This window comes from Opisthocomus hoazin, chromosome 5, assembly GCF_030867145.1.
Source record: "Opisthocomus hoazin isolate bOpiHoa1 chromosome 5, bOpiHoa1.hap1, whole genome shotgun sequence".
In the NCBI taxonomy this organism is placed as follows: Eukaryota; Metazoa; Chordata; class Aves; order Opisthocomiformes; family Opisthocomidae; genus Opisthocomus; species Opisthocomus hoazin.
Window position 1 is genome coordinate 75,468,134 of NC_134418.1, and position 72,089 is coordinate 75,540,222.

Sequence of the window (72,089 nt, forward strand, 5' to 3'; positions counted from 1 at the left end):
AATAACTTGCCTAAAATCCTTGTTTATCCTGCAGAGCTGAGGAGAATCTAATTTGTCAAGGTCCTGTGCAGCAACAGAGAACCTACACAGAAATTTAAGTGAAGGCGATAAGTAAAATGAATGTGGTAACATAGACCATGGAAGTTAACACGAAGGCAAACATTCTTCAGACTTTCAAACAATAAAACATCCAGATCCTAAAATTCTGAGCGAAATTACTTAGTTTATATTTCCCATTTCAGTCTTGCAATTACAAGCTGATCTAATACTATGGTTGCTTAATATAATATTATGAAATGCTGCTGTATCATGTAGATGTCTATGTAAAAACGTAATTTCATTTCTTTTACAATAATCAGTAGGAAAAAAAATTACAAAAATCTGTCGGTGTTTGACAAAAAGCTCGTCTGTAACTGAGACCATATACATTTGTGAATTCAAGTTACTAAACATTCAGCAGAGAATCATCTTAAACATTTTCATCTCGTAACAGCAGAAACGAAAAATTAGTGTCAAAGTTGGAGTATGACAGTGCATTTTCCCAGTTCAGTTACCCTGACATTCTACAGGGACTAAACACAATCTGCAAATGCAGCCGGGAGACCAGACTGAAGTGGACACTCTTTCACAAAAAGCCTTTCTCCTGTTGGGAGGGTTAGGTTCTGTAGCAAGCTCTGCATGCTTCTCTTGGAAGAGTAACAACTGCAGGTTCTTCCCATCCGCACATAAGAATGTTCAAATAAGCCAAGGCCACTGGATTTCTTGCTAAACTGAATTTCTTATTCCTTAGGATCTTTAAATGACAAATGCTAAGAAAGTGGAAATACAAAATGCAACCCAGCTTCACAGCCACATTCAAGTGGCAGAGCTCACCGCTTTTCATATTTTACACAACACCAGCACGCAAAATACTAATTTAGCAACAAACAGAATTAGAGCTGAAATGTATTTCGGAGTCTGTCTGAAAAGTATGCAAAGAGTGAAAACAAGAAACTTCCTGTTCATCTAACACAGGGAAGTTTTTTCCATGCAGAGCTCCGAAATCACCATTTCTAACCAATAAAAACCCCTGACATCTGCAATACAATTGTTTTTGTAAAACTCTACTTGGGAAAAGTATAATTGAAACGTGTGCTTGGAAACATTTTTCCCTATCCTATTAGAGGAAAAAAAAAAAAATGTCATCAGTAACAGGAATTCCCTGAAGAACTGGCACACTTTGAAGTCGCTATTGCTTTTATTTCACAGACCACCACCTGCCACTGTAAACGTATCAGCTAATCCCACCAAGAGAGCACTGCACCAGCTGGTGCACTTACCTACACCGATTCCAACCACCAGGGGAAAAAAAGAAGAAAATGAAAACACAGCTAATATTGTTAAATGCACAAATACCTAAAAATGTTTGCTGTCTGATACAGCAGCTTAAACAACAATAACAAAACTAGTCACAAAACCCTGAGGTTCTGCCACATCTGCTCCCCGGACATTTCTGCAATGTTCTCTTGCTGTAAATTTAATGGAACTTAACGTGGAGGAATGAACAGATTGCTCAGTGAGAGCATTTGTAGTTCAGTGGTTAACGTATAACATACCAGTTGTATATTAGAGCTGGAGTAAACTTAACTGGATCACTGATGTTTCCTCACACACACAGACTACAGATAATAGCACTGAAATCCTACACTACTCTCCGTTTCAAAACAAGGATGAACAGAGTTGTTAATGAGTTACAACAGTCATGTGATAACTAAATCCAAACGAAGGCTAACAGAAGAATTTCGAAGTTAAAAAGCAATCAGCACCACTGTTGTTTTTACCCTGTGGAGAGATAAGAAATTCACTCCAGTTTATACAGTATTACTTGTAGATTCCATCTGAAAGACCAACTTTTAATTCTCTGAAAATCCGAATTATTCCCAACTGAGGCAGTTACAGATGAAAGGACATATTTCAGTGATAACCTACAAATGGTGAAATGACAGGGAATTTTTCTTCAGTAAGCGCATACAAAACATTGCCAGGGTTCATACAGATTGCTTTATTAAAGAATAATTCAGTGCCATGGAAAAACAAGGCATAGTTTGCTTTATCAAGCAGACCACTGATCTAAGACTCCTGTCTACATTAGATTAAGCGACAATTTGGCAAGAAGTTTTAGAAATAGAAATAAGCATGCTAGCTAGAAACTAATGAACTTAAAACACAGTTGGATGTAAAAAAGCCCCACAACTTCACAGACAGGATGCGTTCAGCTGTACCACTAACTCAAATACTCATATTCTGTGTAGGTTTTTTCTGCTTGTTGTAGTAAAAGTTGGATAGTAAAAAAGAAATACAAAATTCCTCAAAATAAGAAACAGTAAGGTTTGCTTTTTTTTGCAACCCCAGCAGAAACTATCACAGAGTTTTTGCTTACTTTTGGCAAGGGTTTTTACTTGTAAAAATCTTTCTTGAAAAAATATACTGTCAAATTAACAATACAATAAAATAATTTACACAAACTAACCCTTTCATTTATGGTAACTAATTCAGCATCACAAAGCAACCAGCATTATTAAACCATGTGTGTTAGCACGTATGTCTCATGGAGACAAGTAATTTTGTTCTCATGTACAGATGAGCTGACTATGCAGTAAATCAGACCTGTAACAGTGCCTTCAGGTACACTGTTACAGAGCACTCATGCTCCTCCAGCACAGGCACTCATAGCCTCTTGTGGTGCACACTGAGTAGCCCAGAGTGGCATTAGCACACTAGAAAATAAGCCATGGATGTTGCCAACCTCTTTCAAAAATGAAGCCTGGTGGATTCAGCTGCAGCAGTTTGAGAGGTTACCACTCAGCTGCCAGCACTGAACGTTCTATGTTCACAACCCACAGTGCTATCTTCAAAGTAACAGTCACTGGGATTTTATTAATCTGTTTGCACTTGACTGCCTGAGTTATTTGAAGATACAACAGCCATGGTAGGAGGACTGCAGGTAGGACAGGCAGAAAACTTATCTTTAACCACTGCAGACATAGTAAGAGCTCCTTTGACAAAAGCTTGTTGTGGCCTACAGTGAACTCTGTGCTACGAGATGCTCTGCAGATCCAGTGACAGAAGTTAATCCTCCAAATAACTGACTTTGTTGATGAAGTTCAACACCAGGCCATTAAAGATAGCTATTCCATTTTTTTTTCCCAGCTTTTAAAGATACTAACTCGGAACATAAGGCAATAATCATTCTTATGCACAGTACACAAGCATCTAAACAACCTTACTTTTAAATGATACATTGATATCTGCTTTTATTACCCAATTATTTTATTCAAGTATACAAAGAATAATGAAAGTGTTTATGGCAAGACATCCTCATTTTACTCGCTACCCCCTTTTAACTTCTTCTAGCTCAAGTTTAGCAAAGATTCAATCAAATGATTAGCAAGCCACCAACTTAAGAAAATGATCAAACAGATCTCCAAATACCTGTGGAACAATGTCAAGATGCTTAAGTTTTATTACAAATGAATCTTGGTATCTCTAGACACAGGAAGAGAAAGTGCCAAAACCAGCTTTGTTAGCTGTAGGTAACTCATGCTCTGGGTATTCAGCTGCTCCTTTGCAGGGGGAAATATGCTACGGAAAGGGCAAGCACATAGCGTATTAGTGATGAGGAAATCACTCCAATTCAAATTAATTCAAAATTTATGGAGACCAGTGACGAGTGGAGTCCCTCAGGGGTCCGTACTGGGACCGGTGCTGTTCAATATATTTATCAATGACATGGACAGCGACATCGAGTGTACCCTCAGCAAGTTTGCAGATGACACCAAGCTGAGTGGTACGGTTGAGACACCAGAAGGACGGGGACCTGGACAAGCTGGAGAGGTGGGCCTGTGTGAACCTCATGAGGTTCAACAAGGCCAAGTGCAAGGTCCTACACCTGGGTCAGGGTAATTCCCGGTATCAATACAGGCTGGGGGATGAAAGGATCGAGAGCAGCCCTGCTGAGAGGGACTTGGGGGTACTGACAGACGAAAGGCTGGACATGAGCCGGCAATGTGCGCTGGCAGCCCAGAGGGCAAACCGTGTCCTGGGCTGCATCAAGAGAAGAGTGGCCAGCAGGTCGAGAGAGGTGATTCTGCCCCTCTACTCTGTTCTGGTAAGACCTCACCTGGAGTACTGTGTTCAGCTCTGGAGCCCTCAGCACAAGAAGGACATGGACCTGTTGGAGCAGGTCCAAAGGAGGGCTACAAAAATGATCCGAGGGCTGAAGCACCTCTCCTGTGAGGACAGGCTGAGAGAGTTGGGCTTGTTCAGCCTGGAGAAGAGAAGGCTGCGGGGAGACCTGATTGCAGCCTTTCAGTACTTAAAGGGAGCCTATAGGAAAGATGGGGACAATCTTTTTAGTAGAGACAGCAGTGACAGGATGAGGGGTAATGGTTTTAAACTAAAACAGGGTAGGTTTAGGCTAGATATAAGGAAGAAGTTCTTTACAATGAGGGTGGTGAAACACTGGAACGGGTTGCCCAGAGAGGTAGTGGAGGCCCCATCCCTGGAAACATTCAAGACCACGTTGGACAGGGCTCTGAGCAACCTGATCTAGTTAGTGGTGTCCCTGCTTCTGCGGGGGGGTTGGACTAGATGACCTCTAGGGGTCCCTTCCAACCCAAAACTTTCTATGATTCTATGATTCTATAACTTCTGCTACAAAAAACAGGTGACAGGAAGATTTCCAATTTTCTTCACACTCAGAGTCAACGCAATACTCCTTGAAGGCCTGTACTACCAAGGATGTTTGGATGTCCTCTCTAGTCAAACAGTCTCAGCTGTTGTGAAACAAGTTAGAAAGGTCCACAAGGAGATGCTCCTTATCTCTTAATTAAAGCCCTGAAATAGTCTCCACCACTCTTCAAACCCCCTTCCTTGCTTGTCAGCATTTGCATGTAATTTTGTTTTCTAGAGGAAAGAAAACCTGGACCAAATCTTAGAAAGACAAATATTCTCAAAATAAGTCTCGTGTAGAGGCAGAGTCCCTCCTGCTCCCTGCCCTGTATTCAAGATTTCTGCCAAATATGTTTTTAAATGGTGAAGCCAAGGTCCAGTTCAATGTTTACTACTCATCACTTTTAGTTACTTAGTTCTTATGAAAACAAACAGACTATAAGAGCCATCAGACATTTGGAACAACCATTTTTAAAAGTAACACATGGGGAACCTTAGCACTTTCCTCCTCGAAGTTTAGATGTTAATAGGACAAAAGAAATTAAATGCAATCTACTACTTGCTCAGTTGGTTGACTTAGCGAAGGGCTAGAAACCATGAAGTGAAACTGAGTGAATCCTGGAATTTTATTACATGCAGCACCTAGAAAAGAAAAGAAAGGAAAAAAGCATAATTTACTACACTTGGGTTTAGTGTCTCTGCCACTGTACTTTATCATCTAAAGACCCAGTTACTAATTTTACTACAATAGTGTAATTATTCTTTTACAATCTGTTTAACTCAAGACATCTTTAAAGTATTCAATTTTTAAGTAAAAATACAGTGCTACTGCCTGCTATAGTGCAATTAATGCCCATATAATACAATTCAAAACAGTAACGTAAGTTAGGAAAATCTCCCTCATGCTCTCTCTCTTTCAATCCTGATTAACTTAATGAGTTCCTCCAACACTAATCTCTTAAACACAGAACTATGGGAAATAAGAGATGAAAGAAGAGCAATAAGCAGTCTAACTAAATAAGCCATGTTGATTAGCAAATTATATTTCCTACTGATCTAAGAGTTCACTAATGAGATGTCTGGCGCAATGACTGATCTTGGACTGCTTTGAAGCTATGCTTAACAGTCACATTCTCCCTGCCTTATGCTCTATCTTGGGGAGGCATAAGCATTCTTTTTTAAAACCTTCATATTAATCACACACAGTCCAGGAAAACACAAGAAGATTGTAAATAGTTTTGACTTTTACTAAGACTTGCATAAATTTTGTGAGGAAAAATTAAAATATCTCAAGTCCACACTAGGACACAGCTGCCCTGCTAACCACCATTTGCTATTCTGAATGGCCAGTATTGCTGCAGTGTTTAAAGAATAATTAAAGACTTCTGCTTTGAAAGTCACCTTTTGTTTTGTACTTCCGTGATCTAGTTAGGGTCAACAGACACTGTTAAGCAAAATACATACCATAACTTCCAGTTGTATTGGCGCATATAACAGCGCCAAAGAACTTTGGAGCATACTTCTGGATTCTGGCAATAACTTTCTGACAGGCTACTGCTGGGTCTATTCCCATCCTCATATACTCCACAGCTTGATAACTGAAAAAAACCCAACCCCAAACCAGACAGTTAGTCATAGTTGTATATTCCAAAATACCATTGAGAGATGTTGATTCCTTTGAATAATGGAAACACATAATAAATAATCTTTAGCCAAACTTCATATTGGCAATTATTACTGAAGTTCTACATGAAAAGTAATTAGAAACAGGACTAAAAGACTGCAAGATGTCATCTATGTCATCTATTATTCTAAGGAAGGACCAAGCCCGGGATAACACTCTCATCATTTGCAGAAGAGGCTAAGCAACAGATCAGTTAAAGAACTGTAAAGAAGCCATTAAAGAGTTAGTGGCTTTTGTTTTTCATTGCATGATTAAGTCTGACATTAAAAGTTATTACTAGTTTTCAAAAGGCCATTGTCAAGATAATTTTTTGAAGAAAATTGACCTCTGATATTAAATTACTTATAAATTCTTGATTTCAGTAAGCATTAAAAAAATCTTTCAAAAAATCTTAAGTTTATCAGAAAACTGACACAATTTCCTTATTTTATGAATATGAAGGTACGATGTTTTGATCAAGACTTTAAGCCACTTTCAAATTTTTTTACAAGCCAATTTAAATAAAATTCTTACTCTAAATAAAGAGTAAAAAAACCACACTTCCTCTGTATCTACAGCATCATTAGACAAATTACTCTATGGGCATTGCTTGAGATGAATTCATTGCATTTCCAAAATGTCCTCAGAGACAAAAAAAAATTACTTTTGTTGTCATTTTCTTTCAGAACCTGAAGATTAAAATATAACACAATGTAACTTACAAGCAACACTAGATTTTGTTTTGATGAAAGATGCATATACCAAGAACAACTCGCGTTACACTAAGACACCTACAGACAGCACTAACTATAGATGTTACCAAAGTACCGCAGAAGAGAACTTTCCTTGCATTTTGAGACTCCCCATTATCTTTGATTTATTCTGACAATCAAATAGGTTCACGTTATCTCAAGATAACTATCTGAATATAAAGCTGTATTTCACAGGGGTCTCTCACTAATCAAAAACTCAGTAAGATGTTACCATGTCAAAGAAGGCGCACAGAAAATATTAGCAATTTTGCCCTTTATTTGACACTTCCTTCACTTCTGGCAAGTCAATTCTATGCTTTATTTTCACGTGGGAATATTTAAATAACACGGAATTAGGAAAGATCTGTATCTACAAGGAACCTGGGATTAACCATCTAGTCTGAGCTGATTTCTAACACCCATTGGTGTCAACACAAAATGTGTTAAGCATTACAGCCAAATCCTTCAGGCTGCTAAACTGTAACATAAGCTTTTATTGATTAACCTCATAGTGGAGCTCAACTCACTACTACTGCTGGTATCTGATACCTCAGGATAATTTCATTAAGTTGTCAATTACTTTTTATTTCAAGATTGTCTTGAAACTCATTGAGGACATCTGTAAATATGCAATAGCTAGCAGGCATTCTTAACTGCCAGAGTTTCAGAAAAAACACCCGAGTAATATGAAGGCCACTGCTACACATTCCTTCAAGCATTAGCACCCATTATGTTCAACACGGACTTCCATAACTCATTCCCGTTGAGATCAACCCACGAGAATGACTGTCAAGACTGAGTGACAAAAACAGCCATATTTTACACAGGTTATGCAACCACAATGACAGCACTAAAACACCACTTCCAGTTTCAAATTCGATGAAATTACAGAGGATTGTTACAGTGTCCACCCTCCTAAGTAATCTGAGACTCACCCCTCATCCTTTACAATTTATAACACTTATTTCCCACACAACAGAGCACTTTGGAGGAGAAAGTTAATCAGTCCTGTTAAAAAGCATGCAGACTGGGAATATGCTCACTACCTGCTGCCTGTTTGCTCGCAGCTTGGCAGTGTTAAGGGGATCTGTCATCACAACACTTAAGGATTCACTTCTTTTAAGACAGATCATACAGATGACTTGATTCTGTTACTGTTCTTTGCCCTTCCATTCCTTCCTTTACTCCCACTTCAGCAGCTAGTTAAGTCAGACTGTCTTTTTAATCAATTACTTGATTTGCTGAGTTCACATTTTGCTAGAGAAAGCTAGCAAAGTCTGCCCTAAGGACAAACCTGGGTAAGAAGCGCATCATGACGTCACCATCCCCGGTGGCTGCAGCTCCTCCGGCTGTACTATCTGCATAGGATCCTGCTCCAGCTATCGGGGAATCTCCTACACGGCTGTAGTGAACAATGCAAAAAAACCACAGAAAGTGGAAAATACAGAAAACTATAATTTACTAATTCCAGTGAGACTGCATTAATGTAATAGCTCTTGGCCTGATATTGGCAAGTTCTTATGATTTGGGCACACTTTTAACTTTGTCAACCTTACCTCCTCCAGCTGGGTTAGCATTAAACCCACAAGAGAACAGAACAGGTAAAGAGGTCACTCCACTGCAGTCAGAAGTCTTGCCTTAAAACTATGGATAAAAGTGATCTGTGATAACCTGACTGACCTGAGGCTTAGTCCACCTCCAGTGCATAACTGTTTGTTATTACACTGACTATCGTTAGGGCAGCAAGGTTTAGCCAGTGGGCAACAGTAAGCAGCTGGGGACATTAGTACATTCAATAATTTGTTGCTAAATCCAGAAGTTGTCTGACTTGGTTGACAGACAAGATTCCTAACTGGATAGAAAAAAAATCTGAGACAAAATGCAGGCCTGGGGCTCTGATTCTATGTACATTTCTTTGGAGACTGTGGACCTCTCTGAACTGCTCATTCGTCTCTGGTGCCTTGCCTTACAAGTTGCCTCACAACTGTGCCACTTGTTTGTGTCTCTGTATAGTGAATTAAGCCAGCTGAAAAACAAGCATTCTCTCAAACACAAATCATCTTGCAACTGAATCAGTTTCTCACTATTTGGATTTATGGTAGCGCCCAGAAATAAGCAAGGCCATTTTTGACCATTGCAATCCAAAACATATAACCTTTAGATAAGCTGAGCACAGCAAATGAGGTGAGGAAAAAAGCTTTTTTGTAAAACCAGTGATACTAACCCCGGAATTTTGTGGACTGCACCATTAGTGGATGTCCCAGCAGCAACAGTTCCACTCCCACCAATTACAACCATACCTAAAATTTTCAATAGGGATGAAACATATTCAGAAACACTCCTAAAAAATATTGTTAAACTGGCACTATGGTTATCAAACAGAACCACAATATCCAGACTATTAAAATTGCTGATACCCTGAAACACAGAAAAGTTGTGCTCTTAACAAAAAACAGTTCTTTGTAGAACACATTCGGAAACTTTCTGGGTGTACTACAGCAGGTCAGAATGGAATATAAAACAGTGAGTGCCACACTGTTCAGAGCTCTACGTTACTGCTGCCCAAGCCGCCACTGTCTCCTGATATACACCAATGCTAACGAGCAGACAAGTACCTGGTGTCATCACATCCTGCACCAGCACCATCAGAACAACAGTTTGGAAATTATAAATGGTGCTTGATGGAGATTTCAAAAAAAAAAAAAAAAAAAAGTCAGAAGGATGAGCTTAAATTTGGCAGAAGGTGAAATACTGCCTACTAAAGTAACAAGCATTACATGACAGGCAATTAAATGTGTGGATGAGCCTATCCCTTGCTCATTTTGTGGTGATAAGGAAGCCACTGCCTCATTAGAGAAGCTTAGATTGGCACTCAGAACAGGATTTGGGATCAGCTGCTTCTCCACAAAGCAAGATTTCATCTCTCTAAGAGAAGGCAGAAATTGCTGCTGGCATCAAACTCCAGTACAAAGCGAGAGCCAAGCAGCAGGATTTGAATTCTCGGAGCTCACTAAGCAGTACCTCTTTCTCATAGAAAAGTTTCCTGACCAGTAGAAGCTATAAGCATAGAGGCACTGACCAGGGCCACCATCAGGCTCTGCAAAAAGACTGGAAGGGCATCAGTTCCTACCAATTTCCTAAATGCATTCTGAATGAAGACAATTCTCAACATGTGTTAGTCAAGAAGACATTTCACACATAAAACAAACAACGGGGTACGAGAACTTGAAGTGCAAGTATAAGCACAATGATTTACTACAAAACAACTTAGGACTATTTAATGACACATTAATTCCTGAATTGTTTTTAACAGATTCCCCTCTCATCCTGACACTCCACAACTTCTGAGTTTTCTAGAACATATTGCAGACTAATATACACAATACAGTTATCCCAATAAGGACAGCTACCTACCTACTTCAGAATTCGGTAGGTTGCCCGCCTTGTGTAGCACATTAATCGGTTCTTAGTAGGGTGGACTGGAAGCAAAGAAGGCAGACTCACACTTGATATAACTTGTTAATTCTTGGTATTGCAAACATTGTCAGGCAAAAAGTTCTGAATTGCTAAGCTGAGAAACATCCAGACTAAAACAAAAAGTGTAAGTTTCAAGACTACAAAGTATAAAGCTTTGAAAGACGTGAATCTGTAACTGCTCCAGTCCTTTGTCTGATCTGCTCATTAATCATCTTATAGTCTTAGCAATTAACAGTCCTCAATCAGTAAACTCTTAGAAGTCTTTGAGGACTACTACTGTTAACGTGTTTTAAGCACAGTAGTTTCTGTCGAAATTTGTTGATTTAGTCAAAAGCCAGAATAGAAGAAAAATGAAAGTAAGCTTTATTTTATAAGTTTAAGGACTACTGACAAACATTGTTTTTGGCTGGCAACAAGACTAACTGTTTACTCATTTATTCCACCATTGCAAAGCCTTTCAGTTTGGTCTGACAGCTACAGGGGAGACTTGACCTAAGTTAACCATAATCAAGATAAAAATAATTATTTTTAAGCTTGATCAGTTTTCTAAGCATCCATAGCTGTCCAAGCAATTATGTCAAGGTATCTGAGGGAAAAGCAGTAGGGCAATGAACAAATAGCTAAGGACAAAAAAATGAAGCAAGGGGCTGTGCAGCCTGTGCACTGGGAAAAAAAAAACAACAACCCAAAACCAAATCCTACTTCTAGACACTACATCCTAACACATAAGTAATGCAATCTTGAAACCACTATCAATAGGAAATAATGGCTATATGAAATACTTTACTTTAAACTCAGTATGATTTAATCTGTAATGGAATCGGGGCGGGGGGGGGGGAAATCAGCATCAAAGTCACCAAAAGTTGTTACCAATAGTATCGTGATTATGAACACTTCTTTGTGAGGTGGTCTGTTCTTCTCTGTAAGTTACTTTTTCAGGCTGTTTGTATGGTCCACAGGATTTTGAAGAGTCTGGTACCACATTCTGTAATTATTGTGATTTGCATCAATAATATATTATGCTTCATTACAGATAAATTTAAAAATACTACAAACAATATCTATAATCTACTACACAAGTATCAGATACCCAATACTTCAATTATACAGTGGTACTGAAATCCCACAAGTTGTTTTGCTTAAAGAATAAAGACTGACTTCTGGTATTACATGGTAAAAAGCTTTTCCTACTAGCAAGTTATGTGTTCAATTAAAGACTCTCCTTTGCCCCAATGGCTGGTCAAAAAAAAAAAAAAAAAGCTCATTCTTCAGCAAAATGAAGAAAAATTCAAGCTAAAAAAACAACCAGATGAACTGAGCTTGTTTCACTAACGTCAAGACAAGGTTTTACTGCCAAGTCAGTATCGCAGTCAAGATATTTCTGCAACTGAAAAACAGAACATGTATTGAATGAAAATGGTTCAGCAATGCAGCATTTCATATCCACAGTGTACAAACACGTAGAAATCTGCAACACCAATCCCCAAACCAAACAAAACAACCCCAAAGCAACAAATCCACCTGACCACAACGGGCAAGTATAACGTGGACAGCTGCACTAATTTGATGTGTTCACAGGTCTGCATAACGCCTTTCTAACTATTTTAAGGACCTTAACTGCCACTGTAAAATTCTCTTTCAGGAATTTATACAGGCATTGCTTCATTTGGTTTGAGAAGTCCTGTCCAAATTTAGAGCTAAAAAAAAAAATATAATGTCCACATCAAAATACTACTGCAGCAAGGTCAAAACCAGCAGGATATAAGAAATAAGAGCTAGACACATACTCTTCCCGACTCTGTTAAATGCTTGGCAATTCCACATTTGTTCTGTTCAATATGAAAAACTTATTCTTCCTTCATGTGTAAAGCACAACTTCAATATAAGCTGAAAGGAAGAAGCAATGCTGCTTTGCTGCCTTTCTAAACCCGTCCTCACCACCACTGCACTGTACCTTCCAGTAGTTTGGCTGACAGCTTTGATTCAGCCACTGTGAAAACACCGCAAGAGATTTTTGGGTAGTTAAATCTTCATACGGAAACCCCATTCTTACTGCAAACAGGGAGGCTTGAAAAGCAACAACAAAACAAAAACCATAAAATATATAAATATGTGAATAAATTAATGATAATACATTCATGTAATGTTACCTAGAAAATCAAGAAATGCTGCATTCTCTATGGAGAAGTATGTCTTCAGAGAGCAGTATCTGCCATTACAGTGACATACACCTGCAGTAACAAACTCTCCCTTCACTGCCAGTATCAAATTTCCTTGATTCACTGTAACTATGTTAACACACATAAGTTTTACTATTGAAAGGGAAACAAATTCAACTCTGTTAATCAGCTGGATACAAACAACCTGGAGCAGGAGTGGCCTGGGCTGTGTGTGTCAGAAATATTTAAATAAATGATACAAATACTAGCTATTTTTCTTAAAAACTAGTCTTTTATGAAATAGTAACATAGCAGCATAACATTTGCCACTAAAACACTGATACTTGCAGAAATCAATCCACCAACTTACATCATATCACACTTCCTTGCAGCTTTAAAAGTGACTGCTTTCTTGTTTTGCAAATTAATACACTATGTGTCAAGGGAGCAGAAGAAATACCAACACAAGCAATGAAAGAGTGCTCCACTTCTGAGAATGGCTTTTATAGTTAGGGAAAGGGAAAAGAGATCAACTGTTCTTTCATCTTTTAGTTGTAGATACTTTTGATATTACCCAGTAACAGATACTGTTGATAGCTTCAGATGCTTGAACAATTTATATTACCTATCTTTGGTATTAATGTGACTACCATACATAGCTGAACAAGCTTCTCCAGTTCAAGAATTAAGAAAAGTCTTCAATTATTTTCGGACAGCTTTTCTGTGTTTTTCTTTAAAACTGACACAATGCAAAGTCTCTTTGCACTCAGAGCAAAAGGAAACAGACAGCTTCAATTAAACATACTTATTTTCCTATTTCTACAACAAACAGGCAGTTTTTTTGTTTTTATTATTCTTTTTTAAGGTGAAATTGTGCTTGTGTATGTTTGTCAGTCATTTTTTCATGACTTTTGAAGCCTCGTTTCTATTCCAGGAAGCAGAGTTGATCATTTTACTCTCTGAACTTTTTATTTGGATTATTGCTAGGACAAAAAGGGAAAACATCAGGCACACTGATAATGAAACTTTCCAACATACTGGAGACAAACTTGAAAATTTCCTGGCAGATGATAACCAAAATTATTGTTTTTTTCCTCACTTGTAATCATTCTGCACTGAATGCCCCTCACCAGACTCGGTTCTACATTGGTATCCATGGACTTTATTGGCAGTTTTCTATGACCCTTCCCAAAGAAATTAGGCAATGAACGGAGAAAGCATCTCTTAACACTGCACGAACTGAGCAGTGTGGTTATCCATATCTGTTCAACAAAACCTACACCAACTCGTTTCTATGTACACCATCGTCATTATAAACCTTAGCTGTAAAAACACACCAGTTTTCGTTATACTCTGGCTTATACCTACAACAGCAAGTGTAAAACAGGACATCAGTTTTCACTTGCATTAACTTTTTTTGTTCAACATATCACCACCACACTCTTATCGCCTTCATAAAGTACAGCTCAAGCTTTCATCACAGCTTGTGATTAACTAAAAACTGTTCACATATAACTCAAAGGATCAGCTTTGTCATGCAATGATACAGCAATTTCTTCACTTTCCCAATGTGAACTATTCCCAAAGCCTGTTTTAGCATGCTTTTTGGGGGGCAGAATAATGTAATTTATTAAATTTTCATTTATTGGGTGAAAATAATACAATATTACTTCAGACTTTAAAGGTTACAAATTATGAATTATTTTGTTCACTGGAAAATTATTTCAGCATTCCAGCCCCTGACTCAACTTTTCATTTCCAGACCTAGAACCTGCTGACTCACACTATCAGACATTTTTACTTTTTATTTACTAGTTTTGTTTGTTGTTTTTCCCCCCACACACTGAAAATACTGAATATGAAATAATTTTAAAAAAAGAGATAAAAGCACAGGTACAGACATTCTTCAAAGTTGAAAAAACTAGCAATTTTTCAGTTTCATCAATAATCAGAGGCATGGCTATTTCAAACACTTGCTGAAAGGACAACACAGCAGGGCACAGGCAATCCAGGAGGTTTCTGGAGAGCATCGATGACAACTTCCTGACACAAGGGACAGCAGAAGTGCCAACGAGGAGAGCTGCTCTGCTGGACCTCATATTTACAAACAAGGAAGGGCTTACTGGGGATGTGAAGGTCAAAGGCAGCCTTCGCTGCACTGACCATGATATGGATCAGGATCCTGAGAGGAGGGAGCAGGGCAAAAAGCAAGATCACAAGCCTGGACTTCAGGAGAACAGAATTTGAGGTCTACAGCTATCTGCTTGAAAAAGTCCTACTGCACATGGTCCTGGAGGGAAGAGGGGTCTGAGAAAGCTGCTTGATACTAAAGCATCACCACCTCCAAGATCAACAGCAGTCTATCCCAACAAGCAGGAAGCCAGGCGGCTTGCATGGATGAACAAGGAGTTCCTGGCAACCTCAAATATAAAAAGGAAGTATAAAGAAAGTGGAAGCAGGGCCAGGTAATCTGGAAGGAATACGAGACACCATCTAAGCACGCAGAAATGAGGTTAGGAAAGCCAAAGTCCACCTGAAGTTGAATCTGGCAAGAGATGTCAAAGGCAACAAGAAGGGCTTCTGTAAGTACCTGCATAGCAAAAGGAAGACTAGGGAAAATATGAGCATGCTGTAGACTGGGGCAGGGGCCCTGGTGACACAGGGCATGGAAAAGGCCGAGTTACTGAATGCCCTATTCACCTCAGTCTTTACTAATAAGACCAGCCTTCAGAAATCCAAGGCCACGGAGACCAGGGGAAAGTCTGGAGCCAGGAAGACTTTTCTTGGTGGAAGAGGATCAGGTTAGGGAATACTTCAGCATCTTGGACATACACTAATCCATGGGCCATGATGGGATGTAACCACTACTGCCAAGTGACCTAGCTGATGTCATTGCAAGACCACTCTCGTTTATCTTCAAACTATCATGGTGACTGGGAGCAATGCCCTAACACCAGAGAAAAGGAACTGCCATTCCTGTCTTCAAAAAAGGCAAGAAGTAGGACCCAAGGAACTAGAGGCCAGTCAGCCTCACCTCAATCACTGAGAAGGTGATGGAACAACTAATTCTGGAAATCACTTCCAAGCACACGAATGACAAGAAGGTGATTTGGAGTAGTCAGCATGGCTTCACAAAAGAGAAGTCATGCTTGATCAGCCTGCTAGCCATCTATAACGAAACAACTGGCTTGGTAGATGAGGGGAGAGCAGTGGATATTGTCTGCCTTGACTTACATAAGGCTTTTGACATTGTCTTCCACAAGATGCTTATAGAGAAGTTCATGAGTTACTGGCTGGATAATCAGTGATGTGGATTGGAAACTGGCTGCAGGGCTTAGCTCAAAGGGTGGTGATAAGCAGTGTGAAGTCCAGCTGGAGTTAGTAACTAGCAGTGTACCACTGGGTCAATGTTGGGCATAAAGAGGACAGAGCCAGGCTGTTTTCAGCAGTGCCTAGTGACAGGAGAAGAGGCAATGGGCACAAACTGAAACACAAAAGGTGAACAGCAGCAATCACTTCTATGCTCGGAGGGTGATTTCAGTTGCCCAGAGGTTGTGGATTCTCTCTCCTTGGAGGTATTTAAAATCCATCTGGACATGGTCCTGGGCAACCTGCTCTAGGCGGCCCTACGTGATCAGGGGGGTTGGACCAGATGACCTCCAGAGGTCCCTCCCAACCTTAACCATTCTGTGCTTCTGTAATACATCCTCTTCCTCAAGTTCTCTACGTACCACAGGTTTTAAAATACCTAAACATTTATTTTTTGAGTGAAAGTGAACAGATTGTAAAGACTATTCAGGCATCACGTAACTCTAGCAGATTCCATCCGTGTTTTTAACACTGAAAATGAAAATTTCATGTTACTTTCATTAAAGCTTTACTGTCAGGAACAGCATACTGGTCACACATTTAAAACCCATCAACTAAACAAAATTTATGCATGCCGCAGCTTTGTCTCCTCCTCTCTGATGTCAGCTACTCATAGAAATGAAATTTTAGGAGATAGGCAGACTTTCTTGGATTATATAACTAAATATATTCAAATAAAAGTGCAGTTACTTATTGGGGAAAAAAGTAAGGAATAACCTCAGCAACTTTGGATCTTGAATAAAAAAAGCCTGCCGAAATTATATACACTTATATGAAAAGGCTTTACTATTCTAGCTAGCTTTTCTGGTGAAAATGTAAATTTTTTTTTAGAAAAGAAACCATTGTTTCTCTCACATGCTGATTTAAAGGTTCAAATGTATTTTTCTGAAGCTGTAGCTCTGTTTTCTTTTTACCAATCTTCACCTGGTAAAGACAACTATAATTTCCTTTCTCCAAGTTCCTATTTCCACAGAAAATACATTCCGTCACAAGAAACACTGTTCTTTCCGAATTTCTCCACTGCTTTGATTCATTTGCTAACATTTATCACCATCTCAAATTTTTACTTGGATGTATCTTGAGCTTTCCTGTCTTTCTTTTGCCACTACTGCTAGATAGTTTCTTCTGAGGAAATTCTCACTGGCAGCAGGGACTCGGCATAACAGCCTTGTCCACATGAGTCCATTATGCAAACAGACATCTTTTTAGGCTGAAAAACGTATATTAAATCAGCACTTTAATTCATCCATTTCTTCATCTTTCTTATATTTTCTACCCAGTCTACCAATCAAAAGTTAAAAATATTTCGATAACAACCAATGACGGGGAAAGGAGTATTATGAGCATTTCTTCCTCCTCTGTTTAACACCTGACCAGTTTCTTTTTCAGCATCACCTGTGATATCTCCTTTACCAAAGCCACTTGTAACCTAAGCAAGGCCTATTGCACGAATTAAACAGAATCTGCAGATCTCTCTCTTTTCAGACCTTCTGTCAAACACTGTCCTCACCTCCCTCTATTGCCCTATTTTACTCCATCAAAAAACTGCTGTTGCACTTATTTCTCTATCATTCTGTACACATTAATTCCTTCAAGAATCTTTTATCTTTTCTTATCAGTTTCAAAGCACTTGTCTCACCTTCAATGCTCAGATGTCAATTTCCACACATCTCCACACTTCTTTCTGTGCAGGCACATACATTTTAAAAGTACTTAACTGGGAGCCAAGCAGCCTTCCACTCACTACTCATATACCTCCCTGGAATGTACATTTTTTTGTACATTTTGTTTTGAAACCAGCATTACGCTAACAGCAGCAGCTCATATTTTAAAAGCTCATCTGTTCCTTGAGTTTGCTATCACTCTTTTATTGTGCCTAGGAGTACAGCCCCTAATGTGATTTTTTTATATTCAAGTTCTCACTAATATTTTTGAACTATGAAAGACACCATTCATGCTCAATATATACTAAAACAGTAAAATGAAACTAATGTCTTAATTCTGTCATTCTGTCAAAAAAAGTTATTCCATGGTTTTAAATGAAATGTTTACATCTAAGAGCTCCTGTAGTGTCTTGTATCAAATCATCTTGGATACCTTTGACACCAGTGATATTAGCAAAGCCTTGGGATTACAAGTTCATATTTGCAGTTACATCTGTGCAAAGACTATAAAAATGTATTTTTCTTTTCATGTGCAAAAATAATGGAATACAACCTAGTTCATAACTTCTGAATTATTTGACTAGATTCATTTGATTGTCAGGGAATCCTTCCACCTATGTTACCAAGATTAATGTATGGCAATTTTAACAGGAAGTGTTTTAAGAGGAGGGTATGACTTGGAAACAGTTAGAAGAATAATTACCTGACTCTCCCACTAATAATGTATGTTTAGTGAATTCAATGACCTTTCGCGCTACACCAATTGCATTTTTTACACGCCTGAGATCCGCAACTGCCCCAACTTCCATAGTATTGCTGGAAATAAGAAATATTTAAACTTATTAAAAATACAAAAATAATTGTACATTTAGATAAAATCTGTTCTCATCTGAATTAGAAAGCTTGCTCCTTTAACATATTGCTTTATTTGTTCTATGCCACAGACATGGCATCAGACTAGCAGAGAAAAACTTCATACATTTACTGTTTCCTTTCACAGGCATGGGGATGTTGCTCATGTAACAGTAACTCCATCCACAGTAATATTTTCAGTAGAGTAACTATTTTGTTACATAAACTCATAACATGAACCAAATACTTGCAATTACTTTTTAATCAGGACAGCTTTAAATGGTAAATATATTACAGAAGACAATTGCTTCAGAAGTGAAATATTTACGGAACGAATCTAAAGGGAAAGCTTAAAATGCTACAAACCATCTGCTTTGCAACTACTATATATAGAGCTGGATTCCTGCACAACATGTAAACATTCAGTAACAAACACACTTAGCTACTCTGCCATCAATTAGTTAAGTGTTCTTTCTAGTTCCACAAGTTAACATAGAACTTGTCCCACAGTTAGCTCTAAACCAGCAAGATCTCTATAACAACTGTTACATTAACATGTGCCAAAAATGACAGGTATCATTCTTTTGTCCATGTAGTTTTCTTACCCATTCATAATCATTGCATCCAGTGTTGTTTCACCACTTTCATCTGGGCTTCCTCCATATCCCACACTCCCATCACATTGGTCAATCTCACACTGACCACAGCCTCTCTCAACTGCATCCAGCTCAGAACCTCCTGACTGTAAAACTCTCCAAGCTGTAATCAACACAAATAATTAAATGTCACCAATGAAAAGAGTCTCCACTACTGCTTTAAAGAATGTTCTAAAGATGGACATGATGAAGATGCACTATGTAAATGGATTAGAAAAGTAAACTATAACTTACAGGTGAAATAAAGCAAAAAAATATAAATACATTCAAAAGAACATAAAGCATTCTAAATACTGTTTTTCTTGCATATCTGACTAGCCTTTCTGACTGAAAAGTGAAGCTTTTGGGAATACCTTTTGGGAAGGTGTTATTTACTATCATCACAACGTCTACACATTAAATAACCTCCTCTGTCCAGAACCAACCATTACTTTATCACTGTTTATTTAAAGCCTTTCAGGGGCAGGAAGACGGGAAAGCAAAACTTTTCATCTCAAAAAAAAAACAAGTTAAAACAAGTAGCCCTCAAGAACTCCATATGAGAATACTAAGTGTCCAGCTGCAGAATAAAGATGTAAGCCTACATCAGTAACTACATAAGAACAAAAAGAAAGTGGAAATGATATACAAGAAATTATAGTCTCCACATTCCCCTGTTCAACCCTTAGTCTTCTGTTCTTCAGGATCTAGCTCACGGTGCAATTTCGTAAGACATTACAGACGTGCCAAATGACATGACTTCAACAAACTGCGCCTGAAGGCTTTGCACGTATGACATTTCACAAGGTTGGACCTCAGGCAAGATATTCCAAGATGCCATAGCCTGCTGCCACTGACAGTTGCAACTCTGCTTCCTCCTCCTTGTGCTGGCTCTAGTGCTCGGTCATCTGCCAGACCCAGCACAGGGGGGGCAGCAGCAGTGTATAGCCCAGCTCTTTCTGGCAGAAGTAGACTATCGCACTGTCTCAGCCATCTCCAGAAGCCTTATCTTCAGAAACGCTGCAGGCACCAAGGAAAACTGCCTGCACCAAGGAAAAAGTAAGACTTAATACCTAGCATCCAACTCCAGATATGCTTGTCTTTATAATAAACTTCAGTGTGAGGAGTACTACTCCAGTTGCCGTTACCTTTAATGCTGTGAGTAGCTTAACATAAGGTTTCAGAAGGTGGAAAGCAAGGGCCTTGCAGTTTTCATGACTGTATTTCACTTCTGACCTATACAAAGCTTTACAGGTAACCCATTTCACTGGCAAAGCTTCCATAATAAGGGGTTATTTACAACCCAACTATGCTAAAAGAGCCTATGACTCTTCAAATCAGCATCCACGACTAATTTATGTTGCCATAGGAAAACCTGCTTTGACTGCCAGTAACATATCACAACACAGAGCTCCAAACCCATAAAAACATAATATTCAGAACTATCTAAATCTTTGGGGGCAAGAATGAATCTCAGAAGGGCACCATTAAAAACCAGTCACCATTGCGAACAGCCACAAGAACGTAAACCACATTATTAGTGAAAGAACGTTCTTAGCCAAGCTTTTCCACAGCTCATACACACCCCCCCTCCTTTTTTTTTTTTCTCTTTTTAAAGGTATTTCTCCCAGCCTTCACGGGTTCAGCGCCCACTCGCCGGCTCCTGGGCCACACCAGGGCCGAGGCACGCACAGCCACCAACGCAGACGGGAGCTCGGGGGCCGGGCCCTTCCACCACGGAGCCGGCCCGGCCCAGCTCCCCCGAGGCCCGGCGCAGGCCCCCCCGCCGGTACCGGGCCGCGCGTTGCCCGTGAGGGGAGCGGGCGGGAGGGGAGCCGGGCCCGCTGCAGCCAGCGCCGTTTAACGGAGAGTTGCGCCTAAGAGACTTCTTCGGTTTTTAAGCCAACGCGCAGGGCCCGCGCCGGCCCCTCAGCGGGAGGGGGCACCGGGAGGAGCACCGAGCAACCGGCGCTTCCCTGCCCTGCTCTGCTCTGCTCTGCTCTGCTCTGCCCCACCCGGCCCGGCCCGGCCCCCCGCCGGGGCACCTGTCTCGGCGGCCTTCCTAAACGCCCAGGTGTTGATGACTACGGGCAGGGCGGCGGCCGAGGCGGCGCCCGCCAGCTGCAACGCGACGAGCGAGAGGGCCGCGACCATCCCCCGCCGCCGGGCCCCGCCGCCGCCTCCCGCCGCCATCGCCGCCGCGCCCGGCCCCCGCAGCGCCGCCACCGACCCGGCGGCCGTGCATGCGCACACGGCCCCGCCGCGGCGGAGCGATACGGGAGCGGCCGGGCCGCAGAGCGCGGCGGCGGGCGCTGCCCCTTCCGGGGGAGTGATGTGGCTTGCTAAGTAGTCCCTGGACTGCTCTTGGCTCCTGAGGAACGTTTGTGTGCCGAGGGAAAGTCTCAGTGCCTCCCGGCCAAGGCCCGGAGCAGATTAAAATGCAATTTATTGTGTGTGGGGGTGCGTGCTAAAGGCGGCCTCCTTGTGCGGAGGTCGCAGCCCGCCGATGGCATCTGGAGCATGGCTGATGGGCTGCGGTGGCGGACGCCGGGCGGGGCCGTGGGTGCCGGCGGAGGCCCCGAGCAGGGACGAAGCGTGTGTGGAAGCCGTGGGCACGTGTGACCGTGAAGTTCCTGTGGGGCAGCTTCATGTACCACCAGATTAATGTGCACGTTGTCGCCAAAAGTGGACGGCACAGAGACGTGTCTGCAAGGGCTGCATTTTGGGGTCTGCTATAGCGCCTATGGAAGGGTTTGTAAGAAGCAGTACTTTGTAGAAAACATAAAACGTATAACAAGTATTTTCTTAATTCCGCTGCCATTCAAGCTTTTTATTCCAAACCATCAGCAATGGTTTGAAGCCGTCTGACGCGTTGCTGTAGTATCCCGGCTGCTGTCTGGCCTGCAGGCCCGCTGGCTGCCGGCGTGACACACTGAGCTGTGTGCAGGGCTGATTACGTTCAAGCAGTCGCTGATCATCACCCCGCCATTATTTCCAAATAACGTGAAAAAAGGTGGCTTCTGCTTCTGCCAGAGGAAATGGGTATAAAATAAACTTTTTTTTTTCTTTTTCAGCTCGTTCTTGTTGCTCCTTTTCAATATATGATGGGCCAAACTCAATTACACTTTACCAGCAATGTCACTGGTCTTGTATTTGCAGTAAGAGGAGATACTTGGACCTCGTGTGTGACAAGCTCAAGCTTGTAGGCGTGCATAAATTGTAAGCATACCCAAGCTGGGTTGAAAAGCCTGAAGCAATATTATTTTTATTATAACAGAGCCATCCACAGACTTTGGAATTAAATGGTTGTCACAAAAGAAATGTATTATCATGTACTACAGAAGTCACAAAATAATACTGCAGTATTGAGTTTGACTTTAGTAATAGTATGGCCTTAGTTTCAGCCAGTTCCCAAAAGCATAACTACAAGTAGTCTAGAGAAACCTTTACTCAAGTAAATACTGTTAGCTGATTTATTTCTGATATAACTGTTCTTATTTCTGTCACGTATTTCTGTGTAAAGCTGTTAGGGAGGGGAAAAGGGCCAAAATACAGATTTGAATTAATATTAGCTGAAGGAAAACAGATGAAAATATTTTCAGGGAAGTAATTTAGTAATAAATGAAAAGGAAAATATAATCAAATATGTTCCTAAAATTGATACGTTAACGATATTTTTCAAATACTGTTTTCTTTTAGCCAGATGAAATGCACCATTATGAAAGAAAAGCACTTTGATATGGGTGTCATTCAAATAAAAGTATTGACTGTGATGGTTGCATCTGCAGGCTGAGCCTGAACAGCTGTGGGGAGAATATTATGTACGACTTGAAACAGCATAACATTATGCTTTGAGGCCCTTATAGAAACTCAGTTGGTATGCTTTCTAACTGGCATTCAAATGTGAATGACTTCCTGCTAGAAATAAATGCAATAATGAATCCATGCTTTACTGTATGCATTGTTATTTAATATCATATATTTTTATGCTAAATGTGATAAAACTCACAAAGCAAACACTGCGCTCAGATACAATGTGTAAAATCAACAGCAAGGTCAATAAAACTCTGGGTTTACGTTCTGAAAGCTGAGGAGGATTTGAGCAGTATCTGTCCAAGACAACTCTGCAAGTCACTTCTACTACATCCATCCAGGCTCTTGATTTGCCTTCTGTCTCTGATATCAAGTTTTTTAAAATTAATATTTGAATTTAAAACTTGTTTGTATTTTCATAAAAATTAGTTGTTGTTTTATATCAGTTCTTCCTACATCAGCAGTGAAAATGCACCTTAATCTGTTTGTCCCACAATACTTGCTATTATCTGTAGTTAAGATAAATGGTGATACTGGTAGACTTTTGTCTCTGCAGCTAAAAAGCAAACCAGGGTTTCCACAAACAGAATTTTTCTTCAAATGCATCATACTGAAAGAATATTCTAGAGTAAGACTTGCGTGGACAAGAAATTACTGACAGGATCTACAACAGATAACACTGTGACTGAATGGCACTGAGTAATTAATGAAAAACACAGGAGGAAATTCACCTCTTTCACTGAGAGTGTCTGTTCCTACAGTGACCAAATTCTGACCTCAATTATAGCTGTGTGACCTTATCTAGCACCACCTGTTCAAAAATGCATGCCTACCTCCTTTTTGCTGTCTCAAATTTTTGGTAAGTGTGCTTTGAAGTCTAATTAAGTATTGTAGTTATATCTGTAGTTTGTTTACATTTTAAGCTTGATTTTACTTACACTTTCTAATATTAACATACACAAACACACAAAAAGCAAATCTGAGAATAATTTTCTTAATAAAAATAATCAACTGTTTGATTAGCATTTGCTATGGAAACTTACCTAAGTGTGATTTTTTTTGACACCTAAGATTTTGAATCCATCATGCTTCTAGTTAAAATAGATTTTTAAATGACTCAGTATTGTGGTTTTATGTTTTGAGCAGATTTGTGGAACCACTGTACTCCCAGTTTTAAAAATTCTTTTTTTTTTTTTCTTGATCCCTTTATGGCTTCTTGCAGTACAGATGTTCTCTCATTCACTGAATGACAGTGGGAGGGATGAAAAGATTTATTCACGGTGAATGTCTCCATCATCTACCTCTTAAATCTTCTAGGAAAGACCCTTGTGCCCTCTCATGCTTGAGAAGAGCTGTCTATAAACATTTTCAAAGCTACTTCTTTATCCTCACCTGAATCCTCCATAAAACTCAGCATCAGCGTGAGGTCTGTCAAAATGTGAAACGTTTAAATCGCATGGTTATCCAAACCTCTGCTTCCCATACTATTTTCATGTTTTCAAGTCTTCCCCAACAATCTTTTTCTGAGTGTTACGTGTTCTCTTGTACTATAAGGGCTTTTGGGTATGGGTTGTCATTTCATTTTAAGTTTGTACAGCATATATCACCAATGTGTCCTAGCTTAGCTCTCTTTGATCCTTGACAATTACATTAATAAGCATAAATATCTGTAAAGAGAAAAAAATACAGATGCTAATTATAACCAGGCAGCCATCAATAATAACTGAACAATAATGAATAGTCACGTATCCATTGTTAAATTTGCTTTTGTTACCACTTTTTTTTTAACAGATTGCTAAGTTACAGTAGCTTACTTTCTTACTTTGTAACCTCAAAATAATTACTACATGTCACAGAATAATATGTTCTTATAGTATTATTTTGGCCTATTGTAGCATTCTGTCTCAAAACAAGTTATGTGTAATATATTTCCTATTTGTAATTGCTGTACTGGTCCACTGCAGTAATAAAGTTGTCGTATGGAACATGTAATGGACCGCTTCACATTGTTGGAACTGCTTTTTTTATTACGACTCCTTGTAACTTTATGATGTCTTCATAAATGTGATCCATGGCAATACTAAAGTTGTTGGATAAATACAGCAAGTTGCTGTTTGCTTCCCCCAAGTCTGAAAGTTATCTTGACATTGTTAAATGAGCATACTTACAGTTTTCAGTGTTGAGAGGAAGGTAACCAGACACTATTATTATACAAATTTTTTTTTTTAAATATGCCATCTTACAATGTCTACATCTATTTCATGCAGCTGGGGTACGCCTACCAAGATTTTTAAACAGGATCCTCACGTAGTAGTGATTATCTAAGACTAGAGGGCATATGCAGCACTGTGGTGTTTTGGTGGTTGCAGTACCCCAAAGCACTGGACGATTGCTTTGGGAGGTACTTTACAATGTGTACGCCCAACTTCGAAAAGAAAATTGTGTGATATCTGTCCATAGTGCTCTGCCCAAGATTTTTTTCTCTGTAGTCTCTGTTAGGACAAACTAATGCCATTCTGTGTTTTTCCACCTATAGGTACTCTGTACAAACCAAGCTCCTTGTTTTGTACTGGCTTCTGCATCTCATACTCAAGTTCATCCACATAAAGCTTGCTGAGGTATCACAGCCCCATCGTGTTTGGTGTAAAGATGGTTGAAAAACTTTGAAGGCAGATTTTAAGAATAGGGCTGAGAAGTGATAAAGAGCCAGTTCCTACTCCATGATGTCTGAACTGGATGTATCCACAGCACTGCAGCATTTCTAAACCACTGAAGAAGTGTACGAATCAGGTCAAAGCCATTCTGAGAATCTGTTTCAGCAATGTACCAGCTATGTAATTACTGTCCTTTGCAAGTTCCACTGGACTCTGATACTAACCATGGGGGTTATTAAGTGGGAAATAGATCTTTTTTTGCCTTCAGACTGACAAACTAGAATCTCGAACAAAAACCCTCTTGATAGCGTTTTAACAGCTATAGTTTAAGATGAAATGGCTGAGATACAAAGCACAGAAATACAAAGTTGTGAGCTACCACTACATTTTAAAGTTCATTTTTGTGCCAGAAATTGACCTTCTGTACTGATTAAATCATAGGATATGATGCCAAGAGACAAGAGGGCAAGCCAACGGTTAAGCAGCAGGTGTGAGTCTGAATTTACTTACTTTGCGAGGATTTAGTCTGGTTATTTGAATATAATAATGTCAGCCTTTCCTGGTCAACACCACAGAATACAAAGGAGACTGTGTGGATTGAAATGAGCAGAATTTTACTTCAGATTTTGTGTGTTTTCCTTCTATATAAATGTTTCTCAAATTCTAGAAGCTTTTACTTGAGAGAAAGGAGTTGTTTCATGCACTTACTGTCATCTTTGATACTCACATTTGGAATAATGTTATGAGTTAGAATGATCACATGCTCTATATAAATCTCAAGAAAATATATCTTCCTATGTTTTCTTTTCTCCAGGGCTGAGATTTTACGATTACTTTTGAGATTTAGATTTTAGAGTCACGTTGAAAGGGTAGGCTATGTTGCTGTTGTAGCATAAATACAAATGTAGACTGTGAATAAATAATAGTCAAACTGACCTTCCAGACCCTCACTGCTGTGGATGGTTCCATTGGCTTCATTGGAGAAGTATCTGGTAAATGACTACTCCCTCATCAGCAGAACTCATTCACCTATGAGGCATACAGGGCAGTTGCCTGGAGCTCTGTGCCATGCAGGGAAGCGGCTGGCTAACTTAGGTAGCCTTCTGAGAAAAAAGGGGACACATACCTAACCTTCTGACCTGGGGCTCCCTTAGTCTGTAACAACACATGTGGTGGTGTGCAAGACAGCAGTTATGGAGTTCATTTAGGATTGTCTGTGGTCATCTTTACATTGTCTTGACTTTCGTAAAAACATTCATATACATATTTTCAGAAAAACATTATCGAAAATGTTAACCAGAAACATCACTAAGCTCAAATTGCTAAAAATGATCAAGTCCCAGTGTCTTTATTGTTTGTTCATTTTCCCAATAGCCTGCTAGCTATTCTTTCTTTGGAAGAAAATCTAGTTTTGCTCCAAAATTTGAAATTTTACAACCTCGTCAATCACTATAGCAATAACATCACTTAGACTTTACTTATAGGATCTTTAAGACGTGTTGAAAAGCTGAATAATGTCATACTGAAACTATGATGTTACTGGACAGACCCTCCATCCAAATGTCTTAATTTTGAGCTACACTGGTACCAGATGCCTTTATTACGACTCAATAAAAATGATCAAGCTTCTAAATAGAAATAATGCCACTTTGATTTGGATGTAAAAAGAATCCACCAGAATTTTCACTTAAAATATATACATGCATAAATGTTATGTATTTTTTATTGAGAGAAACTATGTTAACAGCTTTCCCCTATTTATCCAAACATATTTGTTGTATTATGTATTCTACCATGTGTTCTTTGCAATCATATATATGATGGACAGCTGTGTAGCTTGGGGGATATATGTTGGGCTATAGTATGGATAACCATATGGTACCTGACTCTAGCTGACTATATTTCCACTGGAGATTCAAATTAATAAGAACAAACAATACAAATATAGGATTGTCTCCTATTCTACAGGAATTACTCCATTAGCTTGTTTTAGTGAAATCCATTTTAAGACTTTCAATAATAGTGAATTGCTGCTTGGATTAACCCTTGTGCTGACAATTCACCAGAAAACACCCAGAATTTGCATGCTTATGTTGCTCCACATAAAAGGACTAATTTATCACATCTGACTCCCTTGTAAACAGAATTACCAAAGATGTAGACCAAAAAAACCTGGTTTATATTTACAAATTGATATTTAGAGGGAGTACCATATGACATTTCAAATAGATTGTAGTTTGCAGTAGAGTCATGGACCTAGCCTAGATCCACAAAATTGTTGAAGCTTCTGACTCATGCTTAGGTTCCCAAACTACCAACTATGTGGAACTACAGACACGACAGGAGGTAGGAATCCAGAACCCTTTGCAAGTGTGGTCTGGCCTATGGCTCGTTTCTGAACAACTGAATTAAATCTGACTTAAACTGAACAGCCTGGACTTAAATCTAGAGCTGTCTGGACACACTGGCTCTAGAACTGCACCTTTTACTTTTGAGAGATGTGCAAAATAACCTGCAGCCCAAGCCCATGCCTCTTTCACATCAGTAAGATCCACAAGTGTTTTCAGAGGACTCTTTGTCTCCTGGCATCCACCACTGACAGCACAGCTACAGAGCATCTCTAGGGAAGACAAATGAAGACCTGAGATTTAGTATGGCTATGACTAAAGAAGTCACTAAGGAAGAGCAGCACACGTTAGAGGAGATAATGAACAGAGCTATATAGAATGGGGTGTGGATGACTGAAGTACCTCCACCCTGCTTCTTAAGAGCGCAGTATTTTTCATTTCTACCTACCAAAGCCATCTTCAATGAACTTCTTCTTTTCTATTTTCTGTATCTTTTTTCTCTATGTCTATTTTAAGCAATATGATCTCAGTGCAAAAAACGTGTCTAAAAATCTGTTGTACACCATAAAAGAATTGCATGCATTGCTATTGAAATAATAGTAATAATAATAATAATACTGATAAGGATAAAAGGGAGTGATTACCTGATAAAACATAACTTATTCAGAAAAAAACCCACATGACAACTGAAATGTTTTTGAAAATTTACGCATTAAATGAACTTTCATCAGACCTTAAGTTACTGAGAATATGGCAGCAGGGAGGAGGAACAGGGAATTCTGAGGTGTTGCCCTTGCCCTGTGTTATAACAAATTGAACAAAATGTGGCTAATTTTTCCACGTGATTTATTTTGTTAATTTCTTTCTCACACTGTAAAAATTTCCCATAACCAGTGAATTTGATGTTTTGACTTAATCCGTAAGTGATACATTATTGAATGAAATTTTGTCCAAAAGGCCTATCCAAGCAAATATTATTTAAGATGAAACCACTTACAGACTTTGAGAAAATACATCTTATTATTTGTTTAGAAATATTTTCTAACATTTGTTAATTTCAGTAATCCTTGAATTGGAAATGTGACGATGGCTAAGTAATGTACCAGCTGGGAGATACTTTAATCAGTAAAACTATTTTGGGAACAAAGATGATTGCTGTCCTCTGAGCTATGACTGAAACAGTGCCATCACTTTTCTCTAGCACATTTTTTAAAATTGTGTATTAAGTTTTATTCATTGTTCTTATCAGAGTTTGTTCCAATCAAACATGCATTCTAGTAGTGTACAGTTTCCTATCAGACGTACGAATTGTATTTAAACAAGTGTACAGAATCAGGGACTGCGTTATTTTCTAATACCAAAAATACCATCTAGTGCTTTGTTAAAAATGGCTCCATCTATGTATGATAGCGATGGGCCATTCTTTCAGATGCTTACTCTGGCAGAGGATTCACCTCCTTTAAACAATGGCTGGCGTCAATTCAGTTGATGATGTTTATCACCTCGGCGGTTTCAGTTTTCTTTCTTGAAAGGTATGTATTCAAAGTTAAACTGTTCCATGTTTTCTGTAATTTCCCCATGGTGATGTGTGTACTGCTATACCGTCGTATGGTCTGTGGCACTTCCATTGCTACTTAAGTATGTAAAAATACATAGAGACTAAATCTGTTCAGCACTTTTAAATAAAATCTAGAATATGAATCCGGTATTAAATAGATCAGATAATATGTAATGGGTGAGCCTCTAGTTTTAGAAGATTGGCATGTTTTTTTCTGCAATTTATTTTTTGTTCATTAAAAGATATTCCAACAAAAGTGTCTTCTTTGACTAGTATTTACTCCTATAACTATAGAAGTCTTAGTTAGAAGCAATGCCTCCGCTTGTATTTAGAGAACTTACACTCATTAACTTTGCACATATTTGGCTTTGAAGTAGCAAATACAGACTCCTGCTAGTCTACAGACAGTATGAAATTATGATTCTATCTGAAGTCTGTAAGAACTAGCAGATGAAAGAGCATGTTATTTCAGTGTCTCACTCATAAAACCAAGTTTCAGTCAAGGAGAAAAACAGATTACAAATCAATCCATGTAATAAACATAATACCCAGAAACTGAAAAATATATCTAGAAGATATAAAAAAATTCCCTTGAAAACCAGATGGGACATGGAACTTCCTTTCCATTCAACACTGCAAGATGTGTGTGTGCACTTTCAAGCAGCATTTTTCATTAACTTCTGAAACATAAGCAGCATCTGGTTCCATACACTATGCATTTGAGTGCATTCTGACAATTTTATACAAACAAGAATGAACCCAACCGAGGAAGAATACCACTGAGAATGACCCTTAATCAGCAGATGACTTAGTAATTAGATACACAGCTGGATCAGCTGCATCTGGCTCTATTGTCTACTACTGTTACAGAGGGCAGTAAAGACTGTAAATGTATATATGCATGCAAACTAACAGATGTTGAAGCCGAAAAGTTATAAATTATAGGTTATCACTTAATTGCACCCTAATGCCTGTACGTATCCACTTAAAATGAAGGACATCACTGCAAGGAACTTCTTCCATTTCCAGCTGATGGTGAAGCACTCTCTGCCTTTTACTGTTCCAGAAATGTGAAATCCTAATTACAAATGGAACAATACTAGAAAAAAATTCTGGTCTGACATATATGTCATGAGTAATTTGCACTCATGTTTATTAGGAATTGTATTTTTGTATGCATATATCCTTCTATATAGACACAGTCACAAAATAAGCCAACAGCTATAGCATTACATTAGTCTCTCTCTGTAATGATCCAGAGTTTTCCAAACAGGCAATCCCTGTCAAGTAATTAATTTTGTTATCTTTTGCTTAGGAATTGGATGTTTCCTGCAGGAAAAATAATGACAAACTGGTCCTTAAACTTCTCAGGTCTTGACATTGCCTCCTTGATGGAGAGTGGTAGTGAGGAAGATGTCATCTGAAACAACTCTGTTGACAGTTGGGGTGACTGAGTACATTCAAAAGTTTTCAGTACAGCACTGCCTGATGCCTTCATAATCTCTGATCAGCACATTTTCATCTTGTCTGCTCTTGTCTGGCGTTGCCATGTCCCATGTCAGTCCTTAAACTGCCTTGAGCATGACATAAAAGCTCATATGGTGGTTGTCAAGATATCGCTTGCAATTCGTCAGTCCAGGAGCTCTACCACGTATCTTTCATCCCCGCACTCTATCTTAGAAACTATGGCAAATCTTCTGGTAGGCCAACTTGCTGGTAGCAGAATCCAAGTAGACCAGCACAGTCTGAGGAGTGCTACATTTTTATCTAGGCAGAATTTGGACTGCCTCATCACTCTGAACAAATCAGATTTAATGTCACCTAGGCATAGGTGGTTTGATGACAACCATGACAGAGCGCACCACATAAGGTTTCTATTCTTCCTTGACATAGGTGGCAGCATATATATATGATTTACCGGGTAAAACTTACATCCATCAAAGTGGATATATCGCAAACAGACTTATAATTGTGCATATGTGCATTGTGATTAGGCAGGGCAAGGTACACATGCACAAACACACACGCAAGTTCGAGGATTAAGATGGTCAGTGAATACCTGTTTACACATCACATAACTATCACAAGGGAGCCAGAAATGTGAATTTTCAGGATACCTGTGTCATAAAAATACTGCCGTACACTCCATTATTTTATTTTAATTGAATTTCCAAATTTATTCACTAGGTGGCAATGCAGTATGTAATTTGTAGCAAATTTGCAGCAGAGCTGTACTGATCAGAAATAACTGCACTAGATAAATGTTTTACACTGGATTGCAATAAAGAAATGTTGATTAATTCATAGTCCTACCTTTTTATTTTATGCTTATAAGAATTCATACTGTATCTACTGCTTAAGTAGAAAACACATGAGGTTGTGGCTGATTGCAAAGCCCACAAGAGTCATGTGAGGTGTTTAGAGGTAGCTCAGGAGAGCCAGTGGACCCCATCACCTTCAGTAATTATGCCTCAGGTGTCCGGGATGGAGTGTGGTGCCTCAAGGAGCACGTGCAGCTCAGTCACCTCAGTGGGAAGAGTTAATTTCAGTCAGTGAGAGAAGCCTGATTGCAGCCAGGAATCATAAATATTTTATTAGAATGAGTTTTTGAAGTGTATGTGCTCTGGTTGTGTCTAAGCACTGGTGTGAAGCTGGTTCAGAACGGAAGAACGTGGATAGCTTCATCTATGAGTTCCCTGTTTTATCTCTCTTTTCTCACAACACTGTGCTCCGGAAAGTGGCCAGAGGAGTCTCAGAGATGTGGGCTAGAGGTAGTAGGAGCACCAGCCCAATGGAGCTGGTGAGAGCTGGTAGCAGCTCTCTCCTGGAGACCCGCGGCAGAATGAGGCACTACAGGGCCAGAAGAAGACACTGCAGAGGTGGAGACCACCGGCAGGATCAGTTACAATTCCCCTTTTAAGATTTGCTGCCTATGCAGTTGGTAGGCTGCCTGTATGATTTGATCACTTCAGTATTAAATTTTCCTTTTGTAGAGAAAACATGAGGTGTTAAAATACAGATACTACATTATATGGAGCCAGGATGTTCTGTTTCTCATTTGCCTCGTGAATTAATGAAATACTTTATATCAGGCAGATTCCATCTTTGCTGTTTTTCTGAATGACCTCATGCGAGGCTAACCGTCTGCCCAGTTCTCTGTAGGCAGCCTTTTGCTTTCTCAAATTTCATTACGTGACTTGACTGGTTAATTTGTTGTCTTTTAAGCTGTCCATATTTTTTACTCCAGGGCAATGGGCAATGTTTATATTTAGAAGTTTTTGCTGCCATGGTGCTTTATAACACTGATGGTTTAGTCTGTCTGACCCAGCACTCTTTTGTCCTGAGCACTTTCTGTCAAATTGTCTCAATTATCCCTCCATTCCTTTGACGGATTGTACCCCTGCTGTAATTGTCAAGTGGACAATAATTATATGGGACATTTAATTATTTTTTGACTAGGTGTGTTATATATCTCGGAGTTTCCAATGCTTATTATGATTTGGTATTTTGTAGGAGACCAGCTAAGAAACAGCTATCGGCTATTAGGAATATCTATGCTGCAACTCAGGAGAATTTGTACTGTACTTTATATTTCTTTTTGCTGTCCATGATAAAAGTAAACAAACCCCCAAAACATCAGAAGTCTTTCACAACCAGAGGTGGCTCTTGCCTTGGGGACAGAAGGGTCCAATCCTACCAGAATATTATAAAAGCTGCTAAAACTTTTCTTTGTCCTTCTGTTTTAACAGGCATGTGCGGTGACAACATAATGCAACAGAAGTATAAGAACAATACAAGTCGTTCATTATCGGGGTAAAACTAATAAACCAAGAATATTTACCTATTAAGAACGGGAAAACAGAAAAAAAATGGCCAGTCGCCTATGAAAACTGTAAAACTTTTACAACTTTTTGTTACAACTCTGAACATCCTCCATGTGTTGTCTGAGTTGCTACAGGCTCTCCAAGTGGGGAGAAAACCAGTGAAGTTCCTAACATGTAGCAACTTGTTAAAATATGTGATAAATTTCCATGTTTGTCTCTCTATCTATGATGAAGTGTGAATGCACAGTTTTAGGACACTCCAGAGCTTCCCAGTAGCCCTGAGTGAGGTCTTTGTTGAGTTACTTGCATGCAAACAGATACACATGCAGTTGCACACAAGCCTACTAAAAGTTTTTCTGTTGACATTCCCACCAGCCAACAAGCTTTAAAGCTGCCACTACTTGCATATCTGTGAAATATTTTTTTGACTTACGAGGTCTTGTTCATATGCCATACTGTCTTCTCCAGCTTCGTTCAAGATCAGTGACACAAGGAAGAACCTGTTGTTGCAAAATGCCAGCTTACGGCACAGCAGTTACTACAGCAGCGTTTGCATCCAGAATGTTACATAGTGTGAAGCTATTCTGGTTTTAACATCTATGTAGATTAGCTAATGGTTTCTATGCATTGCCCAGTAAAATAACTCATACATATGGCCAAAACCAAACCCAGAATATCATGCAACTGTTGCTTGTAGCATTTTTGCTTGCTTTCACGTAAAAATTCAGTCACATAACCAGTAACTTTCTTTGGAAAAACAAGTAGAAACCTGGAGTATTTACCTGAGTTAAGTCTGAATCCTTAAAATGTATTTGTTCTAAAGTCATCCGTACTTTGACCACAAATTGAGTAAAGAGAAGTAATTTAATTGTGCAGGAACTGGTTATTAACACTTTATCTCTGAGCAATTGACCTGGATATGAATATTAGTATATTTCACTGAAGAACAGGAAAGGATTTCCCTATATGGCTTTATCCAAGTTTCTTTTTTTTTTCAGCAAAGCATTCTTCCCATAGCTTTTAGACACATCCATGGATTAGTCTTTTCTAGATTGAATTTATAAAATTTTTAACTGGATATTTGGAGAATAAGGTTTTATTAGCTTTATACTGGCCAACAGAAGTGCAAAACTTTTTTTTACAGGAGCAACATAAATGCAAAACTTTTTTTAGAGGAAGAAATACATTTCTCAAATCTGCTCTTTATTTGACTTAAATGTTTTTTTTCCTCTGTAGTGCCTTGTTTTCAATTAGAAGGTTATTGTGCTGGCTAAGAAGTTTACTGTCTGTTTTCAGCTTCCTTTGCATTCTTTCTGTACATGGATGAAGTGCAGACACCAAGCTGTAGTGACTGTGGCCCTGGTTCTGCAGCAAGATGTATATATGTTTACTTAATTTAAAGCATACACCATGACACCATCCATCATTATTGCATCGTAAGCCTTGCAATATTTGTTGTTTCTATTAAAAGCTCACTTTGTGAATCATGTCATCAAGAAAGAGTCTCAGCTTTAAGCTAAACAGAAATACAAATGTTTATCTTCCTAATAGGAGAGGGAATTTTGAAAATCCGACTTGAATGTAGCAAAAGGCTTTTAATAATGGTAGATAAATTAGAAAGATAAATTTATCCAAAAATTATGGATGTTTAAGAAAAGCTGCCTGTTTTTTAGTTGGGGGTGATTGCTGAATCCTGGACATTCAGAAGACAGTGAAAAGAGCTTTTAAGTGGAGGAAAAGCATTCAAAAATACTAGCAGGCAAAATTATCCTGTGCATTGTTGATGTCAGTGAAGTTGACTTTCCAAGTTGCTGGTAAGAAAACAGCTGATTTCTGGTAATGATAGAATTAGTGTCCTGTACAATCTGTACAAACATAACATGCCCCTAAGAACAACTAAGGCTCCTAGAATATAGCAGCAATGGTATTTACGTTACGCATACTAGGGAATGAAACTGGTCAGAGGCTACAGCCAGGATTCTCAGGGTTTTGAGCACTGATAACGGGATTTCTTCATGATGCGTGTAACTGGTAATAACAAACAATAACTACCGCTTGTTTTTTTGTGCATTTGGATCCATATTTATTGAGCTGAGCAGACCTGTTGTTACATTTTGCCAGCTTTATGACTTTGCAGAAGAGATCAAGTGGAATGGAAAAAAAAGCTGACTTAAGTCAAAGATACAGAAGATAAAGGGAAGTTACAATATGAACAGTTCTGAATTTATCTTAACTGGTTCTGTCAGAGGAAAATATATCATGCTGCATCTGACAGCCCGAGGGAGGTGAGGCTAATGCAATGCCCCCAGGTCCAACAAGCAATGAGTCTGAAAATGTCTTCCCAGTATGCACGAGCACACAGGGCACCTGGATACACCACACACCTGTGTATATGCATGGCTGGCCACTCAAACCACAGACAGACACGGAGAGCACTCATGTGAACACAGACAGCACTGATGGCCTCATCCTGCTCCCTGCTCTGGCTGAGAAGGGTAGAGGTCCATTAGTGGGAATCTATCTATCTATCTATCTATCTATCTATCTATCTATCTATCTATCTATTTACCTACCTATCTATCTATCTGTCTCTCTCTATGAGCAGTCTGGATCTCTTCAGCAGCTGGGCTCACTCTGCCTAGTAGCTGCCCCTGGTTCCCAGTCTCCTCAGTTGCGAGGACTTAGACGTAGAAATTCCAGAGGCTGCAGCCCTGCTCCAGTACACAGAATCAAAGAACGGCTGAGGTTGGGAGGGACCTCCAGACGTCATCTGGTCGAACCTGCTCGCTCAACCAGGGCCGCCTAGAGCCAGTAGCCCAGGACCATGTCCAGACAGCTTTTGAATGTCTCCAGGGATAGAGACTCCATAACATCCCTGGGCACAACCTCTCTGTGAGCAACATGTGCCAGTGCTCAGTCACCCTCAGAGTGAGGGTCACTGCTGTTCAGACAGAACCTCCCGTGTTTCAGTTTGTGCCCATTGCCTCTCCTCCTGTCACTGAGCACCACTGAAAAGGGCCTGGCTCTGTCCTCTTTACATCCTCTCTTCAGTTATTTGTATACCTTGATGGGATCCCCCCTGAGCCTTCTGTTCTCCAGGCTGAACAGTCCCAGCTCCTTCAGCCTTTCCGCATAGGAGAGATGCCCTTGTCCCTTCATCATCTTTGTGGCCCTTCACTGGACTCTTTCCAGTATGTCCATGTGTCTGTTTGTACAGGGGAGCCCAGAACTGGACACGTTACTCCAGGTTCACCCTCCCCAGTCCTGAGTAGAGGGGAAAGATCACCTCCCTCAACCTGCTGGCAGCAGTCCTCGTAGGGCAGGATCCCAGCAGGGACTCCTAGACACCTTTGCTGCAAGGACACATTGCTGGCTCGTGTTCAGCTTGCTGCTCGTTGGAACCAAGTCTTTTCCTGCAAAGCTTCTTTCCAGCATGTTCTTCCCTTCATGCCATAGTGTGTTGCACACCCCTACGCAGCGACCACACTTAGTCTTAAAGGTGATATGGAGAGTGCTCCCAATGACTTGTTTTGATGGGTTTCACGCCTGGACACTGGGGCTGAGGCTTTCCTGGGAGAGAGCACCCTCAGCCCTTTTTCTTGGGATATACTGATAATTAGACATAGAAAGTGTGTGCTCATTTTTAGCTTCGTCAGTGAAACCTGTTGACTGGTGGATGTAGCTCTCAATATATGGGTTTTTTTTTGACACTGTAGGCACCACCAAGCTTATATGCGAAGCGTAGCCCTCATAAAATGACAAGAAGCATTAGAGGTATTTCAGTATTAACCCTGTCTCTTCTAACCAAAGTAATTTTCGAAACTGATATTTTTGATTATTTTCTTGGCAAATTTGAAGTGCTAGTATGTAGCATGTTGGATTTATTCAGAAAATTGTAGGTACAGAACTGTAGTGTTTCATAGAATAGCATAGAGAGGACTTTCACTCTTCTGAATGCTGTTGAAAATGTGGCATTTGAAAATGCTTGCAAGAAATTCTAAGTAGAAGGTCAAAAAGGGCCAAATCTTGAGGTCTCTGCTCTGCTTTTGTTCGGGCTTGACTCTGATAAAGCTTTTACTCCAGTGTGGGTTTTGCCTGAACAAGCACTGTGCAAGACTTACAATGCTAGGACTTAGCCCACAAAAATTATTAGCTCAGGTCACGATCTAGGCTTTCTTATATAATTTATCTATCACTTACTTATGTTATAAAAGTGCAGAGGTGATAAAGAAGTCATCTCTCAGGTCATATAGCAGTTTAAACTGCTGTGTCTCTGATTAAGCGTCGTAGACAAAAGAGTATAATAAGATCCAGGGGAAGAGGAGAAGACTAGAAGTAAAAAGCTTGCACAGCTATTGGAAAGAAGACTGAAATTATTTTGCTGCAGACTCAATAGGAGCATCTGATCCCCATTTCTTGTGTAGTTCTGACTGCCCCAAAATTGCTTTAAACATTAAAAAGATGAAACCACTGTGCTTAATAATGCTGTTAACACTGTGTCTGAAGATTTGTTCCTTCACTGTACGGCACATAAATACTGCTTGGTCTTCATCTGTGCAAAATGTAGAGGTAAACTTTAATTGAGGGCTTTTCTTTGGGGATCATGTGCATTCAGGGGGAACAAAACTCCTATTATCAACCTAGAAATATAACAAGTTTGAGAGCGTTGTCGCATAGAGATACTGAAACGTTAATTCATGCTTCTGTGACATCTTGTCTGGATTACTGTAATTCCCTACTTGCAGGTCTCATTCAGCCCTCCTTTCACAAAACAAGAACGTGTACAATAATGCAACCACTGAGATTTTAAGCAGGCACAATAGCCGGTCATCGTATGTCTCTGTCCTGAGATCTCAGTGCTGCCTGCCATTAGATACTGGATCGATTTGAAGATCCTGGTGATGTGTTTTAGAACGCCACATGTATCCAAATGAGTTTTTGGTTCCCTATTGTCCAGGCCCAATTTTACTCAAGCGTAAAAATGTTGAGCTTTCATTTGTTCAGAGCGAGAATTTTAAATCACTGTGTCCCATAGCTTTTTCATGCAGCTATGGAATGCACTTTGCCAGAACAGATTTGGAGTGTCACTCTTGTCATTGACTTGAGGTCAAGACTGTGGTGGGTTGCTTAACTTTTCTTTCTGTCACTAGCATCTCTGTTTGTGTCAGGATATATTTAATAGAACATTCTAAGGCTTCCTTTTTTTTTAACTGTTTCGGAGTTGAAGCATCCCCGCGCTTTACAAGAGGGCTTTTCAAAGGACAGCAATAGCATTGGTATTTCTGATTTCTTAACAGTCACGAGAAGATTTTTATACAAAGAAATTTAACAAGATAACAGAAGTGTTTCTAATACATATATGTCTCTCTGTCAAAAGGAAGCGCCTACCTTACCTACACTTTTTGTGTATCACAGATGGCTAGGAAAGACTTCTTTAGTTTTGCACTTGTGCTCTTCCCTCCTTCTATACTTTGGAATAGGATACAAACCAGTTTGTTTATACTGGTTGTGTATTTCACACAAATGCTTACAGAATTTGCTGTGCAAACAAGACCTTCTTATCTAAAATAGCTTATAAAAATAGTTTTGCTTTGAAAATTATTTCACATGTTTATTAGCTGCTATAATTCTGTCTTTTTTTCTGTCCCTGTCCTTCTCTCTGCTGTGCATCTTTAGCACTGAGCCTGCATTTTCAAACGTAATGTTTGTACCACTAAGCATGGTGAGTGGAAAACATCGTGTGCACATTTAGGCTCCGTTTAAAAAGTCATAATCAAAAGAAAAAGAAAAAAAAAGAAAAGAAGAAAATATCCTGCATCCTCACTGGCTTCTAGTTACTTAAATTCTATTTAGTATCTTACTTTCCTTTGAAATGAATTAATATAAGCAGCTTGACACCTAAATAACTCTATGGATTGGTCCCTAAGTGCTTTATCATTCTGTCATCCTTGCTTATGGCCAGCACACTGTATATTACTTTTCTGTTATTTTCTACCATTTAACTTTCAATATAGGTATTCTGTTATGTGCATATGTAATATTCCTTTCAAAGCTAGGATGATACATACCCTTTTTCTTTAGCACACTCTCTATTTTTTTCTTGTCAGTTGCAATTTTGATGGTTGTGACGATATAAAAAATGTCATCTTCCAGCACAGTGTCTACAGCAGGTGAAGAAAGGCGAGAGTATTAAACTTTTGCACAAGTTCAATGTACTGTTATTAGCAGACCAGCTGAAGTTTGCAGCTCCCAAGTCTAAAGCACTTGGTTTCTCAGTTAAGAAACAAGGATCTTTTCAAAGGCTAGGCCATATGTTATGTCCCCAAAGACTAACAAGCTTATGCTTCTGTGGAATTTTTTTGATAAAAAAATCCTTATCACCATTATAGACTTAAAGGTTTCCAGTGTCATGTCACCTGCATGGATTCTTGTGCTTTACATCGCCGGTGGTACTAAGCAGGGTTGGATTTCACAAGGTGTTAGGTCTTGCTGTCATTTGGAGACATTTTACTGCTAACAGTCCTGTTGGATCTTAAGCAGCTTGGTGAAAGTTTCTTTTCCACATAACGTGTAATGTCTTTCTTTACTGATATTCTTGTTTGACCCTGAATGTAAGGGAGGATGTGTCATCTTCCTTGCTGTGCCTGTTCATTTCTGCACTGCCTATAGACACATTTAAAGTTTCTCCAACAGCAGTTAAATTTTCCTTTCTGTGTTTGCCTCTGTGTCTGTATTCAAGGCCAAATTGAGAAGTGGTGCATGTTACTTAGAAGAATTCAAAAAGGTCCCCTTAGACTCTGCCAGATCTATTTATACCATCTCTATCAGTGTATAACATAATCTGTAATTTACATACCAAGGAATTGCAAAAGGATTTCAATTTAAATAACAGAGACTCTTCTTTCATTTACACCTACTCATGAGTCCTTATTATGAAAGCTGTAGCTAGTTAGATTGACATTTGATGAACAAAGGGCAATTGTCTTCAACGAAAAAGAACAATAGTCTTCCAGTAGTTTTCTAAAGCATATTTTCACTCTTATCATTGTCAATTTCATCTTCCTGGGTTTGGTGAATCCAGCGTTTCATCCAGTGAATTGATATTGATCCCTGCCAGTCAGTATTTTGCAGCTGTGTAGAAGAGAAGAAAAAACCTCTTTTTATTTCTTTTACTCTTGTGGCATTGCCTGAATATATTTCTGTCTGGCCGGTGTGTGCTTTTTGAATCGGTTTTAGATTGTCTCTAGCTTAGTCAGTTCCAGCTTTTTCTCCTGCTAAGTCTGCTGCTTAGTGTAATGCTGTGGTGAATACAGAAATCCCGCTGGTCAGGGAGACTCTGGGAGTCCGGGGGTTAAGGTGTGCGGGCATCCAATGACCATGGTACTGAGCCAGGTTGTCAGAATCGTGATCTGGATTTTTACTTTGTATTTTAAAGGCACGATAAAACCTAGCTAAATTCCGAAGTCTTTGTGTGTGTCATGGTTTAACCCCAGCCGGCAACTGAGCACCACGCAACCACTTGTTCCCCTCTTCCTCCCTGCCCTGGGATGAGAGGAGCACGGGAAAAAGTAAAAACTGGTGGGTTGAGATAAAGACAGTTTAATAGGAAAGAAAAGGAAGAGATGATAATAATAATAGTAGTAAAAATAATATGCATGCAAAACAAGTGATTCAGAAATGCAATTTCTCACCACCTGATGAACGATACCCATCCCATCCCCATGGGCCAACTGCCCCAGCTCATATACTGGGCACAGTGTCATATGGTATGGAATATCCCTTTGGCCAGTTCTGTCAGCTGTCCCAGCTGTGTCCCCTCCCAACTTCCCATGCACCTGGCAGGCCAGAGGAGCATGAGCAGCTGATAAGTCCTGGAGTGCCTAGCAACAGGTTACAACATCAGTAGGTTATCAATGTTCTTTTCATCCCAAATCCAAAACATAGCACTACACCAGCTGCCAGAAGGAAAATGAACTATCCCAGACAAAGCCAGGACAGTGTGCTAAACATCTTTCGTACTTCTTTCCCTTTCAGTTAAGACATAATTACAATGTGAGACAGTAGTTAGAATAGCCATGTACTGGGCTGCTTTTCCTACGTTTTTTGTCAGCCAGTCCTAGCACGTCTCCCTTCTGAGAGGCAAAGTATGAGGCAGTAGGTTTACAGGCTGAGGGGGAGATAGGGGATGGGGAAAGGATGGAGAAACTCAGATAACCTCATCTCCTCTCATCAACAACTCTGGAATTCAGTAAGAATGCTACATTCTGTCCATTCCTCATCTCCCAGACCATGCAGGTGTGTTTCAAGTGTTGGTTAAAGGGCAAGGCCATCTGGCATTAGGTCCTGTCAATTGGAGAGGAGGGAATTTCCTCTCATTTCCCTCTGCTTTGTGGACATCTGTCCTTCTTGGTGTATGTTATACTGCATTGCCTCTGTACATTGGGTGAGAAAGAGAGACTACAAATGTTGTCCTACTCAAATTTGATGTTAACTGGAGCTGTTCTTTTGATGTTTGACTTAGCAATTTGCAGCTCTGCTCTGCTGACTCAGTTAGTGACCTGAGAACAGATTTGTATTACAACTGTTGAGAGCCTTCTCAGTAAGGCAGGTAGGCTCTGACTAACCAAAACATTTCCTTCACATTTGCAGACTTCAGAATGTCTCTAAAGAAAATAATTCTCAATAATATATATTTTTTTCTAGAATTCTTTGTGCAGCTTCAAACTGTCAATTTTTCTCAGAAAAGTTAGAGTCCATTTTTGGTAGTTTATCTTTTTAAAACAAGTATCTTGCAAATTTTTTTATATTTTTATGAGACAACTCTGTATCATTTGATGTTTCATGGCAAAAAGTTGCATCCTGGATTTGAGTGATATGCTTTGGCTTGTCTCCTAGCTGTCCGAGTCTGTAGATAGCTGTTTGCAATCTATGTGCCCTCTATTATGCAAAACTGACAGTTAAGGATTCCTATGAAATGGTGTCTGAAAAGCCCTAATCATAACAAAAAACATGCAGAGAAGATACATTTTCTTCCCAAACTTAGTACTGGATGCTGAAGCCAAGGAGAAATGTCAAACATCTGTGTTTCCAGTACTAAAAACAATTGCATTTCTTCAAGTTCAGGCAAGCTTGTGATAGTACTGAGGCTTATCCCCCACATATCCTTGCTGTAACTAACATGGTTTCTTACTAGGTAGACTGAGTGGGCTAGCACTGCAGTGGCCATCTTGCTGCAGTGAACAGAGTATCTTCTGAGTTTATTACATCTGTGGTTTCATGTGCAACAGGAAATAAGCTGAATGCCTGATTTGTCTTTCAGCCATGTCAAAATAAATTTCTTGTGCAGAAATATGGTTTGACCGGGACGTGAAGCACATACTGTCTTTTTAAATCACTCTGAGCCCAGACTTGCATCCTGCTGGGTGTTTTCTGCAGTATGCCAAAGAAACTTGCTGCCTGTTAGCTTCGAAGGGAGCCAAAAGCACTCATTATCATGCAGGATCAGGCCCTTTATGTTTAGAAGTAAAAAAATATTTATCTTACCATCAAGGAATGCCTTACAAAATGAAAGGGATAAACTCACCATGAAACTACTTTTGTGCTCCTAATGACTGTGTAAAAAAATCTACAGGGATAAAAAGAAAATGAAGTAAATACAGCAATGCCCCAGCACCTTTCAAAGGCAATATCAAATCATCCAAAAAGCTCTGTGAAAACAAATGTCCAACTAATTCACAAATGAAAGAGCTCTGATTATCTGTTTAAAAAAAAATAACGAATAGAACTGTTCTTATTTGGGTGATAAGCATTGAAGATTGTCTCCAATAATTAAGGGTTCGGGGTGTTGCTGTACTCTTGGAACTAAACCTTTTAAATAACTTCCCAGTTTCCAGACCACTGAATCTTTGAAAAGTTAATTTTTGTTATCTCCGAATACAGGAAGCTTAGCACAACAATGGCAGTTCAAAGCCTCCCAGGTAAAGAGCCTTCAAAGAGTAATTCGCAATACAAATTCATAAAAGTCAACAGTTTAGACTACTCAATTGCTTTTAAGATTTTCATCAAATGCATCTCAGCAGTTGAAACTTACCACTGATGCCTCCCAACTGAGTTAAAGTCAGAAAACACTGACAATGTTACCTTTCTTTTTCTGTGGTTTTTAGGCAGTGAGAGGTAGCAACTGAACTTTGCCTCAATTTACTTTGTATCTTATCTTTACAGATCTGACTGAAAGTAAGTGCACAAGTTAAATACTCTGTTTGGTACAAAAAATATTACATTTCATGCTATTCTTGAGGTTTTAAAATATCAATAGCAAGTGAATTGCTCGAATTGGAGTATATAAATGTTGGCTGCTCTGTGTAATTAAAATTCTTTTAAATACAGGTAGGTGCTCCCAAGGTCCTTTCCAATGTAATAAAGATACTTATTCTAAGATCAAGATTTCTTTAGAAGACATTCAGCATTTTGGGGGCATTCTAGGCTTTCATAAAAAGATGAACAAGCTCCTCATCAGTGTGACAATAGTGTGATTTTTCCATAAACTGTAGTAGAAATTTTCCTTTAACTGCTGCAGAATTGCAGGCTGGTTTTACTGCTTCATTGTGCGTTATCCTAGCAGAATCAGAAATTAACTGTATTACCAGAGAAATGAAATTATCTATTCTGTGTTTGGGTTCTCTTCTCTATCTGTTGGGCAAGATTTTCAAAACAGAGGTTGGTGAATTGACATATAGTTTTAAAGATTTTTTTTTTCTTATTTTGCAAAGTTAAAAATATTATGATTTAACTCTGACGCAGTTCCTCATCCTCACTATAGCGATGGGGTTGTCTCTTCCCGTGTTAGGAGTTTTGTGCTCTGTTTAAGATCTGCTGTATCCAAATACATTTATATGTGTGTCTGTATCTGTTTATATGCATGTGTACATATGACTGAAGTAATTTGTAGCTGTGATTGTCTGGAATAAAAAGGTTCTGCATGAATTTAAGGCCTTCATTTTTATTGTTTCAACATTTTCCAGTACTGCTGTTTCAAGAAGAACCCAATATCTCAACAACTCATACAACAGTGTAATCTGCTCCTGTGAGATACTAAGATTTGCTTAATGACTGGTAGGTCTATGTCTTAGAATATCAGTAGAACAGTATGTATAATTATAATAGCATCTGGGCGGTAATGAAAGGAAAATAAGATAGTTATTTTTAATTTCTGATTACAATAGGGTAAAAATGTCAGTCTTTATCCAAACCTTTGAACCCCTTGGTTATAGAAGACTGCAGTAGGAGGAAAAGAGGCTTTCCCATGAGATCTTATTTTTTCTCTCTTTGCATCAGAAAAAGAAACCACAACTCACTGCTTTTTAAAATTTTGTAACTCCTTCTGGGCAAGCCAGCAGTGTAATAATGTAGTAAAAGGACATTTTCTGTGCAACTCCATAATCCGTAGCAAAAATTCCCAAACATTTTCCCTCTGATGATGCAGAGGGGATTGTTTACATCTGGAGCTTTCTTCCACTTGCAGAAATGGCAATGCAGGTTTCTTTTCAGGCATGGCTCTTCCGAACACATTTCGAAAAGGTTAGTGCTTCAAGGATGCCGGGGTGGATTGGCTGGAAAGAGCTGATTTCCCCTTTTGGTAGAAATAGGGAGTGTAATTACTGTTTTGTTGTTGGTATTGTTGGTTTGTTTGGTTTTTGGGGGGAAGGGGTTGAGAGAAAGAGCTCTCATTATCGTTCCTCGCTGTCCACCCTGGCATCCACTTTCCTGCTGTACAACCAAACCTTTCTCTTGCTGGCTCACTGCAATTCCTTTGTCAAGTGAACTCTGTAGCTGTTGATTCACCTCTGACAGTATCCCGACCATATCCTGCTGACTTACACTGCTCAGCCATTTCATCGTGGGATTTCTTCTAGAAATGAACAGAGCTCCTTGCAGTTATATTCAACCAATCTGCCAGTTAAAAACTAGTATATTTAGTATCTGGACCTGAATAATTCACCAACCAAAAGTCCACTCCTACAAACGCACTGAAGTGAGTCTTTGCTTCTTGTATAGTTGGCTCCATAAAACTCATCAGAGTATTTGCATTAGCGTGGACAAGGTGAGACCCAGAGCTGGTCAAGTAGTCATTAAAAGCTAGAAATCATAATGGAATCACTTGAGGTTTGAGAGAGAGAAAGAAAGATTTAGAAAATAAATAAATAAACATAAGATTTCAATTAGGATTTCAGCCGTTGGGAGTGAAAAGAACAATGTGCTAGGATATACTAGGGATTTGCTCTCGGGGATTCATGCTGAACCTATATAACACTGTAGTAATGAAAAGCTGTATATCAGAACATGAACTGGCTTCCTGTCAGTCAAAACATTTCCTCTAGCCGTCAGTGCAAATAAGAGAGGAATTTGGACTTCATATGTGTTGTATTAAAATTCTTATCAGGAGGTGTCTATGCAAAGTCAAAACCAATATTGTTTCAGTGTTTTTCTTCTGCTGTGATTTCTTTTTTCCTTTCTCTTCCCCTCACCCCCCCCCCCCCCCCCCACATTTTTACTCGCAGTGTGTAGCCAGCATATACTCAGTTTGACTTGGCCGCTGGCTTTACCAGCCTGGTTAAGACCCAGAGTTTTTAAAACTCTAAAATGAAAAGTGTATGCAGCAGAATTTTTTCAGAGTCATCTGATTCTCTTAGTGCTTGATAGGATTCTCCTGGAAAATGGGTGAAATTCCACTGGGCCCTCCTGTAAATCATTGGCTACGCAAAGACTTTCTGAAGCTGGTGTTCAAAACTGACTCAGGAACAAATGTACCCCTGAAAGGCAGGGGAAAAACAACCCAATTGTACTGTAAGTGGGGAAGGCAGTGAGGCGTAGTGAGCTACCCTGAATTTAGAGAGAAACTGAGCAAACTTTGGATTAAGCACAAGAGGAAATGAAAAACCCAAACCCCTCCTTTATGTAATTTCTCTGCAGCCTGCCTTGCTTTTGCTATCAATGGTGAAAATTTTCTCTTCCCTAAGGTGATTACTTAGGAGAAACCTACCTCTATTATTCCATGCAATTACCTCTGAACATACTTGGGCTCTTTTTCTCCGTTTCTGAGATTCGCATCTCTGAGGCAATTGCTCCTTTTATCCTAAGTATTTCTTCCCTCCCCATTTCCTCAAAGCCTGTTCCCACGCTACCTCTGCCTCCGCTCCAGCCGCCTGCCTCTCTGTTTCTCTGGAGAACTGGCTAGCCAGGAAAGGGGGAAAAGGACACAACTGTACCCTCTTCAGTCACAAGTGCAAAATAAGCTCCACCTACATAAAATGATGCTCTCAGCAGACTGTTTGGGATTTCAAATGTTATGGCATATAAATTCTGTGTGCTCCCTGGTTTAGCTCTTACTGGCTTCATCCAGTAAAGCTGGATTCAAATTCTGCTCTAAAATTGCTGTAAACTGCTCTGATGGGAAGTTTGAAACTTACGTTACAACTCAGAATAAATAATAGTTTAAAATATTATTGAATTTCTTTGGAAAGTGATTATGCAATCAGTTCAGAATGTCTAGTTCAGCCACTACAATACTGCTTATTTTTGTGTACTTAACAATGTCTTACTTTTGCCATTCTTTTTGTGTATCACTTATTGTTATCTTGATGTTTCCATCAACAGACCCTTCATAAATACAACTGGTAATATAACAAGGGCACTTATGCAGACATCATTTGTATAATTTTTTTTCCCAATTCATGTATTCAAGCTTTCTTTTACAGCAGTAAGGCCTAGAAATACTCAAGGCAATTTTCCTGAGAACTATTTCAATATCTTTCACCACGGAATCGACTGTACAGGATAGTATCTGTGCATGTACACCCATTTATTGTAAAGGAAAATTGTGGATCAAAATATGTCTTGTGCAAATGAAACAGGTAAGGACAAAAGGACTGTGGTTTCTTGGTAGCAGCCGAGTATCTTGGAAAATGGCGGGGTGGACTTGAAAATAGCTTTCTTCATGTAAAATTGTCATAAGGTAAGAAATATATAATAAAGAAAGATTTTGTCAGTGAGCTTAGATGAATGAAATAGGATTTAAAAATCATTCTAAGTGTAAAAATAAAAAGCAGAATGTGTAAAAGATGCAGCATTCAGAATGCTGTTTTGCTGTCCCATGTACTTGAAAAAGCTGGGCCCATGCAATTGATGATGTGTTTTCATTGCAAGGATTTCCCAACTTTCGTTAGAAAACCGCACGTATAGCTCGTGAGTTTAAAGCACACAATTTTGTATTTTTTAATACATATATATGTATGAATATATGTATATGTAAGTGTATACCCCAATAATGTATGTGCTATTTTTCTTGGAAGGTATGCATGTGTTCCAGACACCCCAGCTTTGTGGCTATTCTAGATAGTGTCACCAAACAATGTGTTTAGAGACACTCAGAGTTCTAGACCTTCAGAGCCAAACGTTTTGCCTGTTCTAGTCAAGTGCATCCTTCTAAGCCTGACAAGGTCATGGACATTGTCAGAAGCAGAAACCCAAAATAAGGAATACAAGATTAACAATAGACTGTTTTAAATGATAGGAGATTAATTTCTTTAGCCTGAATAACATTGTCACTTGCAATTAATTTTAACTCTGAGCTCAGAAAAGTATGTAACAGATACTTCAAAAATGAAAAGCAGAATCAAGCAGCGAGTAGGGGCTATTTCTACTTTTATATTCTATCACTACATTACATTATTATATTAGATTCTGGCTTTTCTAAGTACTATACATGTCATGGAAGCTAGATAGATTAGGATGCTAGAGGGATCTCTCATAGATGTACTTTAATATTACTGTTCCTTATTACTTTGCTTGCACCAGCATAAATATTCTGCTTTGGTACTTATTATGTTAATAACTGTAGAAAAATTACTATGTGTGGTTCTTCAGCATTCAGTTTTTTTGCTTAGCTTCTTTTTCTGAGTCTTTGATTGGGGAGGATTTTCCTGACTAATATAAGGCGCATGCTATCTTTTTCCTAAATTCCTCCTTTTAGTAATTACTACCTTCCTCAATGGTTGTTCTCATTGAAGAATCTTCTCAATAGCCAACTTCTTGAAGTCCAAAGACTATTAAAACAGCCATTTTTATGTTTTCACACAAACTGAAATCCTCAGGTGTATATGGCTCATATATTTATGTATATCCTTCAGAACAGTCTCTGTCTACTGCGTTAAGGGCGGGTGGACACATTTTTCTCTTTTGCCACCTGGTAAGCAAAGGTTAGAGTTCAACTTGTCCCAAATCAGCTTATCTTTCTATGGGGTAGTCAAAGCCCACTTACAAACACTCTGCTGCAGTTTTACATTTTTACCTCCCACCAGCATTCAAACCTGGGTGAATGTCTTTCCCTGTCAAAGCAGCAGTGGGAGGTGAAAATGAAAGTCCTTTTTTTCTTTCCCTGAGAAATTGGACTGTAAAAAGCTGTCAGTTTAAAAATGACATAGCGGCACAGCATTTCTATAAGGTGGCTCCTTTCATTTTTGACTCCTGCTGTCTCTCTGACAGTTGAAGTTGCAGCAGGAGGTAAAAACTAAAATGAGCACTGCTGGCATTTGCCCTGGAGCACAAAATTAATAATGGAAGAAACAGGACGACGTCCAAAACCACCTCGTATCAGATGTCAGCCAATGAGGTTTCAACACTTCCATAATAAGGTGACCAAAATGAAGCCCATTATTCCAAATATGATCTTATTCTTTATTACTTGCCTGTGCTAGATCTATTTTCTTCATTTTAGATTTGATTCCCTGCTTTGTGGGTTATAGCATATTTTAAATTCTATTAAGCTGTATGCTATGACTTTATAAGTTTTCCCCCCTCTGCACCCTAGATCTGGTCAAAATCTTATGGATGTTGTCTTTTCTCAACCTTTCTACACAAAGGTTTCACTTCTGAATCACTGTTTGAAATATCCTACTATGTCCTATCTGTATATATGAACAAAACTCAACACCTATTAAATTGATAGCTTTTAGAGTAAACAGCCCCAGGATCAAAAAGCTGAGGTGGTTTTTATTCTTGAAAACTCAAGAGCTGAACGTTTCCTGCCATCATTACGAAAAAATCGAGTCATTATTTGGTAGCTGAGAGAGGAAGGAGGACTCAAAATCCTTCAAGCAGTATATGGGTCTTTCTTCTTTCTTAAAAGACTCGGTGTGTGCAAACTTATCAAAATTAACATACCTAGGCACAAACAGTCTGTGAGAAAGTGAGCACGAGTGTAGTTCCTTCTGAGACAATTCAGTTATTTTCTGATTTTATCAGCATTTTGGTGGTATTTACTATCTTATTATTGACTATTCAGGAGAGCTAATATTTCAGGATTGTGACTGGTGACTTACTGGTATATGACATTCCCACACCATGCCATGTCATTCGGTTCTTCTGAGAGCTTAGCTTTGAGAGTAACTCGTGTTTGCAGCATAGCTAACTTTTCTTAACATAAATTATTTACACTTTTTTGAATTATATGCCTTTCCTGCTCCCTTTTCACTTCCAGCTTTGCTACTGCTTTTATTGGCATACACTTGTTTTGCAGAGATGAAGAAAGGGGGCAAACTTTCAGCAAACCAGTGGTGTGGATAATTCTCAAGTGCTGACAAATACACAAAATAAACGCATTGTAAAGAAAGCATTTTATTTCTTCATGTGCTGTTGCTTTCAAGCATTACACCAGTCATCTAACCCACAGCTTAAAACAGCTTTCATCTATTATTAAAGAATAAGAATGACTCCAATGCTTCAGCTGAACCCATTGATCTCATTGTTTTCTACATCTATTAATGACAAAGAGAAGCTGGACTGGATAAACACTTTGTTTGTTACAATTACCTTTAGTGGTTTCTTCTTCAATTTCTAAAAATCTTTTATAGTATGTTTTAACCTCTTGTGCAATTTAACTTTCATTCTTGTCTTCTGATTTTTTTCTCGAGTCTTGTTTGCAGACTTAATTCTATAATCCTTCTTTAAACTTTTTTTTTATTCTCAGCTACTTTTTGTGCTTTCTTGCTCATCAGTCTAGTTTCCTCTAAAAGTTCATTCGTTGTGGGAAGAGCCACAGAGCAGGTGGGCATATATTAATTATTTTGCATTCTCCAGTTTCCCTCTGTACCCTTTCACTCTATTGCTCTGTCCCATCCACTTCCCCCTGTGTTTTCCATGTCCCTGCAAGATTTATTCTGATTAGTTGCAGTCTTTTTATGTCTACCTGTGTATGTCCACCATCCTACTTAAAACATAAATTGTTTATAATTACTGTTGTCTAGCTACTCCTCCACCTTCACTGTACATCTCTAAGCATGTCACTGCTTTTCAAAATATAACCATGCATTACTCCCTTCCCAATTTCCTCTTTCCCGTTTTGTGTGTGTTGTGTTACTCTTTCAGCATTTTATCCCAGTTTGTTTTCCCTGATTTTTCCTTCTGCTTAGTGTTCTCCACGGTTTGGGTAGGTACTTTGAATCTGCATTGCCTGTAGGGACTTTCCTTTTTAACAGCCCTTTTACATGTGTTTTATATTGTCATGTCTTATTACTTGTCTATTAATATTTGGCTACCTTTTGTAAAATTGAAATTCAAGCCATGATTTTGCACACAGATACACTCTTTTTCTCTCTTGTAGCATTGCTCACTTGAATTACTCATGTTAGATCCCAACTTGCTTCCATCAGTGGGAGGAGAGTAGGACTACTATCTTAGATCAAATTATTCTGGTTTTGTTCATACAGAGTTTCCTTCATCTTGATATTGAACTTGAGTAAAGTAAGCTGGATTTGGTTCTCTGTCATTAAGTACAATTGCTCCTTGCTTAATTTCCTTTCATCTAAATTGTTTGTTAACCTCACAATACTTTTGTCTTTTGTCAAATTTTGAACTATCACACTACCTAATTATTCCCTTTTCATACACACATCCATAGTTCTAACTTTTGAGGCTTTCTCGTATACAGATCTTAAAATATCCGTCCTCTGCACTGCTTATTCCAGTCTAGGGGCTTGCTTTATCGGTAGAAGCAGGAGATGTTTCCAAAGTTTCTGCTGTCAGCTTTCATGGAGTTTGTAGGAAGATTTTACCAGTATGTCAAGGAATTAGTTTATCCAAATTCAGTGTAAAAGAAACAGGTTAGTTAGAACAAAATTGCGCTTTTACTTTTTCTCTTGGGATCCCCTCCCCCCTTTTTTGTTTCTTAATTAGTATAATATTCATGTGTACAGTGTTCTGTTGTCTTCTTTACTATTTTGGTTCATTTTAACATTACTTTATACACCACGATAGGCATATAGAATACAGAAAGAGGGGATTATCCCAGGTAAGCTAAGATGGATGATAACACAGCTGAGCCTGCTTAACCTATGAATTGTCAAGGGTCTTCTGATAACAAATCTACTTTGTTTTCCTTGGTCTTCAGTGTTGTCTTTCAGTAGAAATGTTTTTATTTTTCACTGTATGGCATAGAACAGGAAAAGAATTTGGTGCTAAGGCAGCTGAGAATTGAGCTCCTTGGTGTGGTTCAAAGTCTATGATTTCTTGAACACCGTCTGCATCATTTTCCAACCAATATGTTGCTGGTAGACACAGCAGTTCCTTGTGGACAAGAGACTCAAGGGAATGATGTCCCTCTTTCCTCACTGCGGTGCTCTGAAACTACAGAGCACTGCTCTTCAACAGGAACCCGCTGGGATCCTCAAGCTGCAGAGCTCCCTGACCTGTCTAATCCTGCTCATCAGGCACCTGCTGAATGAGGTGCTGGTGCCTTGTACTCAAGAGCAAGTAGACGGGAGCTCAGCAAAAAATGAGACAAAAAACCCCAACAATACTCAGAGGTGCTTAGTCCATAGGTCTAAGGAGTGCAGAATGTCTGAGGGAGGAACTGGCTCTCTTCCTCTTGGATGTATGAGTGTTTCACTGACAGCTCTGCAGAGGCATCGACACAGTAAAATCAGCTGGCTGTTTATTTCTCTGAAAAAGCAACTCAAGTGGAAGGAGTTATGCTTCCAAGTCTGACACCCCGATACCCAGTTTACAGGAGAGGAAACGTAACCAATGTCCATCAACAGTGAAATGCGCTGATTTAATTTAATTGGATTTTAATGCCTACCCTGCATTACCTTTCCCTATTGTACCTTGTTTGCTTGCCTGCAGCTCAAGTACACACGTTAAAAATCCCTAATGTACAGGTACTCCTGCCCCCCTCAACAGGCGTGAAACACACAAACAGCAGGGCACCAACTCCATTTATAGCATATGACCGATGAGCTGAGGTTTTCCCCAAGTGGTTAATAACACTAGAGTCTGAAGTGCCTGTCCAGCAAGACTTCAAGAAATGTCATTTAAAAAAAACAAACAAAACTAAAAATTATCCTCTGCCACCCGTGAATACCTGAAATATTGAAGTACCTAGAATCATTAGGTATTTCTGAAAAATCCTGCCCAATTGCCGTGTTAGGTACACAGAATACACTGTAAATCCCAACTCTGCTATTAATGAGGAACAGTAACATGGTTAGAATAAATATCTGTTAGTTGAGTAGACAATTGATGGCAGCAGTTTCTCTTAAACAGTCTCATTCACAATAAAGGTTAAATGACTTACTTGTAAATTTTAAATTTTTGTGTATATGTATGTATTTTTTGATATCATTGTATTTAAAAAAAATTAGCATGTAGGAAGTCTTCTGTGGGGAGAATAATTTGCTATGGTACAGCATAAAAATTGATGCTGTAGCCGTTCCCCCTTACATGAACAGATTGCCGAGTTTCTTGAACTATCTTGTTGGACTAATGAGCCTGAGCACGTTAAAAGTTAGGTGTCAGTCTCCTAATTCTGAATATACCAAAAGGATGGTTAAATGTCTCTATTGCCAGTCTCTGTCAAAGTTCCCGTCACAAAACCCCAAATGCATTAATGTTCCATAAGCAGTCCTCTGTTATTCCTGGTTGATAACATGTTTTTTCCCTGAGGGATATACTGAGATTAACACCAGTTGAGTGCAATTAATATCTGATAAGCTTTAATAAATTAGTGTGCTTTAAGAGGGTACTATATAGTGTTAATTATGTTTACAAGTGCAGATTTTATTACATATGTCAAAAGAATCTGGATAAATTTTCTGTAGTGGAAAATTATGGAAGGATAACAACAGCTAAAATAAATGGGTTTTTTTAACTAGTAGATTTTTTCTTACTTAGGAAAGGGTGAAAGTGTAGTTTAGAGATAAAAAAAGGACAAGGATATTTCTGAATTTGAAAAAACTAGTGTTACATTTGTACTTACTGAATCAGTCACTTTGCAGACACAGGGCATCAATGTGTTCACACTGAAAGTAGCGTACCTTGTGAAGTGGCTGTTACACTTCACCTTAAGAGAGACGTGCTTTCTCTTTGGTAATTAGAATACATGTATTCGGATAGCAACTCTTGTCCTTCCTAATGCTGCTAAAAGGGTATTTCAAAATAAACCTCACATTGAACTGTACAGCTAGAGTAACCCCTTTCTTGAGGACTTCGTAAATACACTTATTTTTCCTATCTTGTAATGAATTGCACTTTTATTCAGCTGTGGCAAATGGATGACAGAGAGCCGTGCTTCTTTGTAGTATGTGTAATTTCACCTCATAGACGTTTTTTCCCTTGTTTTCATTCTTTCTCTTTGAAGTCTGGAAGTCTTTTTTTTCCCCTTCAAGCTTTACAATGCTAAAGTCCTTGGGCATAATTTAAGCACTTTGCCACTACTTTCAATTTTAGCACCTTGTCACAGAAAAATGCAGATTCTGTAGGCAAGACAAAGCTGGCGAGAGGTACTTACCCGGTCACAAGCTTTAGCCGCGGCCAAGCTCTGCCAGGCTTCCTTTCCTCTTGCGCCAGAGGCAGCATGGCCCAGTGCTCCAGGCTCTTCCTGCGCTGGATGGGCTACTCACCTCCATCCGAGAGACGCTTCAGGAACGAGACGGCCACGGGAAGGAAAGTCACCATGATGGAGCTACATTTGATGGATTGTTTAATATATATTAAAGCAATATCATTTTACCTGACGGTCATAGTTACTGAGAAGAGGGGAGCAAAGGGACAAAGTGAAAAAGCAGGAGTGTGGTACAAGCAGAGGGAAAAGGGGTGTGCCACAGCGAGGGCTAGCCATCTCACCATCCCCTTTGCTCCTCGAATCGCTTAGACTAGAGTATGGCCCAGGGGTTGGGAGAGATTTACATCTAGTGACTTCCCACCCCCTGCCAGCAGCTGGAGAAAGCTGCAGCAATCTGGAAGCTTAACTTACGGGGGCTCTTAACTTAATCTTCTGAGACACATACTTTCAGATCCTGATATCACAGAATCACAGAATCACAGAATCACAGAGTGTTAGGGGTTGGAAGGGACCTCTGTGGATCATCCAGTCCAACCCCCTTGCCGAAGCAGGATCACCTAGATCAAGTTGCACAGGACCTCGTCCAGGAGGGTTTTCAATATCTCCAGCGAATGAGACTCCACAACCTCTCTGGGCAGCCTGTTCCAGTGCTCCGTCACCCTGAAAAGAAAGAAGTTCTTTCTTGTGTTCAGATACGTAGGGTTTAACCTCTGAATGAGCCTTTGAAGACACCCCATTAGGTGTTGCAGCTGGCAAAACGCCACAGTGCAGAACATAACCCACAGCAAAGAGGCTTATTTCCCCCAGCCAAGCCATGGCAGTAGCAGCTCTGATGGAGCAGCCTTCTATGCACTCGGCGGCTGGGTACAAGGTGGTGAGGACTAGGATGAAAAGAGATACAAAAGTGACCATGCCTTGTTTCTAGCTGAATCATGAAGAAATTTGAATGAGTCAGGAATGTCCTGAGAATGCCAGATCTGGTCCTTAGCAAGCTGGACAATTACCACCCATAGCAGTCATTCATACATTCTGCTCAGGTTTGGTAACTTAATTTTGTTATCATCTCAAGAGGTCTTCCTCTCTTCTTGCATAAAAAGTGTTTGTGGTATAGACACTACAACTCTGCAGAGCCCTGGTGTCAGTCAGAATCGACTGAATTTGCTGTGCCAGGCTGTCACAGCCTACGTAAAATGAACTTAAAAAGCAGGTCACCATAAGCAACTCAGCTGCTGGTAGGTAGATTCTCTGGGACATGTGTTGGAAAAGAGTCTACCTGTTGCTATTATGAATAGTGGAACTTAAAGAAGTTATTCCAAGAGGAATGCACCAGGAATAACTTTTTTTTTGGTGCGGGTTTTTTTGTTTTGTTTTGTTTTTTTTTTGTTGTTGTTAAATATAGCATATGCCTTAGAGCAATGAGTTCTGTCATGATGTAGGAGTTACCTGGTGGAATTCTATGGCTTGTGCAATGAAGGAGGCTGAGGTGACTAGATGGTGATAATGGTGTATTCTGACCTTAAAACTCACACATTTAGGAAACATCTTTTCTTTTCTGATCTGAGAGATACAAGGCTGTATTTTAAAAAAGAATCTGCAAGGCTATGTATGCCTTTCTGAAAGCATCTTGCCGTTTTTCATTTTCTCCCTTTTAGAAAGGCTGATTGTCATTCCACTATAATTTCTGCTTTGTTACTATTAATGTTAAGAGCCTGATTTTGGTATATTAGATACATTCATCTATTATGTTTTATATATAGCTATGTGGCTGTCAAACATTGAATATAACAGGCAAACGAGTAGAAAAAGTAAAGCAAAAATCATGTCCTTTCTTTTGCTGTTCCTGTTAACAGTGGCAGATATTTTGGAGACGGAGAAACCTAAAATAGACCTTCTTTACAGATTGTGCTACCCACCTTCTTTGCTTGCTTCCCCCAAACCTTGGTTCAGGAGGCTTTCTTTCACTGATTCACTGCTCTTTGGATCAGCCCCATTTTATGACTGCCAGCTAAGTAATATTCGGGTACACTGGGGTCCGAGATAACAGTGGAGTGTTCAGACAGGTCTTACAAATGGGGACGAAACAAAAGAAGAAAAGTAAAAGCTTGCTTCAGAGGAGAAAGGCAGTGAGACTACCTCCCTTTTGGCGATTAGTACCTAGCAGCCTATAAATTGGCTTGCATCAGCCAAGTACAGCATGAAATGTACTGCACAGAAGAGCAGCTATTATGTACAGTAGCCACTTCACTGATTGCAATCAATGTCACAAATTAGAGTGATTTCCTGGCTTGAGATGTGTCAGAGCTGAAGTTTGTGTCGTGAGTCATGCTGTCTGGACACCCATCTTCTAGGCACTCGCTCTTACCCTCAGCAATTTTCACTTTTTGTCTTTCATTTTTTGCAAATGGATCTGTGCTTGCTTTTCCTATTTAAGTGTGGACTGCTCATAATTGCATCTAAGTGGCATTCGATGTTAGAAAGAAGCTCCCATCATTGCTTCTTTAGCTTTTATTGAAATACATCTTTTTTTTTTTTCCCAGCAGTAGAATTTCTGTTCAGAAGTGGCAGATCAACATTATCCAGAAGTTTGAGCTGAAATTTTCATACTCCCTTGTGCTTGCCTCTTGTTGCCTTATTCCTTTTCCAAATGCCTGATGATGACTTTTCCATTCCAGTCAAATGTCCTAATATTCATGCCGTGCTCTGAACACCCCTTCTGCCACATCCATTTGATTAAACCAAGTTGTAAAAGCAATGTTTTGCCCACTGTTTTGCTTATAGTTTTTATATTATGCCAGGTGGGACTTCAGCATTCACAGGAGGACAAACACACAGCTGTTGTCTGCACTGAAGTAGCATGGTTTAGTTGGAAATATTTGGTCTATACAGGGAGATTAGCGAGGAGCTGCTTTCTTGTACCTTGCAGAAGTGCACTGTTTCAGTGGATTAAGAGCATCCACATCCATAGCATTAAGGAAGAGTGCTGGTACACAGAAAATTCATGCTTTTGCCTACCTGTTGCTCAATAATTTGTGTAAGAGATCACTGACATTTCTGAATAGGGAACAGTTACATGAATGGAAACTAAACCTTCACATCAAAAGGCAACAAAGGGATGTTAAGCACAATTATTTCTTTGAATGAAAGGATCAGTACTTCAGTGTTCGATTTACTGTTCTTGAAGTAAGTGGAGATTGGTGGGATAGGTGAATGACATAATTAATTTCCTAATAATTTACATATCATTAGGTTTGGGTCTGTCTGCCCTGCAGGTTTAACTTCAGTGCTTGATTGCTTTAGCTTTTCTCCTGAAGTCACTTCTTCAACTTTTAAGGATGCTAACAGTAGGTGCTTTAAGCTCATTTTCACTAGATCTCAATGTGCTCACCTGGAATGAGGACGCATCATCTTGACAGGCTGAATCGATGGGCCAAGGCCAACCGCTTTGGGCCCCTCACTAGAAGAAAGACATCGAGTTGCTGGAGTGTGTACAGAGAAGGGCTATGAGGCTGGTGAAGGGTCTAGAACACAAATCTTATGAGGAGTGGCTGAGGGAACTGAGTCAGTTTAATCTGGAGAAAAGAAAGCTCAGGGGAGACCTTATCAGTCTCTACAACTACCTGAAAGGAGGTTGTAGTGAGGCAGGTGTTGGTCTCTTCTCTTAAGTAACAGGCAACAGGACAAGAGGAAGTGGCCTCAAGTTGCACCAGGGAAGGTTTAGATTGGATATTAGGAGAAAATTTTTCCCTGAAAGAGTTGTAAATCATTGCAACAGGCTACCCAGGGAAGTGGTTGAGGCACCATCCCTGGAGGTATTTAAAAGAGCTTAGGGACATGGTTTAGTGGTGGAATTGACAGTGTTCAATTAATAGTTGGACTTGATTATCTTGGTGATCTCCTCCAGCCTCAATGATTCTATGATTCTACAAATCATTATCCTGATGACAGATTTTTCACTGCTTTTCCATGGTAATTAATATCTCCTGAAAGCAGTGCAACTGCCTCTGCAGTTCACTGCAGAGGTTTCAAGAGCAGTCATCTCATTACAAAGCAAGATCAGTTGGGGACATTTAGTGAGGCATATGGAGGAGTGTTGTACCAATACCAAAAGGTAGTCTCCTTGGTGTTATAGCAACTGCTTCTCTAATGAAAGGCATATCTATAGCATGCTTCCCAGACTAGCTCCAGAGCTCCTGGTACGTCTTCTCAATGGCTGGCAGCACCATCTCAAGACCCTAGCCTGGGCAGCAGATGTCTAATTGGCTTCAGTGCCATGCTCATGCAATGCTTTCAGTTCTTGTTCTGGATGTGGCTGGGCTGGCAGAGGGATGGCTGGGCACCCTTCCTGGTGCAGCAGAGCATGTGCTAAGCTGAGCTGAGTGTTCAGCCATGGCTGCTGTGACCTGGTTACCTGGGATAATTTTACCATGAAGACCTAACTATATAATGCCATTGACAGGAATGGGAATAGGATCTAGTCTCTTTACCTGTCCACTGGAATCGGTGGTGTTGTCAGTTTATCGACACTGTTTCTCCAAGCCTTGTTACTAGCTTTTACAGAAGTTCATCACAGTTACAGGTCTCCGTCTCCCTTAGATGTTTGTTTTTTTTTTTTTTTTCCCGGTGGCATGAGCTCTAGTGTCACAGGTATCACAGGTATATTTAATTGAACTCTAAGAGCTAAAAAAATGATCCATTGATTAAGAATGTTGTATTTAATTTTCTAAGAGAAAACTGCAGCATCATAGGACTCCATTGTTTGGTCCAGAACTAGCTTCTCATGTTCTCTAGCCTGTTAATAAAATATTGAGAACATTTGACATATAGGCCATTTTCAACAATATTACACGAATCAAAGTTTAATAATAGTACCAGTCTTCAACTGACTTCCCTAACCCCTACAGTTTAGTGTGTGAGAAGAAAAATTAAAAAGCAGTGCATAAGGGAGGGAGATTGCCTATCATACAAAGGTTTGGAAAGGAACTCTTTATGCAAACAGCTGTCACTGACCACAGGAAAGCAGAATGATGACCCTTTGTGCACTTGCACTCCTACCGCTCTTGAGCTCTTGATTTCTGAAGGACTCTGTGGATCTGGGTATCTGCTAATGAGAAAGAAAAAGAAATGGACTTGGAGAAATACATTACACTGTCTTCTGGCAGAATGTGGTCGTTTCCTGAAGCGGATTAAAAGACATGATTAGCAGAACATGGCTTAAAGAATTGAAATGGTGTGGTGATGTGGATCAAAATCCAGAACACCATTTTACAACCTCTTAAAAATACAGGAGGGTGGGAAAAGGGTGATATGAAATGCAGAAAGCAGCCCCAAATGAAAATCGCAACAAGCAGCATGTGAGGAACATCTCCTTTATTTCTTCCTTACGAGGTTTAGAATTGTCTTCCTCACTAGTAAAGGCTTGTCTGCCTTGTTATCAACAGACAACAGCTAGCAATAGTGCAATTCTTTAGCCTTATATGAATTTTGGGGTCACTCTTATCTGAATACAAGTTTCCGTGGAGAAATACGCTTGTTCTAGAGTGGGTCTTGACAATTTCCAGAGGCAAGATCCAAATTCCAATCTGTGGCTTGATCGGATTGTTCCTGACTCTTTGTTTCCTGGTGTACAGGGGAGATCATTAGGCAACAGACGGTCATATTCAGAAGTGAAGAAGTAAAATAAGAATATCACTGCTTTTAAACAGGTTCTTCCAAGCTTGCAGATAAGGCTGTAATTGCATGGGGAAGCTTCCTTGGCATCTTGTGTCATCCTTTTTGTGACATTAGCTTATCAAGAACTGTAATCAAACATAATGAGAAGATACAATCAATGTGGCCCCTAAGAGGTGGAGTTACCCAGTCATCCACATAATTTCCAGCTTGAATGCTATGTTAGCTAGTCAGAGACCGAAAAGGGAAGACTATTTCAATCTGGGAGCAGTAGCCAAGGAGGAGAAAGGATTTAAACTCGAAGGACCTGTGCCCCGATTCCAAGGGACCTCACAGTTCTGTGCAAAAAGATGGGGAGGTACGGTGGAATGGGAAAATATTTCTAATTTACTTTCTGTTGACAGATGAAAGCAGTGTTATATAAGACTGTAAAGATAGCATGACTTTGCACCCCCAATGGAGTTCGTAGACAGTTCTGTGCTTTAAAATGTGTAGCTTGGGTCTGCCTATCTTATTTCTGACTGCAGTGTGATAACTTTGATCTCTTTTGTATTACCATTTTAGTTTGCTTTCCCTTTTTGTTTCAGTCACCCTCTAGCATATTGTCTGACCTTTTTTCCCCACATTGTGACACATACTGTCTGGTATTTAAATTATTGCTGAAAGATATTCTGGAATAAAATCTCCATTTATTTAGTTTGGGCAGGCATATTCGTTTCTATAAGAAGTCTCAGGAATTCAAGCCCTTTGATTTTGATCTTTGCCTTATTCCCTCTGCTTAATATTTGTCTGTATATATATATATGTATATGTCTTTTTTCCCTGATCCATTTAGAGAATAAATTGAGCATTCTCAGTATCAGAGGCAACTTTTTGACCTTTAGAAATGGGAAATTAGAAGAATCTAGGGAAATAGAACACGTACATGTAATAAAAAATACTGCAATGAGTTAGTGAATGTCTTTTATATCTCTATCAAGAAAATACTGAACTGAGATCATGACCGTAAAGTTCACAAACACAAAATCTGCAGTGCACATGGGGTTTTAAATACCTGCTTCAGCTCTCTGCCATGTGTTTGATTTAGACACATGATGGGATATATTTAAAGGGACAAAATCAACTTGAAAATAACAGTGCTGTCTGAAAAATTGTTACTGAGTATAATTATAAGTAACAACTAAGATTACTATAATTGAAAAAAGTTAATGAAATAAAATCTCTACTTTTTTGATTGGTTTATTTTGTGCATTTGACAGCTCTCTGTAATAATTATAATACCTACCTTTTATAAAGCACTTTTCATCAGTAGACCACAGAAGCTTTACAAAAATATGGTCCATTTCCCTCTATGTATAGACAGTTTCTCTGCTTCCTTCACAGTCAGTCAATTTCTTCCTGTCTGAAAGACTTTTATAAACATCATCTCAGAATCAAGAAAAAATTCAAAGCATTTTATGAAATGACGGATGTACTATTTAAAAAAAGATCAGTATCAGCTGGGTTTAATTAGCCACATTATAAAGAAAAGGTTGAAAATATCTTTGAGATTGTAAAATTGGAACAAGAAGTTGATCATTTAGTATCTTAATAATTTAGAATCTGTCTCAGATTTCTGACGTTCTTAGGTTATTTTCTGAATACCATTAAACTTATTTAGTGTTGTATTAGGTATTCAAGAAGAGAATGTCACAAAGTACTACCAAAATTATCATATGCATATTAGAAATGAATTGACTGGGCATCCTTTATGCTCATAGAGACAAAGACACCTAGAAACAAAGGCTTTTCTTCCTAGTCTCATGAAAACCAATGTTTTCTTTCTCTTTTATCGCCACATTTCCTAGTTTAGAAGCCTGAGCTCTTAATTGTTCACTGTTATTGTGTTCAAAACCTTGCATTTCCAACTTGCAGAGAGAAAATGTCTTGACTCTTGAATGCGAAGTTTGTGAAGGTTGTTGCCATTGTGGAAGAATGCACATTAAATGCCTCTGAGCTGTTCAAGTGGTGAAATAAATATATGGAACAATGTTTGGTACCTTTTGCTTTTCAAAAGACTTTAGATCTCATAACTATAGTCTCTTAAAAGCTTTTGCCATACACTCAGCAGCATGTTCTGCTTTTTTGTTAGATTCATCTTTTTGGCCTACTTTTCAAACTGTATTTTAACTGGAACTCAAACTCTTTTCCCTTTCCTTCTATTTGCTGAAGCTAGCAATCCCATGCTGTGTAAATAATCTGTAGTCCATGATCTACTATCCTGTCAGCCTTGTTATCCTGGCTCCAAACCCCAAAATGTTGGATATCTAGCTGGTAAGTATTCCCAGGAAAGCTTCCTAATGACCTTCCCCACTGGTTACTATCATCATTGCTTACACACAGATAGAACTACCTTGTAATACACTGACTATATTTGGAAAAATTAATTGGGAGTTCTTATGGTGTTTTTGTTAGGAAAAGTGACATTTTTGAAGTTAAGAAAAATATCCCAATTCACTGTCTTTCATTAGATATAAAAAAACATTGCTACAGAACATATATTCCCAGATGTCATGGTACTTCATTCTCTTGCAATAAAGGCAGCTTGGGATCCAAGTCAATCAGCAGATGAGATTATTGCCGTCATTTGGCTTCCCTACCATTTTTCAAATGTTTTTGACTGCATTTTTAAGGCATTTAATATATGCTTAAGTGTAGTGCAGATATACCATTACTTATTAAATTATGGAACATAGAGAAAAACAGGTTTATACATGCATTAAATATCAAGAGGATGGAAATGACTCTCTACAGTTGATAAAATGTTACTTCAGCTCAGCTGGGAAACCTACATATAAACCTTATAGTTTAGTAATCTAATTTTAAAAATTGTGAATTCTTGAAGGAAAGAACCTTTATCTGGGCTAGATAGAAGAGTTAATAATTTGTCCACAAAGGGTTTAACACAATGTCTTTCTTCAAGTATAAGAATGGGTGGTGCAGTTCTTTTAGTATTTCATGTTGCCTCTGGATAAATTCAAACCCAACAAGACTCTTAATATGCAGGAGGACGTGAAGAAAATAAAATTCTTCTGCATTGTTCACTGTCCAGGCTTGCAGGTGAAGTCAATGTCTTTCCATTTGTATGTCTCTGAAACTGAGCATTCCAAAATGAGTGCACACTTATGTCTAGGTCAGCCATAAAGCTATATCTGAAGTATGTCTTTAATGATGCACAATATACAGGTGTAGATTCTGGCTTTTGTGAATAGCTCCTATTTTTTGAGCCTTCTGCAAATAAAAGTTTCAGCTTCCTCTGTTGCTATTTATCAGGTTCCCCTTTCCTATTAGTCAGGAGGCTAGAAAACACTAGAAAAGGTCTTTTCTACACAAATTGCCTAACTAATTACACTGCCAACTATGCAGCTATGGCAACTGATGGATTGATTTCACCTGAGAGTTATGAATTCCATGTTTAAAGCTGAAAACTATGATAGGGGAAAAACCCAAGGAAAGGTAAACATCTCCGTAGAATTTTCTGAAATGAGTCCCCCAAAGGGCTACGCTGGTACACTGGAAGGGGTTTCCCGAGGGCCAGGACCAAGGTTGGAGTGGCACGTTGAGGTGCCCCCTGGCACAGTCCGTTTGCAATGTGGATGTGGGGCCCTACAACAACAAGTTCTTTACACGTGTGTGGTGGATGCCTCAGACCATAAACAGCGGCAAATCTAGCAGTGACAAAAATGCAATGTGGATGTATGGTTGTAGAAAAACAGCATCACTGTGAATTAGGTGGCTTCCCTTCCCTCTTTGCACTACCTTGTTCCATAATGTGAGAACTCTCATGGGGGAGAATGGCAAAAAGTCCTGACCACATCAACATCCATCTGTCTGACGCTTTCAGACATGTATCATCTATGGAAGCCTGAGAAAGGAGCAAGAACTGAGCCTCCAGTAAAACTGGAGAAGCTTTCTTTGTGCAAAACGATTGTTGTAAGAACTCATTAATCCCTTCTATACAGAAGAGCTGATCAGGATCTGACCATAACCTTGACCTCACCTGTGAGAAGTGCAGCACAGAGGACAATACATGAGCGCAAGCAATCAGCTAGGTCAGAGTAGAGCTATAAACACAAATGTTATATTCAATAGGGAAATGTGTCCTTGTGAAATTCTATATTTGTAATGCTGGACTGAAATGAGCTGCAATTATTTTAGCAGGATGTTCAGAGAAATCCTTTCAAAGAAATCATTTGCTGGATGTGATGAGATTTTTTTAAGAGAGCTTTTCAGATTTTTTTTTTTCATGTTGCAGAAAAGACACACTGAAGCAAGTGAATAATTGGAAGAACATGGAATATGTAACATGCTGTGTGAGAACTGTATTCATTCAAATCATCAGTTGTCAGAGATTAGTTCCTATACCAGGGACCTTACAATTGAGAACGTAATGACATAAATCTAACCTGGTTAACTTGAGTTCTCTGTGCTGTGTAAGTGAGGAGAGCTGGCACATTTTAAGTTATTTATTTGGTCAGCTGACCTTTCATTTGTTTGGATTTAGGTGTTCTTAAGTAGCAGTTGTGTACTGAGGTGGTAAATGTGATTCGGGGTACTGTGTGTTTGGAGGGTTAGTCTCAAAGCTTAGCATCTCTTAGACTCCTTGTGTTTAAGAATTGAAGGCACTCAGAATGGTAACTTACAGAAAATTGCTAGCCTCTCCTGGAAAAAAATATATGAGCTAGGGAAATGTAGCTACATACGCTTAAAATTAAAGTAATTGCAAAAGTATAATCATGCTTAATGGAAGGTTTTTAGACAGTTCTTAAAAGAAATTACGCCTTTTCACACTCTTGCAAGAGCTACCGCAAAACTTATTACTTAGAATGGAGAAAACTGATCTCCAAAGTAAGTTCACTCATGAAAGTGTTGATGTCGCAGATGAGAACAAAACTCAGAGTGTGAAGGCTCTATTGCCTTGCAGTTGCCAAGTGAGTACAAAAGGCAGATGAAAAGCTACAGCTCAGGCTAGAATCAATTCACAATCTCTTTGCACAGGATTTTGTTTTTTTACTGGGTTAAAGGCGTCAGAAGATCTGCTTTTCTCTTTCTCTCAGAGTTTTCATTCTTTGTTTTTGTTTCATGAAGGTTTTTATTTTCAGCCCTGAATGCAAAGCCCAGATAAGGACTTACTTTCATTTTTTTCTGGGATTGCTTTCATTTGACAGAATATTGGTTCCAATTTATGATTTCCTTGGCAAAGAACCATACCACGACATTTTTGCCTTTCCAACATTCCACCTTCTCAATAAACACTCTGCATCCTGATTCTCCAAAGAGGGCATATGATTTTAAAGTTATATTTATATGTCTGAAGTAGACAGCATCAGAAGATCCCAAACTTGGACAAACACATACTTGGAAAATAGAACTGTGAGCAATTTTTTTAGCTCAAATATACTGCCAAATAGAAGAAAATATATTTTTAATCTCTGAGCAATAAGTAAATTATATACTTGGTCTCACTGCTTGAGGAAATATTTAAGTAATCTGAGGCTTGGTATTAATATGCACTTTTCAGTTTTGCCCTAGACTTATGCTTGCAAAGCCTTTCATAATGTTTAATGATTATTTCATGCATAAGATATACGTCTACTATCAATGCTATCATGATTACCATTAATATTGACTTGAATTTTCATAATATCTGGAGATAATAGTTCTGTACCAGATTCTTAATGTAGTTAGGCAAAAGTAAAAATAAATTTTTATTTGAAAGAACTGTAACTATTCATTTGATGCTATTCATCTGAAAACTATAAAAGCCTGATGTAAAAAAAAAAATCAAAATTAGATTAGTGTTTCTTGACATTCACTAATAATTCCAAATGTGAGACTGCAACTTAATGATAGATTTCACGAAGATAGTTTTGAACTCCAAAAAAGGAAATAAGAATTTAGTCTTTTATCTCAACATGTATTTCTTTCACATTCACTATTTAGTGTTCATGTTTCTAGCTGTGGGGTCACCCATTTATAAAGAAGATTTTCTTAGACTACTTTCTGATAGGCAAACCTTTAAATTTGAAACAGATGACTAGGAACAGTATTATAACAGTCATCTACTATACAACTCCCTGCTTCATTTTCTTGCTTTCTAAGGGGTAAATTCCTCCAAGATTTTTCTTTCTCTTACAGTTCAGAAAGTAATGTACTTATGAACAGTGCATGTGTTTATATGCAAGGAGAAAGTATGACAACAGAAAGGGAAGTGGAGATTTGCAAAATTTTGTTAATTTAAGAAGCAGTAGTTAGTTTAATAGAGTAAGATTTTTCCTGTTTTTTAGTATCTGTCAGAGAGGCAAGCAGATCTGCATGTAATGTATACGAAACAGTTCTGTGGGAGTTCTGTTGGCGTCAACGTGTGTAAGCTGTCAATGTTCTCAGAGTTAAGAAAAATGAATCCGTATAATAAATCAAAAAACAGTGGTTGGTGAATGATGACAGTGACTAATGTGTGGATATTTTGATTAATAGAATCTCAGTCTATGTACACATGCTCTTACACACACTCATGCACTTTTCTGGCATGAGAAATGCTTTCCCGTCTTTGCTCTCAGCCTGAACCATTGTGCATATGTTATAGAGTCATCTATTTTTATGCTTTCGTCTGTGGAGTTCATGAAGATTATGAATGTGGGTGATAAAGTGAAGACTCCTTGTGTTAAGGTAAGAGTTGATGAGGTGTTTTAGCTGTTCCTGATTGCATCCATCATGCAGATGAAGATGTCTGTTATAAATGCAGATAATCAAATCTTACAGTTGGAAATCTAAACTGTTTGAAGAAGTAAAAGATAGACAACAGTTTTTACAAAGCTTTTTTTAACTGCCAGTATTTGTAATAAATATGATGGCCAGTGTATGATCAGATTATTTTATACTTTTAGTGAATAGTGAGATTCACTGAAGTTAGTTTAAATTAAACAGTTAAAACAGATACTGTATTTTCTGCAAGGAAGATGACTCTAAGGAACAATGAAGTGTCAGTGGATTTCAACAAAAGGTGGTCTACTTTTGAGATATGTAGAATTCGTGGGTGGTGATAAGAGTACTCATATGGTTCACACAAAAAAAATAAATGTCCCTATTGAAAATCCCCCATTTACTTGTTTACAATAATAGATTTCAAGTATTACTGTATTCTCTCTTTACAAAAAAACTGAGATTTAATATTCACTTACAACAATTGAGATCTGATACTGTTTTTACTTTAGTTTTATACTTTTATAGTTTAGGTATTTAGAATGGACTTATTCCAGATTTACGTTGGTATGACTGGAGAACCAAGTCCATTACATTCCATTATGAAAACCAGGAAACCTGGTTAAACAGAATGGGGAGATAACCCCCCGTATTTTCTGGATGAGACAAGAAGACGATTTGAAACATTCTCCATTTTATCAAACTAGTTTCCCAGAAACTCTCAAGACTTTGAAACCCTGACTCTATGTATCTATTTTTGAACTGCTTGAAATATAACACCAGATGTATTAGTAAAATCCAGTTCAGAAGACCTGCATCTTTGGTACCTGGAAAGTTTTTCCTTCTCATGAACTTTAAAGCACTATCAGTTGTTTGGTATGAAAGGATGATAAAACTTGACTCAGCTGGGTAATATACTGTTCCCAGTGCATCCCATGCAATGTAATCAGCAATCTATAGAGTCACATGTGAGTTCAGACAAACAATCACTCACGTCTTCACAGACAAACCACTTCTCAAGCAAATTCACAATGGATACTGTAAATTATGGAAACATTTGAGAGAAAGGGAAGCAGTGAGGAGGGGCATAAGATGGAAGGTCCGTCTTATTTTTGTGTAACTGATCTAGAGTGCTCTTCTCTGCACTGTGAAGATAATAATCTGCTGAAAGCAGAATTAGTAGCAGGAGGAAGAATGGAAAGGAAAGCTGAAAGACCTCGGATGCCCTCTATTTGGCAAAGAACAATACCATTTCTTCTGTCTGTCTTTCTCTACTCTTTTTTGTTCATGTTGTAGTTTAACCTGGCATCTGGCAACTATGCACTAGACAGCCACTTGCTTACCCCTCCCCTTCTCCTCCAGTGAGATGGGGAGAAGAAATGGATAAAAGGTGAAACACGTGGGTAGAGATAAAGACAGTTTAATAAGGCAACAAAGGAAATACTGCTACTACCACTATTACTGCTACTGCTACTAATAAAGATAATGATGACTATAGAAAACGAACTATAGAGATTTTTTTTTCACCACCCGATGACCAGTTCACAGTCAGTCCCCAAGCAGCAATCACAGAACTTGGAAATCATGAATTTTGCTAAATTCCTGAAAAAGTTCGAAGTCACAGAAACAAAAAAAGGCTCAAAACTTCCTGCCCCCAACCACCCTCATTCATAAGCTGAGCATGAAATCCATGGTGTGGAATATTTCCATTGGCCAGAGTGGGCTCCCTCCCAGCTCCTGCACCCCTGCTCATTAGTTGCACGTGGGAGACTGGAAAAAAGTCCTTGATTTCATAGCAACAGCTGAAAACATCAGTGTTGTCAACACTCTTCTCGTACTAAATCTGAAACACAGTAGCTACTGAGTCGAAAATTAGCTCTATCCCAGCCGAAACCAGGATAGTTCATTTGACTGAAACAGCTAGGAAGGTCGATGTACCTTTACTACTTTACCTTCTGTGTTCTGAAACAAAGCTGTGGTTTGGCAGCATGACCATAACTGATCAAATGAACAAAATCGGTCAGTGGTGCTGGGCTATTCATGCATCTGAGCACCTCCATTTACAGCTGAACTGGTTTCATGTGCAATATAAAGCTTTTCTTCTCCGAAGGCATGATGGGCTTTTTTCAGAGCAAGTGTGAAGACGTGGTTTACCTCATAGGAAGAAAAAGGTGGTGTGGTTTAGTTTGGCCATTGAACTGGTTTAGGATCATCTCAGAAGAAGAGTTCATACACTTCTGTAATTTAGGAGAGGTTACACAGAAGTTCCAGGTGTGATTATTAATCTATTGGGTGAGAAATACTTAACAAACCTTTCCAACATGGACTGGATTGATTTTCTATTTATCTCCTTGAGCTGCATAAGGTGAAATTCGCATCATGCTATACTTTTTTTGTTGTGGCATAGCTCCACGAACAACCTAGTGGTTCCTTCTGAGCTTCTTGCTTTACCAGTATTTATTAGGAAATTAACATTTTTTTCTCAGTAAGCAGATGTGACGCTGCAAATTATGGAGCCTGCAGCCTCCTCATGAGGGATAGATTTCCTCTTCCAAGAAAGGACACATTTGATTCATGTTGGCATGTGGGAGAGCCAGGCAAGTACAATGTCAGTGCATTTAAATGCAGATGGTTTGTGGTAGCTCATTAACGATATCAATTTATTAGTGTAAAAATAATTGGGATTCTGTGCATTTCCCTTCCATGGAGATTAGGCTCACCCTAATCTATGGCTACAGCTCACTAGATGCTGCTGTATTCGTAGCTCTCATTCATACAAAGGCTACTAACTTAATTCACACCAGTTTACACTAGAACAACAGGCAGTCCTATGTTGTCAGGGCTTGCAGGTCATGAGAGCTGAGCTGAATCCTAAGGTACAGGCTGTTCATACTCCTACGTGAGAAGGAAAAACTCTGTGGTAGTCCAGGTGCCTTTAGAAATACATTTTGCGGAAATCATGTTTGCTTCAGCCGAGACTTGGTGGTGCTGGTAATAAAAAGTGAACACAAGTCAAAACCAGCAGATAGTAAGCTTCAGCTCAGTGTCAAACAATAATCCACCAAAGAATCAGAGGGTCATAATAAAATTGAAGCTGTTCACCAAACGATTGTGGTGCAATGTCATTTTCCACCCTGCTCAGTGCTGCACAATCAGAGAAGAATAAAACACAAAAGCAAGAGTTGCAGCATAAGTCCCATGCAGTATTTCATCTACCTCAGGTCGGAAAACAGTACTGTGGATTTCCAGCAAAGAGATTCTGCTGAAATAGAGAACTACAACAGTCAATTCTCCTCATCATGTTAAGGAACAGAATGAAAGTTCGTCCAGCAAAGTAGGGGCCTGAGGCCATCTTTCTTAGGATGAAGAAAAAGAAGCTGGTTTATGTTGTGGTAAAAACATTTTTTTTTTTTTTCTAAACGGCCCTGTTTGAACTTCTCAGTCTTGACTTCAGTCATGCAAAAAAATAAATAAATTAAAAAAAAGTTCCTCTCCTTTACTTTAGAAAGACTGCAAAATCCAGGATAATTTTATTCCAAAAATATCCTGAAGATGGCACAATAGGCACACGTTGCTGTATGGTTAGCTTAAGGTCATACAGTTAGATGAGAGAATATTTGCTAAATATTAATCCTTTGGAGGAGCTCTTTTAAAAATAGAAGCAACAGAGAAATTTAAACCTTTTAAAACACAGTCTATCGATAAAATTATTTTGCAAGTGGAACACAGGCAGTGGATTTCCTGCTGCCTAAAAGGTTAATATAAACAGGTGAGCAGATAGGGACCTGTCATGATCAGGTGTTATTGGCAAGAATCGGTTTAATTTGTGTTGTTTAGTTTTTATCAATACATTTCCTTTGTAATTGTAAAACAACTGATAACCTCATCTGTTATCTCCAGCATAATGTATAATCTACATCTAAATGCCAATTTTTATGAGGCCAATTTTGACTTTGGGAGAGACAAGATTACTTGCACAATCTCTATTTTATTAAAATATAAGAAATGTTATAGGACATTTTTATTAAAAAAGAAAATACTGAGTGTCAAGTTATATTAGTGAATGAATAAATCTGTATTATAGATGAAGTAACCATAAATACACTCTCCACAACATTTGTAGGCACAGTGGTAATATGGAGTTTATAAAACATGAGAGTAATTTCACAAGTGTACTCTAGCTAAGAGTGATTCAACTTGCTACATCCAAGTATGTATGCTACACTTGGATTTTCAAAATGTGTTCAACAAAGGCCCTGCGCTGAAAGCTTGTATGAATCAAAGCTGTCCTTATGGCAAGAGGAAAGAGTCCTTTTGTGGCTTGCTATCTCACAGAGAAACAAGAGGGTAGGACTAAATGAGATGTTCTACTGTGGTGAAAGGTCATCAGTGGAGACCCACAAGAGCCTTTACTGACATCTTTGCTGTTTTGCATGTCCATAAACAATGAAGAAAAGGAGAAGGAAGTGAATTGACACAATTTGCTGGCAAGACTATGATATGTAAGGTAGTAAAAATGAAAGGCAGTGCCAGAGAGCTTGCAGAGGCATCCTACAGTGTTAAGTAACTGGACAGTAAACAGATAGTTGAAGTCCAATATACGTAATTATGTGCGGTGTGATTTACATGGGGAAAGTCAACTGTAAGTGTACATGCACAATAAAGTTGGTTTTTATGTTAGCTATTACCACTCACAAAGAGGTATAGGCAGTATTTCCAGTAGTGTACCAGTATTGCAGAACACTGATTTTTTCCATCATCTTCATGAGAGGTCGATAACAAGCAAGATTGGAGCCACAAACACATAGGAAAAAGACGTCTGAAAGAAGAGAGACCATCCTGAAGACAAGCCTGGCACATAGGAAACATTTTCTCAGCTGCCATCTACTGTGGCAGTTGTGTGAATTCCTAGGAGTGGAAGTCAGATGACTTTGGTAATGCAAGTATGAAATGTCTAGTTCAAATATTTCTATTTATCTCCTTTTATAGCCCATGTAGACGGCCATGCTCTTCCAGAATGTGATTCATTCCATCCAGAAGAGATGTCTAAAGTATATGAAATTAAATGCTCTTCATGTCTCCATAGACTGTATAGGCAACCTAGATGTACTGCAACTCCTACACTGTGTGTCTAACACTTATGTGGCTACAAATGAAATGAGGAGCTACTGAAGAGAGTCCAGAGGAGGGCTATGAGGATGATGAGGGGACGGAAGCATCTCTCCTATGAGGAAAGACTGAGGAGGAAGCTGAGCTTGTTTAGCCTGAAGAAGAAAAGGCTGAAAGGGGACCTTATAAATGCCTATAAAT

The 72,089-nt window shown here is 39.0% G+C and overlaps 1 protein-coding gene across 1 annotated transcript; it reads right to left on the reverse strand.

Moving 5' to 3' along the window:
• Window positions 1-2,026: 2,026 nt before the first annotated feature.
• Window positions 2,027-21,474, reverse strand: AGA (aspartylglucosaminidase). Its single transcript, XM_075421786.1, has 9 exons — window positions 21,327-21,474; window positions 19,252-19,405; window positions 18,498-18,610; window positions 12,557-12,669; window positions 11,473-11,587; window positions 9,350-9,425; window positions 8,420-8,527; window positions 6,175-6,308; window positions 2,027-5,352 (listed from the first exon to the last, which is right to left on the reverse strand). The coding sequence occupies exons 1-9, from the start codon at window positions 21,472-21,474 to the stop codon at window positions 5,252-5,254; spliced, it is 1,062 nt and encodes a 353-aa protein (XP_075277901.1). The 3' UTR covers window positions 2,027-5,251.
• Between the last annotated feature and the right edge of the window lie 50,615 nt (window positions 21,475-72,089).

What these genes read in the sequence shown, in the direction of transcription:
- AGA (XM_075421786.1), bottom strand. Translation starts at nt 21,474, where the DNA reads ATGGCGGCGGGAGGCGGCGGCGGGGCCCGGCGGCGGGGGATGGTCGCG. An exon ending in GCAGTCCACAAAATTCCGGG is followed by an intron (nt 8,528 to 9,349) that starts GTTAGTATCACT and finishes TGTTCACTACAG; the next exon opens with CCGTGTAGGAGATTCCCCGA. An exon ending in CAATACAACTGGAAGTTATG is followed by an intron (nt 5,353 to 6,174) that starts GTATGTATTTTG and finishes TTTCTTTTCTAG; the next exon opens with GTGCTGCATGTAATAAAATT.